This window comes from Heterocephalus glaber, unplaced genomic scaffold, assembly GCF_053883595.1.
Source record: "Heterocephalus glaber isolate CG9 unplaced genomic scaffold, H.glaber_assembly_v1.0 deba00001444, whole genome shotgun sequence".
NCBI classification, from domain to species: domain Eukaryota; kingdom Metazoa; phylum Chordata; class Mammalia; order Rodentia; family Bathyergidae; genus Heterocephalus; species Heterocephalus glaber.
In genome coordinates this window covers 26368263-26440351 of record NW_028258297.1, presented here as the reverse complement: position 1 = coordinate 26440351, position 72089 = coordinate 26368263, and the positions used below count along the sequence as shown (strand labels likewise).

General features: G+C 36.7%; 4 protein-coding genes across 5 annotated transcripts in view; 2 read left to right on the top strand and 2 right to left on the bottom strand.

The window, feature by feature from the left end:
- The window catches only part of Clec7a (C-type lectin domain containing 7A), a 14371-nt gene extending 10777 nt beyond the window's left edge, over positions 1-3594 (top strand). For both annotated transcript variants that reach the window (XM_004845883.3, XM_004845884.3), the window contains one exon: positions 1664-3594. In XM_004845883.3, the coding sequence (XP_004845940.1) occupies positions 1664-1796 (133 nt within the window). In that variant the 3' untranslated portion in view covers positions 1797-3594. The remainder of the gene's footprint in view (positions 1-1663) is intronic.
- Positions 3595-19599: 16005 nt separating this feature from the next.
- Positions 19600-37804, top strand: Clec1a (C-type lectin domain family 1 member A). The gene is made up of 6 exons (XM_021259177.2): positions 19600-19883; positions 29904-30002; positions 31508-31684; positions 32814-32965; positions 35279-35397; positions 36825-37804. The coding sequence occupies exons 1-6, from the start codon at positions 19760-19762 to the stop codon at positions 36973-36975; spliced, it is 822 nt and encodes a 273-aa protein (XP_021114836.1). The 5' UTR covers positions 19600-19759; the 3' UTR covers positions 36976-37804.
- Positions 37805-42411: 4607 nt separating this feature from the next.
- On the bottom strand, positions 42412-54553 carry Clec9a (C-type lectin domain containing 9A). The gene is made up of 6 exons (XM_013072616.3): positions 54369-54553; positions 53757-53837; positions 47117-47263; positions 44572-44723; positions 43562-43683; positions 42412-42935 (listed from the first exon to the last, which is right to left on the bottom strand). Exons 1-6 carry the CDS (start codon positions 54457-54459, stop codon positions 42803-42805), a joined length of 726 nt encoding a protein of 241 aa, XP_012928070.2. The 5' UTR covers positions 54460-54553; the 3' UTR covers positions 42412-42802.
- Positions 54554-58393: 3840 nt separating this feature from the next.
- On the bottom strand, positions 58394-64262 carry Clec1b (C-type lectin domain family 1 member B). The gene is made up of 6 exons (XM_004845878.3): positions 63971-64262; positions 63289-63387; positions 62176-62301; positions 61862-62013; positions 60546-60652; positions 58394-58607 (listed from the first exon to the last, which is right to left on the bottom strand). The coding sequence occupies exons 1-6, from the start codon at positions 64032-64034 to the stop codon at positions 58463-58465; spliced, it is 693 nt and encodes a 230-aa protein (XP_004845935.1). The 5' UTR covers positions 64035-64262; the 3' UTR covers positions 58394-58462.
- Between the last annotated feature and the right edge of the window lie 7827 nt (positions 64263-72089).

The window sequence follows — 72089 nt, the reverse complement described above, 5'->3', positions numbered from 1 at the left end:
TTAGTTCTGTAATTTTAGCTGTTTTTCCCATACCTACCCTAACATCATTTATAATTCCCATTTTTCTTCCTATACTCTCAATATTGCTTTTTAACTCCTAGAATATCCTAAAACTTTCATACATATGTCTGACAATTATTTCTGTTATATTTTCTCCTATCCTTCATCCATATTGGTTTGTTTTCTTTTATATCTGATTATTTCTACTATCTGTTGAGCATTGTATCTTAAAATACCAGTAGAATTCATTGGAAGTTCATGGAGTAGCTTGGCATTTTCTCCTGGCAGGTACTTTTTAGTGTGAAAAGTACAAAATACAATCACTAAGAATGATCATATTTGATCATTAACACCATTTAACTACTACTAACTCAAACAAAGTGAATTTTAACCATCTACAAGACCTCCTTCCTATTTTTCTGTAGTTTAGTTATCTTGAATTGCCTTTGCTGTACTATTAAATGTGCAAGTAGGGAATTCTATATAACCACAAGTGTAGGCTTAAATTAACATTTTGATATTGTGTTGGTCAGCTGTCGTAAAATACCTGACATCCACAACTACAGTTCGTGGTCAGTTGACCCCAAGGCAGAAACATCATGATACAAAGTGTGGTAGAACAAAGCTGCTTACTTCATGGCAGTCAGGAAACAGAGATTGGAGGAGAATCAGAGAGAAAGGTGCCAGAGACCAGATATAGGGCCCAAGTCACAGCGCTGTGATATGCCCAGATGCACCCGGAATGTTTCACTAATTCCCTAGGTAGCTCTCAAACCCAAACAGTTGGCAATCAAATTAACTGCCAAAAATATATTATTAATTCTTGGTTTCCTGGGTGATAGTAGTTTAATCTAGCTACTTGAATGTCAGGGAAAATATTTAGAGCCCTCTGATCAGAGTTCTCCATAAGGCCTGGATCAAAGTACTTGATCTTAGTCTTAGTCACTTCTAAAGTAGATTCTCTCAATTTTCCCAACCTCAGGATCAAGAACAGATAGATATCCAAAGTGAGGCGTTCCAGATTGTAATTTTTGCACAGGGGCTCAGTGACATTCTTTGAGCCTAATTAATGTGACTCCTCTAGGAGACTAAAAGGAAATAGAACAGGACCATGCTTCCATTTACCCATAGTAATAATTATTATAAATTTCAATCAGGTACTATAATAAAATTCTGCCTTCAGGATGCATTAAAACATACAAGATTGTTTGTCCTGCCTTTAAATGGTCTTGACATCTCAGATTCTTCCTTTAGTTCTAGATTCCCTTCAGCATTAACTCTTCTATTTGGTTGACTCATTAAGTATACCCAGTAGTAATTTCACTAAACTATTGCTTGATTTGATAAATAAACATCTAAGTAATAGACTGAAGGTAAATTAACAACTTTTGATAGAATATTCGATGGGTTTTCTTCTCTGCCAGGGGTTTAATTTAATTTTATGCAAGTAATGGTATTTCCTGGAAAATACTGAGTCATGTTTCTGCCTCAATTATGGCGTCAATTCTATTAGCACTTGTGAATCAATACAATCTAACTTCAGATTCCTTTTCCACTAATATAGACACTTCAAAATTCTTTTCACTGATAGTTTTATTTTAGTTCTGTGTAACGAGTGTTCCTTCTGTTGTTCTAATTACATCATTGTACTTTGTTTTACCAGGTTTCAAATCAGTAGCACAGCTACCCAGGAAAACACAGCTCACAACTGTGTATGGATTCATGTGGGAAATGCTTATGACCAACCCTGTAATATTCCCTCCTTCAGTATGTGTGAGAGGCTGCTGTCAGGGTGAAGAGATGGAGGAGAAAATTATTTGAGATCATAAGGATGACAAAACAACAACAACAAAAAGAGTGGTATTTGAGGTCAATGAAAGTAAGGAAATGAAAGTGTTGACAGTTTAGCAAACTTTAATCTTAGCTGAGAAACAGGATGAAGGGCTGTGATTTCTTGTCAACTGCATGGGGAAGTTAATATTGTTACAGTGAATAGAATCCTAGATGTGGAGTTTAGGGGACCCAAGCTTGGGTTTTTGTTTTAAGATTGACTTAATATTTTCCAGGAATAAGCCACAAGGCCTTGGTGCTTCAAGGGAATCTTAATTTCTGGCTCTTTCAGAATCATTTCTTGTTCTCAGAAAGTGCCCCTGGAGTACATACTATGTGTTTTGGGATTTGTTCTTCAACTTCCAACATAACAGACATGGGTAGAAGATAAAAAGCACGGTGATACCTTGGTGCACAAATGCTTTTAAATGTTTAGCAAAATTTTGTTTTTGTTTGTAAACTCTGCATCGGCTGATTAACATGACTGTGTCCATCTTTCCTGCATGAACATAACATAGCCATCTTTTCTAGAACCATAGAACAAATTAAGTCCATGAATGGAGGTACCACTGTACTTCTGAATTACTAAATAAAGAAATGAGAAAAAAATCTTTACTACAATCAGTTATTATTTTCATCTATGTTATCACAATTATGATTATCATCAAAAAGTAGCAACTCCAAAAGTACCAACTTAGTTTTTTTTCAACTAAATAATTCAGATAGTATGACTGTACATCTCTAATAGAATCCTGTATAATGTAAATTATTGGAAAGTTGCTCTTATGGGAAACCTTTCTCCTTTTGAAATAGTATAAATAAAAATAAGATCTGAAAATGATTTAAAATGTGAACAAGCTCATTGGCAGGAGTGTCAGTATTTTGGAATATAAAACATATTTTGCAATTTTCACCTATTCTTTAGTAATTACTGTAAAAAAAAAAGCACTATTGGAATATAACTATATTTCTTTATATGCTGATTTGTCTCATGTTCTTTTAAACTCTCCCATTGGTTCTAGTACAGATAACAAAATTGGGGCTGGGAGACCACTCCCTTCCACCCACTTGAATTTGGGGCAACGCTCCAGGGCCAATGCTCCTTCCATTGTTCTAAGAGAAGCTGAAATAAAATAACAAAGACCAAGGAAATCTCTAAGATCTAGGCCAGAGAACATGCATGTTAGAACTCATGGCTTGACCTTCAGTAACCTTTTTCCCACTTGAACTTCCTTAAAGACTCACAGATATGGACTGCATGTCATGTATATAATTTAATCAGTATGAATCTGGACATGCACACATGTTGAATGCCCCTGAAAATGACTCAGTATCCTGTCAATCAATCCTGTCAATCTTATCCACAAATCTGATGACAGACATTTGGCCTTGGGTATATATCTTTTAAAATCCGAATTCCCAGTTTATCTGTGTGCTGGGCTTTTTGTTTCCATGTCATCCCAACACCACTTTTCTGATCATGCCTGTCTTAGCACATGTTCCCATTCTCTTCAATAAATTTAGCTACATTTTCTTTTACCAGTGGATGTATACTTTGGTATACTTTGTATTCTTTGCTAGCTGTATACAAGAGCTTGGAATCTATCTGTTGGATCCACCATATGGTATCAGTACTATTAATATTGGACTGTGGGGATTTCTGTATTTTTGAGAGGCAGTTGTATAACTTTCTTGTGTTTGTTAATATGTGTAAAGAAATTATGCCAAAATTACGAATTGTTCACTATAAAATGGTTAATTTTATGTTGTGTTGGTTTTACTTCAATGTAAAGAAAATGCTTTTTAAAGAACCTTTGGCCTCTGATAGATCTCCCACCACCTCAGCAGCTATTATGTATAGTAGCTGTCCTCTTCCTATGGTGCCTTGCCCCTTCCCCTGTGTGATGTCACGTCAAGATGGTTGCTCCCACCAAAGAACAAACCCTTCTTCCCAGCATGCCCCTGTTCCCACCTAGAGAGTAACCTAATACTCGCTCACCTCCTACCACCTAGTGACATCACCGGCTCCTCCATTCCCTAGTCACTACCTCACTCAACCCCACCTCAGCCCCTACAAACCCCACCCCAGTCTCTATAAAAGACTCTCCCTGCCCCAGCCATATTGCTTTTTTCTCTCCTTTGTTCAGAGACAGCCCGGCAGGTCTATTCCCCTAATAAAGGCTTGTTGTGGCCTGGTCTGGTCTTGGTCTTCAGCCCTTTTACCTGACATTTCTGGTGCCGTGACTCGGATGGTAGATGGTCCATTAATGGACGATCCCCCGCAGGACGGGGTTGATTGACCTTTTGGACCCTCCGGGGCTTTCTACCTTTGCCATTGCTGACGCTACACATCCACACCGGTCACCAATGTCTGGGTGAGTAGGGAGTTCAGCCTCCCTCTCGTCAGGTTTTCTGTCTCCTTCTCTCCCCCTCTGGGGACTTCTCAGAAATCCAAGCACTTGGTCAGAGAAACCCCCACAGCCTCTGGGCCCAGGACCGTGCCCCTGGGAGACGTCCCATCGGCCCGCCTCCTCTCATTCTCTCCCTCTGGGAGACTCACTCGGAGATTGTCGAAGGAGACAAGGACGCTTCTCCCCTTTGCCTTTCTCCCCAGGGGCTGCCTCCTCCTCACCCGCTCTAATCAGGGGGCCCAACAATCCAAACCCTGCCCCTCAATGCCTCCAGGCTGCCTTCTGGCACAACTCAAACCCCTCGGATTGTTGGAACCAGACTTTAAGCCAAAAAGACTCGTTTTCTATTGTAATCAGGTTTGGCCTCAGTATAAATTAGATAATGGGTTTCCATGCCCCCAAAATGGCACTTTCAATTTTAACATACTGTGTGATTTGCACAACTTCGGTCAACACAATGGCAAATGGTCAGAAATCCCCTACATACAAGCCTTTTCTACCTATGCTCTTAACCCTCCCTCTGTCAAACCTGTTCTCCTTCTCAAGTACTCCTAGCCTGAGCCTATCACTCACTGCTCATACCTCCCCCACTTTATAACTCTGTTGATAGGAAAAAGTTTTAAAGTTTAATAGATTAGCTATTAAAGTAGTTGTGGAAACAAACTAGGTAGTGTATCCCTTTAAAAACTTGCCTTAGCCCATTGCTTCTGCTGTTCAAAGTGAAGGTTATATAGCTTCTTTGATTTGTAGCTCCACTATAGATAACATCCTAACTAAAGAATGAAGTGAAAATCCTTGAACAAACTTGTGATATATGTGCCTTAACTGTCATGTGTTTAGGGCTGTAATCAGTGACAGAAACCACCTGTGTCTAACCATTAAACAGGAATTAGAACTTTATTTACTTAACAAAGACCACTAGGCATGAGATAATGATGGACAAAAGTATAAAATGTTTATAGTGAGTCGGAGACAAAATATTTAAAAAGCTATAAGTAAAAGATATATTTTTGATATAAAAGGATTTTATATGTTTGTCTTATTAGCAGGACAAGACCAAAAGGCCTAAGTACATCAAGAAGGTGTGCGAAAGTGATTTATAAAGTAAATATATATGTTTACTTGTTGGTTTCAAGTTTGTTATAAAAGGTTTACAGGAATAGAGGTTTCATTCCTTCTGATTTTAATTCTACAAGAGATCTCTGTTAATTGACTTACAAAAAGTTTTAAATAGTCTTATTTATAATTATAAACCTAAAATTATAAAGAGATTATAATTCCATTGGGCTAATATATTTGAGTGCACTCTAGTTTTAGAAATTATCTTATATCTTTGTTTTTTGTCCAATCCTACAGCTGTCTTGTTTATAGATAAAGGTTATTAAGTTCAAGGCATGCTCCCCTTGGTGAACAAAGGAGCAGCCGCATGGAAATATTTTCCAGTCTTTGTTCACTAGGGGGACCTCAACAGTTTTCATCTTACAACAGACTGACCCGATAGTTTTCATAGCCTTATAAAAGACTTACAGGAATAAATATTATTTAAATATATTATTATACTGTTTATATCAATTGTCATCAAAGGGATAAATTCTAAATATGTTATTATGGTGTGCTTACACTGGTCATTTTCAAAGGACTAAATATCCTATAAAAAACAACAATAACAAGGTTTTATTTTTTCTAGTGTACTAAATGTATTTGTACTTTCTGACTGTACAGGTTTTCTAATATTTGTTTATGATAATAACCTCTTTTTGATTCAGGTATTTGCCTTTTCATACACTCTAGCTATTTATGATAACAGATACATACATGGGCTATTTTCTTTAGATGGTATCTTATCAAAAGATTATTTTTTTTTTTTTAAAGATAATTTAGGTAAAAACTTTTGGTGTTTTTAAAAAATAAGTACATTTAACGATGGCTATTTTTTATCAAGATGGACATTTAAATGTGTTACAAAGGTAAAGTCATCATAATTGTCATGTTAAAATATTATTTGTGGCTCTTTTTCTGTTAATGTTCTACAGGAATTCAACTACTAAAAAACAACCATGACTGATAACAGTAACAGTTCTCTATATTTTAAATTCCAAAATGTTTGTTATTCAGGTAAAACTATAATAGTTAAGTTCATTATTCTTGTTACAATGCTAACGCTATTGACCTTCTCTTCTGGGTGTTCAACAACTAAAGTTTGGAGAACAAAACTAAAAGGTAACTGAGCTATGAGGACAGCCAATATTTTGGCCCTGGCCCCTCAAGGTCAACAAAGTTCCAGGACATGAGGGAACCTTCTCTACAGGGTCCTACATCTTTGGTAAGTCACTCAACCTCCTAAACTGGGAGATTGCTGGACACCAGAGGACAATATACTGTGTGCCAAAGGAGGGTCACCAAGAAAAAACTCTCCAATGCTTTCACTGAAAGCAACTTGGTCAAACAAGGCCATGACCCATCCAGACGGCTGACACTGACAGAGAAGCAGAGAGGCACTATGCATGGTTCCAAAGTAATGGCCTGGAGAGACTTAACTGACCTTAATAGATAACAAGAGGTTCATATTGATTGACACAGGTCTCACTTTAACTTGGTCTTAAACACCCAGCAGAAAAAATAACCAAAAGAGGCACAAAACAATGACATAATAATAAAGCTAGACTTCAGAAAAATTAAGACATAGCCCACCCATTAAAATCTTTTGGTTTACTCATGACACAGCCATTTCAAAAAGACAAAACTTTGGGTACTAAATAGAAGCAAAAATCATTAATTAGCTACAAGTGTGTATAGATTCTTTTCAAAAAATTTAAAAGAAGTTATTTACAGGTAACCAATCCTAGAAACCACTGGTCTCCAGATCTCTCCTTTTAGATAAGTGTTTTTCTGATTCTGTGATAACTAATTAACTATCGTGTAGTGATCAAAAAAAAACCATAAAGTAAGAGTATTAAGAAAAAATCACCTGCTTGTCAGCCACAGTCAGGATAAGTTCTATACCAAGCAGCTACAAGATTTATTCCTTTTAAAATAATGTACATCCTTGTTCTCTGTTTATGATGCCTCTTCTCATTGTGCTCATATTTCCTGGATACCTACCCGTGTCTAAAAAGATCAAGCCTTTTATGTTACACTTGATCGCCTTAAGTTGTCCAGTGTCCTTGTTGAGGTTATCAGTTCTCTTCATTTTTAAATATATCTAGGAGGCTTCCAAAAACTGAGAGATACAGGAATAAAACTGTCCTGGTCTTGAATTTAAAGAAGAAGTCAGGTTCATAGTAACACTACACTCATCGGTATGTTGGCCTCCAAAAGACATTTGCTCAGTTACATACACCTTTTATATTCCCCCCCCCCCAAAAAAAGGATTATAAAGATTATATAAATTGTGTTTATCACTTTTCCACTCATTCTCTAAGAGCAAGGACATGACACAGGGGCCCTTAGATCAGGAGCTATGATCTCTTCCATAACAGTCTCTTACTTCTATAACAAATGAGCCCCTAAACATCCAGCTGTCTCTGTAAAACCTATGTAAATAATAAATTAAAAATTACATGTCAAATGAAAAAAATTAAAACTCAATGGGCCAGATAGATATGCCCCCCAAGGTACTAATCAATGGTGGGGCACGTTTGGTTCCTGGAGCTCATGGCTCGCCTGGCTATTACTACTCTTGGGACCCCTCAGTATTATCTGTTTAATTCTCTGTTTTGGACCGTGCCAGGTTCGCTGTTTTCAAAATTTCTTGCAGAAACAATTGAGGGCATTCACCAGCCAGACAGTCACAGAGTTCATCATGGCAGGGTATCAGCCAGTACAGCAAAAGGAAGAGGTCCCCACTTGCCACGTGCCTCATCAGATCCAGGTCTAGCCCCAATCTTCGCCCCTTGTCAGCAGGAAGCAGCTCCAGAAGAAGAGACCTTCGCCCAACTATCAAAACAAAAGCCTGGAATGATAGGTCTCCCACCACCTCAGCAGCTATTATGTATAGTAGCTGTCCTCTTTCTATGGTGCCTTGCCCCTTCCCCTGTGTGACCTCATGCCAAGATGGTTGCTCCCACCAAAGAACAAACCCTTCTTCCCAGCATGCCCCTGTTCCCACCTAGAGAGTAACCTAATACTCGCTCACCTCCTACCACCTAGTGACATCACTGGCTCCTCCATTCCCTAGTCACTACCTCACTCAACCCCGCCTCAGCCCCTACAAACCCCACCCCAGTCTCTATAAAAGACTCTCCCTGCCCCAGCCATATTGCTTTTTTCTCTCCTTTGTTCAGAGACAGCCCGGCAGATCTATTCCCCTAATAAAGGCTTGTTGTGGCCTGGTCTGGTCTTGGTCTTCGGCCCTTTTACCTGACAGCCTCTAAATTGCATGTCTGTATTTAAGAATCATTGTCACAGTTTACCCTCCTCCCAAAAGTGTACGTGAGTATGATACTAGGTAGGGCATATATATGGTAGTTCTGAATTAAAGCATAAATTTGAACTTTTAAAGATTAAAAAAAAAAACCTATGGAAGACAACAAGAGATTTTTGTGACATTTACTATCATCTCTTAATATGTATTATGATTTGGGTCTAGATGTCCCCCCAAAGCCTCATGCAGTCATAGGTGGGTGAATCTGGAGTGTGTGATGCTAGGATGGAGGGTGTGTGATTATTAAACCACTACATGTGAGTGGTTGGTTTGGCACCACCCTAATCCCAGTACTCTGAATAAGATAAAAGAAACAGAAAGACACTGTTAAGGTCCCTTGTTGCTTTTGCTATCTTGTGTGCATACCATGTTTCTCCTCTGAAATGCCTGTTTGCCATCTACTTTGCCTTGGAGCCAACTGATTATGGACTGAAACCTCTATGAACTGTAAGTCAAATAAACCCCTTCCCCTCTAACTTTGGGTGTTGGGTATTTCATCTCAGCAGTGAGAGAAAAGTAACACAATACACAATTTGGTATTGCCACTATCTAAGGAAAAAGTAGAGAGAGAGAGTAAAAATAATTCAGTGTGAGCATGTAAGAAGTATAATTAACTAAGCATTAAATATTTAATTAAAGCTCAAGATGGGATTTTGAAGAAACTCTAAGTATTTTAATTTTGTTTTTGGTTGGATTAATTTCTCCTGATTTCTCAGGATGAGATGTTTGTTTCAAAAATCATCATAATCAAGGAAAATAATTCTGGATACTGAAAATTAATCTGAACTTAGCCAGAACAGACAGGAAAGCCAATAATTACCCATGACATAGAGGTAAAGGCTTGATTATGACCAAAGTGGTGGTATAAAGTTAGATTGCTCTAAGTTGTCCAAAATATTCTATTCCTGGCCTATTGATACATAGTTTATATTGCAGCTTACAGAGAAATGTACATATGAATGAAAGGAAACATCTATATTTTTCCATGAGACAGAGAAGAGAAAGAGCTACTAGTTGAAACCAAGGCTAGAGGGTAAGTTCAAGATGAGTAGCAATTACATTAGAGAGAATGCCTATTAAAGGTCAACATCTTTGCTTGCCTGTGTTATAGCAGTAATTTTTGAAGTTGTCTTCTTGTCTTCAACCTTGTTATTCTACAGCTTATTTTCAAACATAAATTTAAATCAGATTATTCAGTTCTTTACTTAAAATTCTCATGGACTTATATGTTTCATATTAATAACAGCAAATATAATAAATAAATACCTTTTTGATTATCGATAATATCTTACCCATTTCAGTTCCCTTTGGTTCTCTGAGTTATCTTCTGTTTCTCTACTCCTGGTTCATTCCACTCAAGATGTGGGCTTTTTTATGGTTTCTCAGCCACCTCAGACATGCTTGTCCCTCAAGGGTTTTGTGATTCCCATTCTAGTTGGGACCAAAAATAAAGAAACAAAGGGCAAAGGCCTGAGTACACTAAAGGCAAAGTGCTATAAGCCTCAAGGGAAATTGGAGTGCGGAAGACAGAAAAGTGATGGAATCCACTGGTAACAGGAAGACTGGCAAGCAGCAACAAAGCAGCACCAAGCAGGAGTAAATCTGCATTTTTGCATGTCCTGTGCCCATTTGTCTTCCCTTTTGCATACACTATATAAGCTTCTAGATTTAGGTGCTTCTTTGGTGTTCTTCTTGCCCCTCTGTCTATCAAGGGCTTTTCTGTGTTCTATCTAAAAAATCATATTTGATACAGTTCTCCATTGCTTGCTGTATTGCATCCCATCCTTCTTCATTGTTTCAGAATAAGAACACATAGGGAGGGAGCTGGTTACAACTTTAGCACCCAATATGGGGCTCATCTTGGTAAGTGTGACAGAGCCAGATCACACACCCACTCTCTCTGTCCCTTTGTAGAAATCTAAGAAATAGTGGGTACTTTGCCAGCCAGTTAAAATCTAATTAGAGTAGCTACAACTCTTGATGCAAAGAATAGGTTTCCTAGCACCTCCTGGTTAATCCCCGACTAAAAAGAATGGGAATGTTAGCCAGACAGGGAGCTGATTCCCTTGCAGACAGATCTCTCATTGATGAGCTGTGAAAGCTGGAATAGCACCTGCAAGAGGCTGGCCAGGGCTACTCCCCAGGGGGCATTCAAAGGTCACTTGGTGGAAGCTGGGTCCTGATAGCCCAGTTGAGTATGCAGCAGAGAAATCTCCACTTATCTATCATCCCACCTTCACTCCTCTGTGAGGGGAGAGGTAAACTCTCAGTGTTCTTCAGGCATCCCCTTTCCAGCATGACCTGAGAAGACTCCATAAGAGCCCTCTCTGGACACTCCACTAAGAGCTCAGCTACAGGTTCGGACTTTTCTCTCTGCTAGTATGACAGACCCCTGTCTTCAGGTACGTCTTTCTTTTTTCAGACATGTCTTGATAGATATACTGGGTTGAGAACAGATTAGAATCCTAGCCCACATTTCAAGATTTCCCAGTCCCCAGTGTCCCTGGTGTTTGGGTTCCTACCTTAGCTTTCCTTGAGGCAATATGAAGCAAATAACCCCTGAGGCAGTGCTCAGGGGATTATGTGGTAGTTCTGGAACTCACTTGAACAGCTCCTTCAAACTGGGAAAAGAACTAGTACTTCTCTAAACAAAAGGCACTTGGCACCACCATCCCTCTGTCCTCACGGGTGAGCTCAGGAATATCCTTATGAGGGCTTTCCGTTGCTTCTGGAGGTTCTCAACATTTATCCAATCCAAACCCATGTATCCACCATGAAGATCAGGCCCCAGGCACACTTGCCCAGGTTAGGGTTAGGGTTAGGCTTGACACAGAGCATGACTAATGTGTACCTGCCCCACAGAGTGGGGATCCACTCTACTGCTGTCACCTGCAGAGAGAGAGAGAGAGAGAGAGAGAGAGAGAGAGAGAGAGAGAGGATATAAGATGCTGCCCTTATCTCATAACCTCTCTTACAGAAAAAAAGAAATGCTAGACCTCAGAAACTGTGAGCTGCCTGCACCCTAAAGTGAAAGCATTTCTACAGTCGTCCAAAACTAAGATAAACATCAGTGTGATCCTTCTTTAAATAGTCCTTGCTTTCACAATATAAAAGGGGTTCCCTTTCTAACAGTAAGTGATGTTCACTTATTATGAGATCTCTGTGCTAATTGGTCACCGCTAAATAAGTTCTGACTAGTCTATTTATAGTCATAAACCTGTATCTTTAAAAGATTATTGTAGTTCAACGTGGCCAATACCCCTGAGAGGGCACTCTAACTTTAAAGTAATTGTTTTCTGTGTTTCTTGTTTGTCTATTTAAACTAATTAAGGTAACTTTGACTGCTTTGTTAAAGCTTTATGAGCTCATTTCAATTTCACTTTCTTTTTCATTTTTACTTTTGCAAACTTCTGGATCTTTTGGGCCTTTCACAAAAAAAAAAATCTAGGATTTTGAGGTTATCAAAACACAAGTCTTGAGACATTACAAGATGAAGGCTAAGAGGTTGGAGACTTACATGGGGTGTACAAATAAAAGCCTTCAAGTTTGATCACATAAAGGGTATATATTTAGGTTAACATGTTTCTGTGTATCAACTTTCAGATATAATATCCTCCAAAATTACTACCTAAATTAGCTTATAAATAAGCAGACACTTACGATTTTAGCCCAAATGTTTTTAGTTCACATAGCTTAACAGTGGGCTAATTTGAATCAGTTGATAAGAGCAAAGAGTAAAGATGTCTTGGTAACATGTTTCCATCCAGGCTGTTAACCAATCAAGATAAAATTTAAAAAATAGTTTTCATAAATACATTGTCTATTGTTGTCTATATACAATAGCAAGCATTTTTCCTTGGTAAAAATGATATATAACTTTAAAAAGGTGTTACTCTTATGATTTGTTTCTCATAAGTCACCTAAAATAATTGTTAAGACAAGTAAATGTGGACCCCTTGGGCTTTAAAAATGTGCTGGAGAAGACTTCCAGCTGCTTCCTGAATCTATTTGCTCAGTTTTGTCCCGTGATGAGACTTCCTGGTTTTTTTCCAAAGTCTTACAATGACATACCCCAACAAGTGTTATTAAATATATTATTATAATACATTTAAGTTGGTATAATTAAAAGATTAGGTTTTCTATATCTAAAACAATAAGGCTTTCTTAAGATACTAAGAGGCTCTTGGTTAAACTTACAAAGATTTAAAAACAAGAGCTCTATATTGTACTAAAATAGTTTCTTGTGTTTTGTATTGTTAAACTTTTAGTTATTAAAACTGAGTTTTAAAAGTGTAACTAAATGTTGGATTATAAAACGTTTTCAATAATCAGTTTATGGGCCAGGGATTTAGCTGCCTGCCTCACAAGCACAAGGTCTCGAGTTTGATCTCTGGTACCAAAGGGGGGGAAATCACTTTATGATTGGTTAAATAAACAACTATTTTCTAAGCTTATAGCATAATGTATGCATCTAAAAATAAGATATGCTGTAAGTCCAAGCTTTAAAGTTAAGTTTATAGTGTTTAAACTATGTAAGTTTAATATATACAAAGTAACCAATGGGTGTTCGATTTTATACAATATACATCTAGATCTTAGACATATATAATAATCAAAATTTGGCATCTCTGTTCACATTTGGTCCTGCCATGTAAAACTTGATCTACATCTGCTGGCTTTGATTAAACAAATGTTTTGTTTTTGTATAAATCGGGCACAGTTGTATATTGGGTAATAAGTCTATTATTGTTCAACAGCACTCTTTCCCAAACTTATAAGACCTCTGATGATGTTTCTTTTTTTGTTTGTTTGTTTGTTTGTTTTTGGTACCAGGGATTGAACTCAAGCCCTTGGGCTTGCCAGGCAGGTGGCAGAACCACTGAGCTAAATCCCTGATGTTTCTTAATTCATGTCAGTGTAGTTACACCCTATAAGCCTGTTTAAAAAAATCTAAATTCTGTCTTAAGTGTTAGAACTCAGTGAATATGTGTAAGGATTTATATATATATATATAGCTATGATGGTAATTATTGCTAACTTCCAGTGTATTAAGTTCATTTTTGCTTGTCAAGTGTATAGACCTTCAAAGATGCAAAGCTAAAAACCATCTTATTATACTGGTGATTTACTGACTAAAGTTGTTGGTGGTAAAACTTTTTATGATTGTATTATAACAGTATGTGATTATAGTTGTGACATCTCCTGACAGTTAAACTCTCTATAAGTTCTTTGCACAGGTCACAGGTTCCAAGACATATAGATCATTGGGGAAAATTTTTAAATAAAAGTCCAACTATTGTGTACAACTCCTTTTTTCTGCCTTCCAGATCTCTCAATGAGAATTAAAGTGGCTGTCAGGAGCAATTCTACATAATTTTGGGAAAAATCATTTCACAATTAAATCATGATTAGGCCTAGTTTTCCTGCCTAAAGGCTGGCTATGGCACATTGAGACATAACTCCATTTTCACCTCCAGTCAAAGCTGAAACCTCAATGGTCCAGTGATACTGTGATGCTCCAGGACAGGATTGCACCAGCTGATGACATCCTGGGAGCAACAAAATCTTCATCTGCATAGTTCCTCATTGTTCTAGGATTATCACCACTTCTGCCCTCTGAATCATCCCTTACATCTGTTACTCCACGTACCAAATAAAGGTGTGGCAAGCTTGAGGTCTTTTGTCTTTGCTGACAGGGCAGTATTGATCAGGCCCAAAGCTCACCTTCTCTAAGTCTCATTTCTGTCTATATTAATTAATTCTCCTTGTGCTGTTGTGGCTCACAGGAGACTAGGACTCACTGCAGGAGTTCTAGTAATGTCCCCATTTCCTGTTCCCTACAAGTAGCTGTGTGCCAAGAACAAGGATGCTTGCTCTAGATATAAACAACAGATCTTTGTGTGATAGGCAGTGAGGTCTAGACTAGTCACTACAAAGACTGAGACAGACTGCAGCCTGACCTCAGTTTGGAGTGGGCTGTACAACAACACGATCTCAAGATAAAGCTGGCAGCTCACATAGCCTCACCTCAGGGGACCAAAGTAAGATGCTGTCTTTTCTGTTTCTTTTCTCTCTCCCTTTATCTCTCCCAAAAAGTACACAGGAGAGATTTTAAAGACATACAGTGGTACCTTGTTTTACAAACTTAATTTGTCTCAGAATTTTGTAAAAGATAGCCATGTTTGTGTTTATGCAGGAAAGATGGCCACAGTTGTATTTGTCACCCAATGTGGCATTCGCCAAAAAAAAAACAAAAACCCACAAAATTTTGTCAAACGCTTCTGTTTGCATACCAAATTGTTCACAAACAAAAGTGTTCATGAACTGAGGTACCACTGTATAGTACTTCTTAAATAATGATGGATAGCTCAAAGTTTGTCCCCAAGATATCACCTTTAAGTTTATTTTATAAACTTGGGACCAATTTAAAGGATTTTAAAATATTGATTTTTTAAAAATGTAAGTAAAAAAGGTAAAAAGACAAGGCCTCAAATTTGGCTTAATAATAGCCCATTTAATAATCTGCAGCTCTTTTCTGTGATAAGATAGTCTATAATAAAATAAAAATTTAAATATACTTTTAAAGGTAAAACCCTCCAATAATAATTATAATTATAATTATAATATAATAGTGTCAACATAATTGCTATTCTAAATATTAATTTGCTTTGATTTCAAATTTTCCCTGTAAAACTGTAACAGTTATCTGTTAAAACAATCATGGTTGGCCGGGGATTTAGCTCAGTGGTTCCGCTGCTTGCCTCACAAGCACAAGATCCTGAGTTCAATCCCCGGTATCAAAAAAAAAATCATGGTTAAAAAATATAACACTTTCCTGGTCACACTTTATGTTTCAAAGTGCTTGATATCCAGATAAGGTTATCATAGTTAAACCTACTGTTCCCACTTCAATCCTGCTGTTGTTGATCTCCTGGGAGTTCAACATCTGAGGTTCACAGACCAAAGCTAAAAAGATAGCTGGGTTAAAAGTCAGCCAGTATTTTGGCCGTGGGCCTCCAAGGTCAACAAGGACCCAGAGCATGAGGAGAATTCTCTCTAGTTCGTATAACTCTGGTGAGTCACCCACCTCCTGAACAGGGAGATTGTTAGACCCCAGAGGAGGGGCTACCCAGCATACCTTGTGCTAAAAGGGGGGGTTCACCAAAGGAAAACTAAAAGCATCTCCATGCTTCCAAGGGAAGCCACACAGTCAAACAAGACCGTGACTCACTCTGGCAGATAACATTGTCAGAGCTAAGAGGTTCTGCACATGGTGCCCAAAGAATGCCTTGGGGAGCCTTAACGCACCTCGATTATATAATAGGATATTAATTTTGTTTTTATTTTGGAGACAAGGTCTCACTATGTAGCCCAGGCTGACCTCAAGCTCATGGTAATCCTCCTGCCTCAGCTTCTTGAGTGCTGGGAGTATAGGTGTACGCCACCATGCCTAGAGAATGTTAATTTTGATTAACATAGGTCTCACTTTAACTTGGTTTTAGACACCCAATAGAAAGGTATAACCAACAAGATATATAAAATTTAGACTAAATATGCAAAGGGGCTATAAGTACTATCCTGGCCCGTACTGACAGTCTCCAGCTACACCTGTAATGTCACTAATGTGGTTCAATGAAGCTAAAACACCACAATAACAGCTATACAAGTTCAAAAAAAATCTTTTAACTTCTTAGCTAAAATTGTCTTTCAAAAACAGAGTCCTCAGTTTTCTTACTGCTAAAACTAAAAAAATAAAAGTTAAATGCTTATAAATAAAACTTGTCTTTAAATAGTAATTCACATCAGAAAAAAAAATCTTAAAGCAAAAAAAATCAGACTTAATGGTAACCTCCTAACTGCCATAAAAAGGGAGGATATGTCTATTTCTAAAAGAAACATGTTGCTTTTATGCCAACCAGTCTAAGTAGTGAGAGATAGAGCATGTAGGCATGAAAGTACAAAATCAAACTGCATCAATTTGCATCTGAGCCCCACTCTGTGGTAACTGTATGATGGCTGGCAAGTTCTTAACTGGAATATTCCCTTGTTATCCAAGTGTCACCAGTTCCAGAACCCCTGCTGATAACAAAATCTGCAGGTGCTCAAATCTGTTGCATAAAATGTTGCAGTATTTGTACATAACTTATACACCTCCTCCTATAAACTTTAAATCATCACTAGGCTACTTATAATACCTAAGGCAATGTAAATGCTATGTAAAACATGGTTACACTGTGTTGTTTAGACGACAGTGACAAAAACAAGTCTGTGTATGTTCACTACAGAGACGATTGTTTTTCAGATACTTTCAATCTGCAGTCGGTCGAATCTGGGATGTGGAACTTGTGGATATGAAGTTTAAAGCTATGGGTGGTGTTATAACTGCTTCACCTGTGGGGCACTCCTCCCGATTTCTCCTCAAGGCCCTTAAATTGACCTCACAGTGGTGAGCTCTGAGTACTGCCCTGACCATGCCCCTTCGCAGTTCAGAGCAGCTGGAGCGATCAATGCCTCTGCACCTTTCAGGCAGTTAGGGTCACCACTGTTTGGGGGGTGGATGAGACTGGAAAATAAAGACCCAAAGGCCAAAGGCAAACTAAATAGACTAATTTTCTTCAAGGTAAATTAGAATGCAGAAGACAAAAAAAAAAATGATGAGATCTTCTGGCAATGAGAAGCTTGCAAGCAGCAAGCGGCAGCAAACCTGCATTTTTGCATGTCCTCTGCCTCTTGGCCCCTTTGTGTGTGCTCTGTAAGCTTCAAGATTCAGGCGCTTCCTTGACATCCATCTTGCCTCCCTTGTCTATCAAGGGCTTTTCTTTGTTCTTTCTAATAAAGAACCCAATACCACAGTAAATCCCATTTCCACTGCTTGGTGTGTTCGGTCCTATCCTCTGTTGCCTTGGAACAAGGACACAAAGGGAAAGAGCTTATTACATCTTCCTGAATGAGTCTCACCAAGCTGGCAGCTGGGGTTCCCATCTCACCTCTCCCAGGACTCAACACAACCACTGCTTTAATGTGGCTTTCTCTGATTGCTCTATTTAAAACCACCAGCCATGCTTTCCCAATATTCTTAGTCTCCTTTCCCCTCTCTATATTTACCGTAACACACACTGTAGTCTCCTGTACTTTGCTATTTATGAACTTATTTTGTTTGCATATTGTTGGCCCTTTTCTGGGAACATGGACAAAGACTAAAAGAACGGTTTTACTTTATGCTGACGAATCCAAGTGTTGGAGAACAGATTCCAAGGCCCTAGGAAACAGTAGATAAGTGGTGGTGAACCTACCGCATGCTTGTTTTGTGTTTTTCTTTTAAGACAAAAGATGTTAATGGAGAATTGTTTTTTTCTAAAGTAAAGCCTCAGTATTCAGGTTTAATTGCAGTGTTGGCACTTTGAGATAAATAAGTGGGTTTTGGGTTGCAGTTGGCACTCGGTCTTTAAAAGGTTTGCCAGAACTATACCGAATGTTTAAAAAATATTTTTGCTCTTGTTGAAAAACACCCAAATATCTGAGGAAAACCAGTGTAAATGTTAATGTACATTGTTTATCAAAAATTATCAAAGATCTTCTTAAATAACCAAAACTTGGGAAATGCAGTAGTTCTAATTACTGTTTCATTAGCACCATACTTAGAGGAACTTCTTACATGCACATTTTCTCTGGCCCCAGCTGTTGTAATTTTTAATTTTTTTATCTTTCTTTTAATATTTCACTCTCACTTCAAAATTCTTACTGCCATGGGGCTGAGGATTTAGCTCAGCAGTGCCATGTCTGCCTGGCAAGTGCAATGTTCTGAGTTCGATTCCCGGTAGTTCCCCCAAAACATAAAAATTCTCACTGTCTTCTCTTTTATAGTGTTCTCAGATATGTTCAATTCAATGCAAATGGACACGTACATTTTGACTTTTTACTTTTTATTAAGTTGCTATTCAAGAATAAGTTCTCCTTAGGTTTTTTCATTTTTTAACTTGGAATTCTCCAGAACATATATGTGTATCTTCCACCTGTGCCATGTGATGACACAGTGTCCCTGCTCACTAGAGCATGCAATCCTTATCAGACAGCTAAACCTGTCAGAGCTTTGGTCTTGGACCTCTCAGCCTCCAGAACTATGAGAAATAATTTTGCATTGTTTATAAATTTCCCAGTCTTGGGTATTCTGTTGTTGCAAGACAGACAGACAGACTGACATCATTTTTGACAATCTTCTCATTTCTTTTTTCAGCTGGCGAAATTTAGGCACAAATTATTAATTGGCTTTTCAAAGTCACGGGATGGTTAGCATTAGTCCTAAAGTTCTGATCCTCAATAAAATGTGTACCTCCTCATGATCATGATGTACCTTATGTACAATAAAATGTTAGATCAAGTCCAACTATAAGAGGAAAGTGGGCAGCAGGAGAGCATTTTTAAAGTTTATTCTGTTAGTAAGCAGCTATGGGGCTTTAAACAATCACTTCACCTAGATGGGCTTCAGTTTCCTTCTGTGTAAAGTAAAAGAGCTGAAGCGATTAGACATTTTCAGGAAGATTCTCCTTGTGCCGACTTTCCTTGTGTGCGAGGGTTTGCACCTTGCTCTGAGAGACAGGAAGAGTCTCATCTTTTCCGAGAGGCACAGGTGATTAAACTTCATCTAAGCGACTCAGTGAGAGAGAGTATGATGGGTAAGAAACTGAGTCCGTTGCGCCCCACTGTGGGCTTATCATTCTTTAGTGTCTGAAAAATGCAAAGTGCTGTTGCAAGGTCTCACTATCTTTACACTGCAGCTTCCTAAGTGCAAACAGATAAACAAGAAGAATCTGAGAAGGGCAACTGCTTTAATAACTGTTCAGAGACTGCCCAAACAGAAAACGGATGCTATTTCCCCTCAGCCTGAACAACTTGGCGTTCAGAGTACAGGCTTACAGGGGAGGGGCTGGGGCTCTCCAGCCAGGAACTGGAGCCAGAGGCTTCCCGTGCTGCCTGTCGGGAGAGAGCACATTAGGAATGCTTTTCCGTGCCTGGCTTCCTGAGCTATCTATCCCCTGGTAGCCAGGCAGCTTGGAGCAATCTGATCATACTTCCCCTCAGCCCCGCAGGAGCCAGAATGCAGGCCAAGTACAGCAGCACGAGGGACATGAGGGGGATGCTGGATGACGACGAGGACACCACCTTAAGCCTGCATTCTCAAGCCTCTGCCACCACCTGGCAGCCAGAGCCCAGGCCTACAGGTACTCTTGACTCCTGAGCCCAAAGTGATGACAGTGGCAGAGAGGTGCATGAGACAGGCACTTCTATCCTCCTCAGCCTTTTGGCTAAGATGGAGGGAGATAAGGGACCTCTCTTAGGAATGTACAAAGTTCAGGGAAGGGAGGGAGTTTTTCCACGGTTCGTGATGATGTGTATCTGTGCTCTTTCTATAGCGTACGTGTCACACACACAGCTATGAATATCTGGAAATGTGAACTCAGCAGGCACGGGTGTGTGCTTTTCTGGAATTCTATTGCTAGTGGATGGGTTACTGTGTTTCCTTTCCAAGTAGGTAGAACATTCAAAGGTGAAGTTGTACCTATATTAAAGCAACATCTCTTCCCCTTTCCTCATTCCCATGAAGACCAAATCATGTGTTTGTGTTTTTTTTACCACTTGTGATGTGATTTGCAAATTCAAATCCATAAAACTACCTCTGCTAGTTTTGAACTCATGGCTTTCAGTGGGAGATTTCTAAGTGTACTAACTACCCTTCATGTTTTGGTAAGGTAATTCTGCATCTTAAAGCTGTGTGATCTTGAGGGTGTCATGTCAACATCAAGTATTTGGTTTACTCATCTGTGAAATGAAGAAGAATGATTAAAGCAAATGCTTTCTAATGTGTTCCACAAACTCTGATACTCTGTGATTGGATCATCTTAACAGGAATCTTGGATTCAATTACCTCCAGTCCTTACTCACTTTCACTCTATTGATCTCAGAATATTATGGAGAATATTGATTCGGACTAAGAAAATTCTTCATTTTAGTTGGCTTTACTTTCCATCTTATTTTACTTACCATTGTTCATCTATGATATAGTAATAATTTTTGTTCAGTTCCACTCATTTCCATAATTTTTACACAGAGAAAGATCTTATTTCTTAGCTACTGAGTCAGTCCAAAGCAGAAATGTGACTTAGTTCTAGCGAAAAGACCTCACACTGAATATAGGTTGGACTAGGAGCTAGGTTCTGATACCAGGTGTGGCACTTCTCCTGGACAAATTACTAAAGTATACTGGGATCTCAGGTTCTTCATTTCTAAAACCTTAGTGAGAGTAGATATGTCTTTAACACCTACTACAAGCTCAACATTGTCTTAATCACTTTCTGCATGTTTATTCCTACTCCTTAAACAGAAGTTATATTAAGTAGTTACAAGTACTAAGAGTGATGAATGATGTAAAGGATGTGGTATATCAGGTACTCCAAAAACTTGAGATTCTTCTTAGTATTCCGCTGAGAATTCTACTGCCGTGTTTAACATGTTTGTGTCCATCTGTGTCAGGGTGATGCTACCTGAACACCTGTATGTTCATGCCTTTTCCCTTTTGATCATATCCAGGTTTTTTTAACCTCTGTAAATCAGGACATATCCCCTTCACTGTCTTCTCTCCTTTCTCCTTTATCAAATAGTGGGATTCTTTTTTTTCCTTTTCTGCACTAAACTTTTGCATCACTCTTTATTCATAAATGACCTTCTGCCTGAGACCCTCTAGTCTTGATTTTTGTTTTCCAACTGAACTACTCAGCGACCTGTCAGGGGCTGTTGGGGATTTCCAGCCTCCTTGACCTGGAGCTAAGTGGCAGTAGGAGGGAGGTCAGTTTCTGCAGCTACAGGATGTGTGTAATAGGATATGAAATGTTTTCCTCCAACAAATCTTAGGAAGAATCAATCCTCAAGGCTGTTGTTTTGAGTAGTTTGTGTAGAGCTTCATTTTTCAGCTTTGACTGGAGTCAGGAGTTCTCCCAAAGGTTACTGATCCAGAGGAGCAGGAACAGAGTGTACAAAAAGTTCTGCTAAGCTTGGAGGGTGGGGAGGGAAGTGGAGCAAGATAATTCTGACTGCAGCATCTGGCAGCCCCTGTAGGAGATGGAAATGGAAGAGTAGGAGTGCAGGTTACCAGGAAGTGCCTCGAACACAGACATCTGGAAACAGTAACCTTAGCCTGTATGTAGGGATCCTTGTTTTCATCTTCCTGTGACCATGAAAATATTTAAAGGTGTGTCACTATAAAATTCTAATTATTTCTTAGGAAAATAGATCTGATATCCTTTGCTGTTAAAAACAACAGCAGTAATCACAGAGAATGTTTTGGCAATGCAGATTCAAAATAATGCTGTAGGCCAGGGATTTAGCTCAGTGGTTTTGCCGCCTGCTGCGCAAGTGCAAGGACCCGAGTTCGATCCCCAGTACCAAAATAATGCTGTAGTGAAATCATGAGTGGGTATTTTTTATTTTTAGGATTAATAAAAGTAAACCACACACATGTTATTTTCCAGATTTTTATTTTCTCAATGAGCAACTGTGTTTGTGTTAAAAATGCAAAACAAGGGCCAGGGATTTAGCTCAGTGGTTCCAACGCCTGCCTCACAAGCACAAGGTCCCGAGTTCAATCCCTGGTACCAAAAAAAAAAAAAGCAAAACAACTGAGAAGAGAGAAAGCAAAAATGAAAGAAATTCTTAGCCATGTTTTTTTTGGGTGTAGTGCAAAGCATTGAGCATAGAATGTCAGATATAATATAACCCCAGTTTGTGAGGAAGTTGGAGTCAAATACTATTCCCAAGGTGGTGAACAGTGCACTAGCATGCTGAGTGGAAGCTCGTGCCAGGTACAGATGAGCCTGGTCATGTCTATCCAACAAGGGTGGCAGGACCCCAGGGCAGATTTGAGAGATGGGCGAGCACCGCACTGGGTTGATCTTAGGATGTTCTCCATGATGTGGGATGAGGCATGGGGCGCTTGGGCTTGGGGACACTATAGGGTGAGAGACAGGAGAGTAAAGAAAGCCAGGGAAGTTTTAAACAGTTGTATTTTCAAACAGCTATACTTAGTATGGTCAGTTGGAGGGAGGCTTCGTGAGGGGCATGTCTGAAAGTTAAAGAGGGATTTTTGGACCATAATGAGATATTCTAATTCTATTCAGTAATTAAAGTGAGATTAATGAAGGATTTAAACAGGAAGAAACACAATTTATGTTGTTGGGAGACTGTCTAAGCTTTGATGAGGAGGATAGACTAAAGGAGAGTGAAATTGAACAAGCTTACACCCAGATTTTGACTTGGGCGTGCACAAGAACTGAGGCTGTGCATTAAGAAAGAAGATGAATCAGACATGAGAGATGTTGAGGAGAAAGACCTTCAAGGATTGATGGCATTACAGAAGGCAAGGAGAGAGAGAGTCAATTTAGGCTGACTAAATTCGGTCAGCAGCTCTGAAGATGGCACTGATTGACTTAGAAACCCCAGGAGCAGTAAGGAAGGTGGACACAGGTTGAGTTTGGGGTGCTGCTAGGAGGAGAGGCATGCGTTTGAATTTGTCCACACACATTTGCATGTGTAGAATGTGGGTTTGGAGTAAAAATTCTGGTGATGCACCTCAGTCTTCGACCACTTGCCCAGTGAGGTCCTGTGTCAATCCTCAGCACCATCAGAGTGAAAGGAAGAAAGGAGACAGAAAGGGGGGGGGGGAGGAATCTTGGCGAACATAAACAACTGGAGGATAGGAAAAACAAGATAGCTCATTAAGAACTAAAAGGAATGAGCAAGAGAAAGGGATGGAAGTAGAAATCTGGGGAGAAAGGCATGCAGGGGCCTGGGGATGTAGCTCAGTGGCGCCACACCTGCCTGGCAAGCCCAGGATCCTGAGTTTGATTCCCAGTAGAGGGGCAAAAAAAAAAAAAAAAAGGCATCTAGGAAGTCAAGAGACCAAAAATTCAAAAATAATGGAAAAAAACATTAGCAATAACTAATGCACTTTAAAAATAACAAGTACTGAAGGGTGTTTAAGTAAAAGAGGATTACATACAGTTTATTGCTTTAGCAGTCAGGAACACAATATATTGTCCATTATTTCTCCTGCTTTCTTTCCATCTCTTCTTCTTTTTTTTTTTTTTTTTTTGGTACCAGGAATCAATCTCAGGACCTTGCACTTGCCAGGCAGGCGCGGGCCACTGAGCTAAATCCCTGGCCCCATCTCTTCTTTTCTAGAAGATATCAAATGTTGGGCCGGGGATCTAGCTCAGTGGTTCCGCCACCTGCCTTGCAAGCGGAAGGACCGGAGTTCAATCCCCGGTACCAAAAAAAAAAAAAAAAAAAAAAGATATCAAATGTTATTGCTGAGGTATTATATAGAATTGAGTGAGGGTTTTTGAAAATTATTTTTTAAGTTATGATTAAGTTTTTTAAGTTGCAGATTGAAAAGAAAAACAGAAAGAGAAATTCAACAACACAGAAAGGAAAAAGAGGGACAGACACACAAACACATAGAGAGAGAGGGAGAGAGAATAATAGATGGGCTGTGATTCCTGCTGAAGACTGAATGTTAGCCTGTAGGAAGGATATTCAAACTGCTTTGCTTTCCCCCCAGCTTTTTATCCTCCTTTGCACAACTCCAGTGTAAATCCCTCTGTGCAGCTGCATGGAATAAATCAAATGTCATTGATTTAATCCCTAAAGCACATCTACTAAAGATAAAATATTATGGTAGGGACAGGGGAGCCCTTGCTTTTGAGGTACTTAGGAAAGTGGAAGAAATAACCTGAATCAATAGAAGAATAAAATGTCATTAAGTGCTATGAAATAAATGTCGGAGGCCAAAAAGCCACAAACGAAAGAGCAAGTTACCTGCTGCTTGGTTCTGAGTATTCTGAAAGGGGACAAGTGCTTTGGATCCTTAAGGCTGAGTCCAGGTTTTCCAGGCAGAGTAAGATGGGGACTGGATGACTTTTGGTAAGGACCATAGTTCGAAAGTAACTCTGGAGAGATAAGAAACAGCTAGCTCCTCAAGTCAGAGATACAACATATTAAGAAATAAAATTAAGAAAGATGAGTTCAGAGGGAAAAGAGGAGGTTCTAATTCTGAATTAGATTTTAGATCTGGATACAATAATTTTGAGAATCATCAGCAAAATTTAAGAAGAGGAGGCAGTGAAAACGGTTTGGCTGAGCGTGTTAGGTCCTCAAAACAAAGAGAAGGATTTGGGTCAATGATGCTAAAGAAGTACAAGGAGGAGCCTGGTGGAGGATGATAAGGACTTTTGACTAGTAATGCATAGGTCTGGAGGAACTTTTCTCCTTAAATAAGAGTCACAATTAAACTTACACTTTAGAAATTTCACCTGACTGGTAGAGTTGGGAAATTCCTGCTTTAAGGTGATTGTGACTAAGATATTTCACAATAAGGAAGTAAATAGACCTGACCTCTAAAACAATGGGATCTTTATATAATTCCATATAGACCTGTTATATAAGGTCAAATATTAATGTGAGATTCATTAGGAGGATTATAAAGTGATTTAAAATGTGTAGCTCCTTAGCATTTCAGGCTCCAATACTTACTGACAATGCAAACCTAAGCACATTAAGTAACTCTTCCATAATTCAATTCAATTCGATTCAATCCAGTCCAGTCCAAGTAAAGGTTAAAAATAGTTTCCCTCTTGAATAATTTTTGAGATCGTCCCATGAAATACAACAGTATTATAGCACATTTGGTAACAATTATTAGTAGTAGCTGTGTGTTCCTGGGTAGACTGTCTAACCCTTCGAGGCCTCAGTTTCATAGCTGTAAAATGGGATACCAATCTCTACCCCATAAGATGTTAGTGAAAATACATGAGATAATCCATCTAGGGAATTTACCTCAGTGATTCAAGAAATTTTGCAATCTTCATTAATACTAGTATTGTTTTTGAACTATATTTCAGTAAGTGAAAGCCATCATTTGGGATATGAAATTGTCTGACTTAAATATAATTAAATATCTAGTTGCTGTGTATTAAAAACTCAGTAATATTTAGGAAATAGCTCATATAGACTTAGATACAAAGTTTTAAGAAATAATAAGGATAATAACCAATTTATGTTTAGAGAAAGCGAAAACACCAAATATGTGAAATATATCCATATAAGAAATCTACATTTTTTGAAAATAATAAACAATCTCCATCCATTGACCTGAAGAAGATTCTGTGAACCAAAAATTAAAGGAACAAAAAGAAGTTGCAGAGAAGAAAAAAAATTTAATTTAAAAAATATATCCAAAAGTCAGATAGGGGCTAGCAATGTGCCATCTTGGAAAATGTTAAAAATATAGTGATCTAAAAGGATAAGAGAAATAAGTTGAGAAACATTATATGCATTCTACCTTTGCCACAAGCCTGAAACCTGGTTTTGTACAAATTATTAAAATTCTGTGTTTCTTTTCCAGCTCTTAAGACCCTTTGTATTTCAGAGGGACACATGTAGAACACTTTTGGCAATGTCTGCTTCATTTCTGGTAGGCTTAGGATTGGCAGAGTGTAAAGGTTTCCCTCCCAGATGCCTACTGAAGAATAACTGGTCAAGTACGACCACCCTCTTCATCTACAATGCTTTATGTCATGACAAAGGAATTTGTATTGAAAACTTAACCCTGGCACTGTAGCCTCTTATAGTATGGTAATAGTAAGAGGATACAGGAAAGGGTTTATACTTATTTCCTAGAGATGTTTATATCATTCCTTGGCCCGTCCACACCTCTTTGTAAACATGCCTCAGGAGACAGAATAGGGGTTTGCTTCCAAAAACTAAAACCACAGTAAAGCCAAGCAAACTTATGCCTCTCTCAGGAAGCTTATTTTTGCAATGATCTATTTTTGAAAGTGTGGGGATGATCTCTAGAGAAAGACTTCAGCATGATTAGGAGCACTTGGGATACAATAGTGGAACATTAGACTAAGAGGTAGAGGGGGAAATAGTACTAAAGAAGAGTGAAACATTCGAAGTCATGGTCTTTTCATCTTGACAGTATACTTCTTAGGAAATGGCCATAACAACCAGAGAAACTCTCTTATGGTAGGATTTCTCAGGATCCTTAGATAAAGCAAGGAGCAATTGCAAATGTTGAGGGGAGAGAGGAAGAGGATTTCCAAATGTAAAACTTTTACCTTGAAGAGATAGTTCCCCAGAAAGAAATTTTTAAAACTTTTATTCTTAACAGAAAACGTGCTACATTGTACTTTTCTGTTCTAGAGGTAATTTCAGGAAGGACCATATATTCATTGTTTTCATGAATACAGTAATTATAAAATGGTGTTCTAATATCTAAAATGCAAGCTCTTTCTTCTCAGTAAGGAAAAAAGTTAAACTCACTCTTTTTGGTCCCTTTGGGCAACTTTCCTTATTTCCAGTATTTGCAAGGGAAAACAGATTTGTAAAGGGACAAATAATTTGGTTTATTTTCATAGTTCTTTTTCCCCCTTTGCCTTTTTCTTGTTTCTTTGTCCAGGACAATATTAATCATAAAAAGTGACAGGATTTTTATTTTTATGCATTTGAGATGTATATTCATATAATTAAGTGTAAGTAGGGGGTAGTAGGGCATATAACAGAGCTACTTTATAGAATGGACATATTCATTCATACATTAGACATTACTTAAGCTATTTCAATTCATGTTCTAGCTGCTGGGCTACTATAATGGCTACATAGTTAATAACCTTTTCCAAAAAGAAGCTTATTTTCTATAGAGTAAAACACAAGCTAAAACAATGTGTGTGTGTGTGTGTGTGTGTGTGTGTGTGTGTGTATGTATTGCTGTGATTGTACCCAGGACCTAATTCATGCTAGGCAAGTGCCTTATACACTGAGCTACATCTTCACCCATGAACTATAATATATTTAATGGTAATAATATGAAAAAAACAAAGCCACTATAGTGGTGAATCCACATATGTAGGAACATTCACATGATTAATTCTCTTAGACCTATTTGGGGGGCGGGTACTGGGTATCAAACTCAGGACCTTGCACTTCCAAGACAGGCAAGATGCCACTGAGCTAAATCCTCAGCCCTCTTAGACTACATTGAACTTTTAAATACTTAGAGTTTTGAAGAGGATGTTTAGCCTAACCTGTATTCTTCATTGGCGCTTGTTCTGCTGATCTGAAGTACTCTTAAAGCCAAAGTTATATTCTTTTCTAGGAAAATTTAGATTAAACCATATAGGCGAACTCATTACAGGAGATGAGAGGAAGCAAAATTTTCATATTTGTTCAGAACACAGGATCTCACACACAACAATATAGAGAAACTAGAAGGATTGGGAGATGTACTCAGTTGTTTTTGTATTTTACTATAAGAAGTATTGCTAAAAATGTCAATAGATCTCCCTTTAGATAACTCTCTGCCTTTGTACACTCTCATAGTTTAGGTAATAGTAGTTTTTTATAATTTCATTTTTTGTTTATTTAAATGTTCACATATTTATTAATCCCTTATAGATTCTATTTTCAGTACGGAAAATACATTAGTGAACAAGAAAAATGAGATCACTGTTTTAACGGTGTGCCGTTTAAGAAGGAGGAGACAGACAGAAACAAACTTAAGTCATGAAATACTGCCTCATAATATCAAACACACAGTCGTACTAGGGTAGGTCACATGCTAGCAATGGACTCAGGAGCCTCTTCCAAGACTGTGTCTTTTAAACTGAAAGCAGAGAAACAGGAAGTAGCCAACAGTACTCTATCTGTGGACCCACAAATGGAGAGACAGAGGCAGGCATAACATAAGGAACTAAGACGGGGACAAGCTAAGGCTGCCGTGAGTAGAGCATTAAAGCAAAGGGAGAATAGTCCAGAAAATAAAAAACAGAGTTAGGTAAGGTCTGGATGAAAAACGATTTTGTAGGATTTTATTTCAAGTGCACTAAAGCTATTGGAAGTTTTCAAATCAGAAAATTAGTAAAATTCTTTTTAACAAAGAACCATCTGTGAAAGATGTGCATCTTGTTTTAAATATAATGCACATTATTGATAAAGATTATTATTAGAATGAATAAGATTCACATTTTAAAACATATCAATACATCTACTCTGTGATTTTTAACTTACTTTCCCTCCTAGACTGTAAGTTCTGGAGAATACAATCATATTTTCTATTTCTGTATTATCTCTACCACATATCTTTTCCCCTTCAGAAATAGCATTTAGTGCAAATCTTTGTGCCTAGGATACACTATGTACAGGACCTTGTGAGAAAGAACCGAATTTGTGTTTCTTTAATGTTTCTGCTTTGGAATCTTACTTGAATTTTCAGAGAAGTGCAAGTCCTAGGTCCCAAAGGGATCAATTTGAGGGTTTCACTCTCCTTTGTTTTATTTTAATTACAATGCTAAAGGCTACCTGCAATTGGGTGGTGATCTTCTCTGTCAGATATCACGGTCATTTAGTCCCAGACAGCGAGGTGAGAGGCCTGCTCCAGACCCACTGTGAGAACTCTGTAATTACAGCTCACACTTCTGCGGATGGAGGCAAGGAAAGAATGTTGGCTGTGGTTTTTGTTTGTTTGTTTTATTTAATGATATAAAATTTGAGATGATTTTTTTCCCTCCTTGAGAAATTTATGAGTATGTTTCCTTATAATCTATGTTTGGGATATGCATGAAATGAATGAATAAATAACGTTACAAAAAAGAGACTTTCAACAACGAAATCCCAAAGAGAAATAGTAAAATGATAATTTCTCGTTACTGATACATAATTTGCTTCTTAGAAGAACCGCATGTGGAACACGGGGAGGAGAGCATGTTGTATAATTTGTTCTCATTTTTTCCTGATGGTGTGAAAAGCTGTTCCCTGGTAAATTTCGGGGATTCTCACGCTCTGTTTCTGTCGTTTTTCAAGAGAGTCTCTCACAATTAAAACTTCCACACGCAGGTTATAAAAGCAACCACATAAAGATTGTGGTGATGTGTGTGGTGATTTGGTGTAAAGTAGGAGGGCAGGCGAGCAGAGAAGAGTGTGGGGCTGTGAACAAATCCCGCCTTGATAGAGGCTTAGTGGAGCTTGTAGACCACGCTTCTAGGACAGAGGGTAAGTGAGTTTCCTGTTGATTGCCGCTGTCCTGCACGCGTTTTTCCTCTCCAGAACTGACTCCACTCACTTGCTGGCTGCTGACTTAGATCCACGAGGGAGAAAGAGACCAGCTTTGTTTTCTCTTTTGTCCCCTGCAGAGCTCAGGACTCCCCTCTCTACGTGGCGCCCGGTGGCTCTGACGCTGCTCACTCTGTGCCTGGTGTTGCTGACTGGCCTGGCAGCCCTGGGCCTTGTGTGTAAGTCTGTACTCTGCAGGGGGAGGATCCTGGTCCCAAGGTTCATCTGCGAGAAGGAACACCTGTTATGAGATCTTTTTAAAAATTTGTATTCTGCAGCCTGGGAAAAGTTCAATGTTTTTTTTCTAACAGCAACTAATTAAATGATGAATAGTCGAAGACGTATTAAAATGTTGCGATCAGTTGCCAACTAGAATTAAACATTCTAAGAAGGATCTTATCTGTTTCCACGTCAGTATTTAATTCATGCATGCTTCATGTGCTCCTGCACCACAAGAATGAAGTGACATGGTATTTGCCCTCAGTCTGCCCAGCATAGACAGAAGAGATGTTGTTTATATCCACACCCTCCATACAAGGAGAATACATAAGTTCTTTAATCACTGTGATATTTTTCAAAAAGGCTGCAAAAATCAAAGAAGAAGAATGTCTGTGGAAGTCTTTAAATTTGAAACAGGACCAGCTCCTTAAAGAAGGAAGTGAGTGTGTATGGGAACTGCAGGGTTTACGCTGAAGGATCATGGGATTGTATCCACATTACACTGTGCATTTCTTGGAACTGTGGGGTATTCATACAATGGGGAAAAAAGGGAAGTGGGTAAACTTATCTCGTTTGTTAGGACCCGACAGGCATTTTGTGAAGAGCTGAAGACAATTTAAGGCAAAATGCCACAAAGAAAAGCAGACTTTTAAAGTGTCAAATTTAGGTTTGCACGGTGTTTCAGACAGATGCTGGAGTATCCTTGATCCTTCACTTTTTAATCTCTACTTTAGTCCTTTGTGTACACGTGTACCAGGAAAAGCCCTCACTCCTGAAATCCTCCTTTTTGCCTAAAAACTGAGGTTTTATAGTAAATGTTGAAAGTTTTATTTGTGGGATCTTAAATTTTAAGGTGAAAAATTCACTTACTTGTTCTCTCACTTCTTACTTCATTTTGACATAACTATCATTTTGCAACCACCGTTCTTCTTAGGAATAACTCAACTTAGGACTCATAAGGCGTTTCTGTATTTAGATTTAGAAAACTGAGAATCAAGCCTGTGCTGAAATTTTCTATGTAAGTGACATTAAGGAAGTCACTTGTTCTCACTGACTGTGATTGCAAATATATAAAAAATATGGAAACAAAAATTTATTATTTTAATAATCGAATGAGCAACAATATATGGCACATTGACAATTATCAATGCAATGATTAAGAAATTTGTGGTTTAGGTTGAGTAATGATTGAGTGTACATAAAAATAAAATAGTTTAGGAATTTACTTCTGAAGTTAGGAGCAACTAGTATGTTTCCATATTTTTAGACAAACTTAGAAAAATGAATTTGCCCTACATGATACAATGTGTTACGTATGTACTAGAGTCTGGACTTGAATATAGCAATATGAGAACTCAGGGCTTGAGATCTTTATCATGATATACTCTTTGTCTTCCTCATAAGTGAAAAACCAAAATAGAAATTAAGAAATTGGCTGCCCAGTCTGACTGAATCCCTTGGTTAGTCTTTCAGTTCTACCAGCTCTCCAACACTCAGCAAGCTATCATTGTTCAGAAGGAAGAAAGGCTGGGGAATCTGTCCCAACAGCTGCAGTCTCTTCAAGGCAAGAACAAGAAGCTTGCAGAAAGCCTGCACCGTGTGGCTGAAAAACTCTGTCGTGAGCTCTATAATAAAAGTGGGGGTAAGTGTGTCCTAGCTCTGTGCCCCTAGATTATCTGTCAATTTAGAGCTGAATTTCCCATCACAGTCCCTGAGAACCGTGTATTATTTAATTAATTTTCTTATAAACTCAGTAAAGGGTTTGAGCTACAAGATCATGCCATTATTTGGATCGTGCAGTTCACACAATGTTATAATACATGTTACAATACATGAAAGGATTCTTCAAATGCAACATTTGCAACCGTAGAAACAAGTAGCTTGGAATAACCAATATAATACTACAAATAAGTGAAATATAAGATTATGTCTCAATTTACCATGGCATGTATGCTTACAAATCTATCCTTATCAAGAAGGTAATAAACTCATAACTATAGTTCTGAAGTTTTAAGAATTATACAAGGATCAAATAAAAAATGCAGATAACCTGAATCAAACGCCAGTTATTTTAATTCCATATTACTCGGCTAGATATAAAATATAAGCGTTTTAAGAAGGACTATAGATCATGGCAGTCATATACTTTGATTTAAAAAGTACTGACGAAAAAGGCTAGAGGTATCGCTTCAGTCTCTCTCTCTGTCTCTGTCTGTCTCCGTCTCGTGTGTGTGCGTATGTGTGTGTGTGTGTGTGTCTCACTATTTCTTGACTTTCTTGGGATTTCTTGATGGTTCACTTCATTAAAGTCAGCCTTCCCTTTAGTATTCATTTTGTCCTAAAATATTTTTGATGAGAATAAGAAAGGGACCGACCTCACATTGGTATATATTATACTTTCAAAAATCTACTTGCATTTTGAGTTTCTAAACCATGAACAGCTTTATGGAATTGATTATTCTCTCCATGGGCTGAATTGTATAGGCAAGGGCCAAGGAAATTTCAGTTATTCATTACTAGATCCCATACTCCACATAAGAAGTTAGTGTCTACTTTAATTTCCACTTATCACCCATTAAAATTGCTGGAATATTGTGGTTGTTTAGGAAGTATTTGTATTTATTATTGCTTGGAAAATTAAATATCTAAAAGAAACAATTAGTTTGATTTTGGGACATTAAATACTATATAATTTCATGAGAAGAAACACAGCAAACTCAAGTAAAAAATAACTTACTAAAGTTTTTCTTCCCTGTCTTCCCACCTCCAAGGACCCAAGTGCAGCCCTTGCCCAGAAAAATGGAAGTGGCTTGGGGACAAATGCTACCAATTCTACAGAGATAGTAAGAGTTGGCAGGGCTGTGAATATTTTTGCAATGCTGAGAATTCTACTATGTTGAAGATAAACACACAAGAAGTGCTGGTAATGTCCTGAGTATTTTCAGTGTTTGAAAGTATATTCGTCAGCTTTCTATCTTTCAAACAAAACATCTGACATATACAACTTAAAGGAGGAAGGATTTATTTTGGCTTATGGTTTCAAATGTTTCAGTTCATGGTTGTCTGTCCAAAAGGCAGAAACATCAGGGCAAAAGGATATGGTAGAGAAAATCTCTTCCCCTTATAGAAGCTGGAAGCAGAGAGCTTGGGAAGAGCCAGAGAGTAAGGGTCCAGGGATCAGATATAGTCCCATGGTCACAGCCCCATGACCACCCAGACACACCCACAAGAGTGCTTTCTAATCTTCTAGGCTTCTCATGCCATTCAAGTTGACAATCAAGATTAACCATCACTGAATGATTCTTTGAGAAGAGGCCTTACTTAAAAAAGATAGGTAAGACAATTCTGATGAGTCAAAGTACAGACCCATAGATTTTTCCACTTAGTCAAGTTAAGGCCCAAGTCTTAGTCCTTTTGCTTTATCAAAGTAGATGGAGCTCTGCTATCTGCAAATACTTCATAAAACTGAGTAATAACAGCCCTTCAAAGTACTCCCTCATTCATGAAGAAACCTGGGAATCTTTTAATTTTCTTCCTCTTTTGATTTGGATAGGAAGGAAACAATATTGATAAAATGGCTGAAAAGTGAAAATAACACATACTTGCCCTTGCATTATAAAAATGAGAAAGCTGTTAATTGAAAAATATTGGATTAAATCTTTAGCATAATCTGCAAATATATCTTCCTGAACACTAGGTGAGGTAAATATGAGAGTGAATGTACAAACTGACACATATCAAGTGAGTTCATGGAATTAAAGCACACTATTAAAATGGTATGATTATTCCCTCTTCTAGTATTTCACTTTTGGGTTGAAGCCTTCCATCAATGTAACCACCACTTATTTATTATTATTTCTCTAGAATTTAGCAGAAGTTCTTGGTGCAGAGCAGATTATCAACAGATGGTTATTTAATTAAATGCCCAGCTCACTATACAAATTCTTAACACCCTTCTAGTTACATCTTAATCCCCACCACTTCCTGAAATCTGCATGAACGACCCTTTGCAATACATCATTTACCAACATAACATTTCTACCCTTTCTTTTTGGCTCAATTTATTCATAAAGGGAGAGATTTTCTTTTACTAGTGCAACATGTATTGGCATAAACCCTCCTACTTTTTCTCATTCTATTTTCTCTCCCTTTACCCACACTGACAACTCAGGTATATAATTCATGTACTACATGAAGTGGCAGAAAATTGTCTTGGGAAACCAATATACTTATTTTATCTTGTGTACTTTATACATTTGTATATATTTAAATCACTTTCACATGATTTATTTTCAGAACATTTAATTTGAAGGGATTCTCATTTAGCAAGAAACAATATTTTCAAATACAGTTTCTTTCATATGCTCACTATTTTGTTCTTCAATAGTTTTATCTGTAGTTCCAATACTCTTGTTGAATCAGTATGTACCATAATTATTCAAGTACATAGCAATTGCATTTGTCCTAAAGAATTCACAGCATGGTGGGAGAAAAAATATATGTTTATAATTTATATATATTTATTTATATTTGCATTAGAGAACTTTTATGTTAATGATATTAGGAGTATAGAATAATACTAGGTAAAAAGGAATAAATAACTTTGAAATTTCAATATGAATATTAGAAAAAAAATGTCATATATTTCCCTATGCATGTATGCACGAACACACACACACATAAACATGGAGATTTAAATTTTTCTTTTCCTCCCCTTCCTAGTGTGAGAAGTAATCCTTCCACATTCTCCTTTTCCTTACTTTTTAATTGAAGCATATTCACTATTGCCTACTCATTCCCAGTCAGTTTCTTTCCCAGATATTTATAAAAGTCACCTCCCCATTCCTGTACTTTTCCTTCCAAACGCTTCTATTTCCCAGAGTTATTTCACACCTCTTTGTAAATTTTCCTCCCATACTTTTATGTCAACTTTATTGTTGAATCTTGTACCTTAGAAATAAGAAGTTACATGTAAATCTTGGTTGATGTGATTCTTGACTTCAGAATGTCAATAGATACTCCATATGTACTATGTATTCCACAGTTTACTAAAGAAGTTCTTTGACCAGTACAAATTCCTAGTGAACCTCATCCCAGATGCCGCATGCTCTGGAGGACTAATGTGAGGCAGGATTCATGCATCGTTCTCCTGTGAGAAGCACTGACAGGCTGCACACTCCCTGTATGTGTTACACTGCCTCTAAAGCTAAGGGTTCTCTTGTGTGCCTTTTCACAGGACTTTGCCATGCATCAGAGCTACTCTGAGTTTTTCTACTCTTATTGGACAGGGCTCTCTCGCAATGGCAGTGGAAAGACCTGGCTGTGGATGGATGGAACACCTTATTCCTTTGAACTGTAAGCCCTTCTGACATTTTTGTGGGAAAGGCGTTAAATAGAGTGATGGAGTTCAACAGCTCGGTTGATAAGCATTCCCGAACATCTTCTTTGTACTGTGCTGTTTCAGGAGGCTGTCCTGAGGTGTTTGTGATATAATACTTGCTCCTGGACTTGAAGGGCTTATAAAGAGACTAGGAAGACATGTATGTTCAGTAAATGTCAAGGGGCAGTTCCCTGGCTGTTTCCAGCAGTGTGTATCTAGGGGTCACTGTGAATGAGATAGAGATAAAAATATACAGTTAGGAGCAGGGATGAGGACAGGGATAGTGATAGGGGAAGGAGGGGAGGAGGAGAGGGGAGGGAAACAGGAGGGAGGGAGAGACAAGGAGAGAGAGAGAGAGAGCGAGAGAGAGCGAGAGAGAGCAGCTTATTGAAGAGTAAATTGAAGTCTAGGAGCCAGATTGTAATGGTTAGTTCTAAGGTCATACAACATGTCAATACCCAGACCCAGAGGCAGGGCAAAACTTCTGATTTCTTGACTTTCCATGCAGTGAAATGAGAAACACATCTTTAAAAATATATTCACCCAGAGCAGCTACTGTGGTCTTTCACAGTAATCCACTTTCACATCATAGAGCGTACTTATTTTCCTGCTTTTACATGGCCCACTCTACAGAGCCTGTTTCTTTTATCTTTAACAAATATGAAATTTTGCTACCTTTTATATATATACGTATATATATATTCACTGAGAATAGATTTGCTGACAATATTTAAAAAGTACTATAAAACAGTACTTTTGCTTATGGTGGGAGCATTTGGGTAAGCACATGCATGGAATTCTGTGAACATGGAAAATGTACCTTTGCACCAAAATGTTATATTTCAAGGCATACTAGAACAGATATCTTTCTTCCTCACAGTAAAACATTTATTGTCCCAGGAGACAGAACATATCAATGAGTCATTTGTATTTTACAGTTAAGTAAACTAAGTCATAGCGAAGGCATATAAATAGCAGTGAAATCGTATGACATATTTGAATTAGAATATGTATCTTTTTTTTTCCTCAGTGCTGGGGATTGAACTCAGAGCCTTTGTGCTGAGCTACATGTTTAGCCTTTTATATTTTTAGTTTGAGACAGGGTCTCACTAAGTCACTAAATTGCTCAGCTTGGACTCAAACTTGCGGTCCTCCTGCCTGAGTTTCCCAGAGTGCTAGGATTTCAAGCAGGCACCAAATGTCTTTGTTTTATTTGGAAATACTTTTTGTTGTCATGGGCACCTGATGCTTCTGAGATAGAAAATGAAAGGTTGAAAATAAAGAGCTTGGTGACCCCATCTTTTCAGTGAACTCATTCTACCCCAGGAAGGCTTTTATGTACTTATGGATCCTGAATATTTCCTTCTAGAGGAGATTAATTAACTTTTTTCTCTCTTTTAAGGTTCGAGATAATCATAGATACCAGCCTTCTGAGAAGCAGGGATTGTGTGACCATCCTCAATGGCAAAGCCTTCTCCAAGGACTGCAGGGAGCTGAGGCGCTGTGCATGTGAGAGGACGGCAGGGAGAGTGGACCCCGAGAAGCTGCACTAGCTCCCTGAGTCCCTCGGTGGAGGCACGCTCTGTTCAGCTCCAACTACAACCCAGAGGTCTGGCCATGTGAGGCCAATGCAAGGGATACTGAGTATGAGACGCCGGAAGTGGAAGATATTCAGGAAAAGCAATTGCATGTTCAGGATCACCAGTATTTCTGAGCTGGGGCTTCTGCACATACAATCAGAAAAAAATCTTCTTCGTGTATCACTAACCAGCCCCAGACACCCAAGAAGCTGTCATCTACTTTCTTGTCTTAGAGATAATTTTTAGTTCTCTTCCTTCTCAGCACCTAGTATCACCTCCTTGTTTCCTTGTCTTCCTTTTGCTTAAAGAAGTAAGAACTTCACTGAAGTAGAAGAATTCAGTGGAAATGGTATGGTTTACCCCAACAGTCAGGGAGTCCAGGAGAAGTTAGCAGACATTTCCCATACTGTGCTGCTATACACACAACTAATTCTCTTTGTTTGTTACCATTTCACACCTTTTAAGTCTGTCAGTAAGACTCAGTCTGCTTGGCTAATGGCCAGCTTTCCAACTGAGATGTCTATGAGATGTTTACTTCTAAATATACCTCTTTGTGCCCATGAAGACTCCAAGAACTGCTTCTTTTCCCTAGGAATTCAGGCTCAATAATCTTAAATAAATATTCTTAAATAAGCTCTAATCAGAATCACTGCCCTTCAAGGAGATTGAAGACCAGAAAGAACAAAACGTCTCTCTTAATTGCACCTGGCATAGTTTGGGTTCAGTTCTTACTGCCTCCCCTTTAAGTCTCTCGTTTCAGGTACTAAAGATGTAATAATAATAAATTAAATAATGTGAAGTATGTGTGGTTTAAGAATGGATATATGATTTGGGGGGAAATCCAGCGTGGGGATGCTTTTCAAAATATAACAATCATTATTCTGGCTGTTTGTGCTTACTGAGAATTTGAGAGAACTCTGGGAGAGCATTGCTCATCTGACTATTTGGGAAAATACATGTTGTCTTTAAAATACACAATATCTCTGAGGTAGTGGTTTGAATATTGCCAAAGTGAAATGTTTGGAGGCAAGATCATGACTTTAACACATGTTCGATGGTAACCTGGGTTGCAATAGGGCTCATGATTTCCACTCAGCTCACGGAAAGGGCAGGAGAAGGTGAGGCACCCCCACAGCTGGGTTCTTGACTAGACCTGTCTTTTTTAGTTGGCTACATTCACAATAATAGTGGGGGTCTTTGCAAGTAACACCCCCAAGACGGGCTTTTTTGGCTATTCACGGATCAGTTTTAGGGGTTTAACATTAGAAAGGACATTCCATTACAATTATTTATTATTTTAGGCACTTCAGCTTCATTTTCAGTAAATATCTATCTCATGGTGAAATTATATCAGCAATCATGGGTTGGAAAAACACGTCTGTGTTCATTTTTGTAAAAGTCTGTTTGGTAAGATTGTAATTTATCTGAGAGTACTTGCAGATTCTTTTTTTTTTTTTTTTTTTTGTGGTACCAGGGATCGAACTTGGGACCTTGCGCTTGAGAGGCAGGCGGTGGCGCCAGTGAGCTGAATCCCCAGCCTATTTGCAGTTTTTTCCTTGAGAATTTTTAATTTTTTTTTTCTGATTAGCCAGGAAATTTCTTTACCTTTGAACAAATTTTATGCTTGATTTATTGTGCCCTGCAAAGAGAACTGTACTCTTGGTTAGCAAACTAGAGTTTCAGACTTTTTATTCTGATTTACTGATCAGGTAAATCTCTACTTACTTCATGGAGCTTATTTCATTAAATAAAACAAGGAAAATATTTATAATTTCCTTTTGATACTACCATTCGGTAAATGAGATAAATGTGAAATTAGTGTCCTAATCTAGATTGCAATGTCAAATGTAAGGAAAATCTAGGAAACATTTAAAAGGATTTAAAGATTCATTAAAGGAGGATAAGCATGCATAATCAATCATGTTTGGAGATCTGTATTCAAAGATGTCTATATCAGGGAATTGAGGATATTGTCAAATATTTTCTACAATGAGTGCAGCTGTTCAGTGACAGTGCTTAATACAATAGTTATACAACAAGAAATGAGGACTCAGCCTATTGTTAAGCAACTTCTATTTAAACCTTGCTGTTACAGGAAGAAAACATGGTTAACACTCAAAAGACAAATAACATTATGGACTAAATTGTACAAAGGGAGCATAACAGGCATTTAAATTTTGATTCCTGGCCTCTATGGCCAGAGATGGATGACAAATGCTTTTTTAAAAATTGAAGATCTATTATATTTTGCTTTATTTTATTTGTAATTACTTTTAAAATTAGTTTTATTAGTGTACTTTATATATAATGGTCACATGCATCATAGGGAATTTGTACCTGTAAGTAGTATATCTTGCTTTTCCTTTTTTCCCCCAATCCCTTCCCCCCACTTCAACTGCCCCCCCCCCCCCCCCTTTTGGTACCAGGGATTGAACTCAGGCGGTGCCACTGAGCTAAATCCCTGGCCCTCTTTCCTCTTTCTCCTTTTTTTTTTTTTTTAGGTACCTGGAATCCAACTCAGGACCTTGTGCTTGCAAGGCAGGTGGTGGAACCACTGAGCTAAATCCCCACTTCTTTCCCCTAATTTATAAAAGCTTTGTTTCCATTTTTTTCTTCTGTTCTCTTTTTTTCTTTTCTCTTCCCTCCTTTCCCTCCTCCTCTTTTTCTTGTTCCCCTTCCCATTTAAACTTTTTCTTCCTATTTTCCAGTCTCTATTATACATTCCTAGGTAAATGGAGGCACCTCGAGACCATACTCTTGGGGGAAATGAATCAGACCCAGGTGTTTAAAATATTGCATTATTTTTCTGATGTGAGAAACTGAAAGGGTGAATAAGGACAAATGCTTTTTAACTGCCTTGCTTTGAAGAGTTCGGTTGCCTGGAGAAGGCATGGTCATTAGCACTCACGCTGCAAATCTGGGATGGAAAGGAAAATGTCATTTCAGATGGCAAGAAGAAAAAAAAATAACATTTATCAGACATTCTTTTCTTGAGCTTCATATTTGCCCTTAATTCCCTTTTCTGTACAATACAACTCACAACATTAATTGTATTATGAGCAAACATTTCAAAGGGACAGAAAAAGGTATGGCGCATTTTCTTCACCTATTTTTCAAAATTTTAAATATAGGAAATAATCCTAAAATGAATGGAAAATCTGATGTGCTGAGAACAATTTGCAGTTGAGGATCAGAAAGGTTAAAGCATGAATTGGTTTTGCAACATCGGAAGACTTTCTCCTGTAGATTTTTCTGTGTGTAAATGATTCTGGAGAAATTGCAGGACAAATCACGGGAGGAACAAGGTCTTTTCTGGTGGAGTTGAGTTCCCCAGAGTACACAGTGAACCCTTTCTCTTCCTGAGGATATTAAACCAGCTCTGGGACTTATCAACAGGAAGCAGGTCATGAGCCCTGTAACAGCAGGAAGTGCGGGATGGGTAATAAGCTTTTATTTGTGGAATGTAAGCAGACTGTGGACCACATACAAGAGTTTAGCAGGCTATTTCAGGGGCAGGCTTAAGGTTTGGAAATCAAATCCTCCACAGAAGGATTCTTGGGAGTATTGAAGGATGCCAGAAGAGTGCAAGATTTTTTTATAGTGCACATGACTCTTGTGCAAGACTTGTTATACGAACAGATTTTCAGACTAATAAATATTATTATCCTATTATTATTCCAGTGTTTTTTATCCACCAAAGCCTCTTCACATACGTGGGACAGTTTCTTTTTCATTTCTTTTCTTTTTTTTAAAGCTCACTTAAAATTCAAGGAGATGGATCAAAGATATCCAGTTAAGGGTAGGATATAAAACCGGTTATCTCAGTGCTGTCTTTAAAAAATGTTGCTATCCTGGGACAAAAGCAATCGGCAGGGAAAACTGTCCTATCCATACCATCTGTGTGGAACCAGCTTTGTTGCTGAGGAAATTTACAGGAGTTTCTATCAACGGCATTGTAGATAAAATGCTACCTTGTAAACACACCACTGTATACTGGCTGGGTAACATCAGATGGAGGATGTTTGCTTGCCTTTTGTTTCACTGCCCTTTTTCTCAGAATTGTAAATGCTTCCTATCCTTTCTGTAAACATAGCTCTATGACGATACTTTGAAGAATCTTAAAGACAAACGGTCTTTACCACTGAAAATGACTATTGTTCCCTCCTTTATTCCAGGTTATTATATTTAGCTGCCAGCTGCCAGCTGCGACAGGAGACAGTTTACACTGCTTTGTTTTTGCAAGGGGGGCTATTTTACTTGTTAAGGAACAGCAGAAAACTAGAGAAATTTGTTTTGTTAGTACCATTTAAACTCCAGGTATAAGGTAAATAAAGAAAAACAAAACAAAAACATCCTCTTCCCATTCTTACAGGACTTTACCTATGGTAAAAAAAGATTTAAGCAAGAAGATATTTTGTTTCATTTAAATAATCTGCTGCCTTAGTGGATTTGGTTTTATATTTATATAAGTAGTGCCTTTATTTTAAGGAAGAAAAAAATGTTCTCAGCTACTTCTTGTGATAACTGAAGGATTAAATAAAATTATATTGAATTTAGCAAATATCTATTGAGGACTCTATGTGCTGAGGTGTTGCTCTACTTATGGTATATACTGGAAACTACAACACTAATTAGTGAATTTTTCCTTTATGTAGATGATAAAAATACTTCCATATCAACTCTCTCTTACAATGAAGATTCTCTGTGTTTTAAGGAGCCTACAGATCAAGAACAGGGATTGTTGAAAGATTTATTTGAGGAGGATTCATTAACTTTAAAAAAGATTGCTGACAATTGACATAAAAACATTACCTTCTTGGTATCCCTGCAAGGTGCACAGGAATAGGGAGGGATCCTTGTTTGCTTGGGATATACAAGCTCGATGCTGAGACAATTAGTGATTTACTTCAGATAACAATTGCAAGCACTGATGTAGTGCCCAACTCTACGAGAAACATCACCTCAGCAGCTTACATATTCTTTTGATTTAATCAAACGAATTTTGAAATAGATACTATTACTGTTTTGCAGTGAGGAAATTGGGGTACTGATAAATGCAGCTAAAAGTGCTGGACTCTTAACTCTGGGAGTGCAGCCTCTGAACCCTTTGATTTGCAAGTGGTAGGGGTGGTCAGTAAGGGGAGGAAGCTCACAGCTGTCCTCTACTGCAGGACACGCTGGTAGCAGCATCCCAGCTAGCTTTTCCACTTCTACGACGTTTTAGAAGTTGGACTCTGAACAGAGTACAGTCAGAAACTGCAGGCAGAAATCTTCTTTGCCATTTGGAAATCCCTATCTCTGGCCTCTCATTCTGTTAGTTTAATAATAAAATGCTCTGAAGTTTAGAACATACACAGAACGATCTGGCAGACATTAAGTTTAGAAGGCCAACTTTATTTACTTATTTATTTTTAAAAATCAGCCAGCTATAAATGCACCACCTCCCCCAGTGACATATAGATTTCTTTGTGGTGTTCATAGTTATTCTAGACTTTAAAAAGAGAGAGAAATTAGCTATTTTCTTTACATGGTTCTTGGTGTAGCAGGATTGGTTCTTTGTAACTCTAAATCAATTTTATTCTTGGCAATTTGAACACTGTCCATTGAAATCTGGCAAGTATTAACAAATATTACCAAGTATAAATACAAAGACTTGTTTTGAGTCCCAGAAAGCTGGCTTCATAGCTCTTACTAATAGTAGTTTTCTTCTTTATTTGATATTTGATTTCTTTGTGGCAGGTTTTCCAAGTGCTTGTTCCAGGTACCAATGCAAACGAAGGGTCACTTTGAACAACTGCTTTCAGATGGAGGCTCTCAATGCATCCTTCTCACAGATGAAGTATTTCCAATTGGTACAATTAGCAGAGAAAAGGGAATTATCTCTGAGGTATCTGCAGACCTGGCTAACTGATGGGGGTCTCGATATTGGGAACCTGGAAAAGCAAGTCAGAGTATCTGAGGTTAGAGTCGAGGGGACAGTGATGTCCTTGAAGGAGACTCCTGAGAGATGATTCTTGTTTGTTTGTTTTTTTAATATGGCACCTTACTATGATTTTATCTTCTTTATTTAATAATAGTTATTTGTCTCAATAAGAAATACGTTAGTAGAACAAGTAGCTTATAATGCAAGCAAGAGAGATGTATATGATAGATATATAGATAAAAATCTCTCTCGACTCTTAATTCATTTGATTGTGCTCACTAGTCTCTTTAGTTTTCACTGAAAAGCTTAGTATGGAAATTTAATAATTGTTACAATCTCTTTGTCTTAGTAGCCTCTAAGCATTAGATGATACAAAGTATATGCACTTCATAATTACATTATATTGTTCACTCAGACACTCACAATTTTCTAGAGTGTAACAGTAAGAGAGGGTTGAGGAGATTTAGAAGCCATGAGGCTCTCTTTCTGTTATATTAGCATTGATTCCAGATAGGAGCCTGAAAAATTTTCATGTTGATATATCTCCCAGAGGAAATCCAAGGTAGATAATAAAATAAACTTTTGAATTCTCTAATTTTTCTGGTTTTCCTTGTAACAACTCCCTTAGAGACTTACAGGTCAGGAGGAGGAGTGGAGCCATCCTGCCAAAGCCATGGTCCATGGGGTCCATCCTGAGAAGCTCCTACCCAGTACTCATAGCTGGCTTTGACCTTCTGCAAACTGCCGCTGACAAAGTCCTGTAAGAAACAAACCCTGAATTGTGAACTGAAAGAAACAATAAGCAAGACTACTCTGAAATATAATGCCTGAAATTTTGCTAGCCAGAAATTAATGTGAACTTGAATGCCGGAGAAAGAGATGATATTAAAAAAGTGGGGATATATTTTATAGACTGTTTTCTATTGCAATAGGATCAATGTGGTATTAACGACGATGGGAAAAACAGGATTCTGGTATTAAAATAGTTTTTAACAGATCCAGAGAGATCCAGAGGGATCCAGAGTCCAACAGATAATATGTATGAAAAGGAGGTAAATTGTACTGTTCTTTCATTATCAGAAGTAAAAACATCCCACACCTCAAATATCACTCTTTCCCGGGGTACTTCAATATGGGAAATAGTTTAGGAGATTACCGGGGAAATTTAACTATAAACATTTATATTTGTTTTTCCTTCCTGATTATAATTATTATAAATTATTGTATTTGCTTACAAAATTGAAAGTCATACAATTATCACGTGGTATAGCTTGAGGTAGATTAGAGTGTCATAGAATAATATTCCTCTGACTCCCTCTCCCTTTTTAGCACATAGACCCAACATATTCTTGATTTCTGGAAACCTGAGCTGTTTTTGTTTCTCCCACTAAATGGAAAATAAACCATTCTTTTTATCTTGTATCCTCTAAATCTTTATTTTAGTAAATATGCTACTATTGTAGAATAATAAGGAATTCTATCTTATGAGAATTTATGCTTTCTTCTAATAAGAAATATGGTATTGCCGAGGATTTAGCTCAGTGGTTCTGCCACCTGCCTTGCAAGCACAAGGTCCTGAGTTCAATCCCGAGTACCAAAAACAAGAAACATGGTATTTTCAGAAAAAGACATAAAGCAGCACTTACCATTTCTTCTTTGCTGTCTATTTGCAGAAGCCTGGAGCCTTCCTTCAAACAATTCTCTTTACCAGAATCCCAAGTTTTCCAGATTTTAAAAACATGGTAACAACTTTTGCCATTCTGAATCCAGTTTTGTGGACAAGGGCCACAGTTATGGGCTTTGAACATAAATATTTTACTTTATTATCATCCTTGTAAAATATTAGTAGTATATCTCCCCAGAATAACCATGCTCAACACTCTAACAATAAACTCATGCTCCCCATAGTACAGTACTTATCAATTCCAGCTTCTCTGAGGGTGAATACAATGTGAACTATATAATAATTCTTACCTGCCATAGCTCTCAAAGAGTTGGTTCAAGTTAGAATTGATTTGGAGGTGTGTTTATTCAAATTCTTCGTCTTTTATAAAAAAAAAATTGACCTGAGATTTCAACTTTTATCCATCTTTCCTTTCTTTGAATTCACATTATTTAAAGTCCTTTCTTTTTTTCTTACTGTTTCATGCCTGTTAGTCTTACCGCCCCAGTTTAGCTGGAAATGTACTAAACCATTAGGTGGGTTGAATAGTAAGCCACATATTGTAAGAATCCCTGCAAAACTAAAACTAGAAATTCCATTTGAGCCAGCTTTTCCCCTTCTAGGTATCTTCCTAAAAGAATTAATATCATCATTTTATGGGGCTACATGGATATAATGTTTATACCAATACAATTTATAAAAATTAAATTTTGAAAATGGCCTATTAACAGATGAATGAAAAAAGAAAATGTGGTAATTATACCCAATGGAGTATTACTCTGCCACAAATAAAGATAAGCTAGAGGCATTCTTAGGTAAATGGATGCACTTTGAGTCCATATTATTAAGTAAAAACACAAGCTTAAATATTGTGTGGTTTTTCCTATATAAGAAACCCAACATATAAATAAAGAGCAAAATAAAAGATAATAGGAAGTAAGGAGATCTTTTACAAATGGGAAGGGAAACAAGAAGTGGATGGAGGAGGAGGTGAAGTGGGTGAAGAAAAGAGAATGGGAAAAATAAAAGAACTAAAACAAATAAAAATAGAGCTTTTGCAAATGTGAAGAGGACTAAGAGTTGGAGCAGAAAGAGATGACGGGAAAGGGGACCAAAAAGGAATTAAGATGTGTTATGTACATATACCAACTCCCCATGATAAATGTCAACATGTATTACAAACATGTTTTAATAAAGAATAAATAATTTAAAAAGTGAACAATGTGCTTATTTTGGACTTTGATAAAATTAAGATGTATTAATATTTAATAAGTTTTAAGGACCTTGTTTTAAAATAAAATGTACTCACAAAAGAAAGAAGGCTAATGACACAAAAGACAACAAACGAACAAGATCTGACTAACAGATGGTGACACAATTCATGGAGGGAAAGATACTGAAAGTTCCAGAGCTATAGCTTTTAGAAAGTGGCCTTCTATTTAGGGTGAGGTAGTTCATTTGTAGTTTCCGTTGCCCAGATGTTGAGTTCTTTAAGGCTCTTCAGTATTCCTTGGTTGGAATCCATGCTAATCAGTTCCCAAACATTGTGAAAGTTATAACCTAGATAGCATTGAGAATGGTATTTGAAGGGGTGGAGAACGCGTTGGATTCATAGGTCCCCAAAATGGGTACTGTCTTGGGATTCAAGGTTGGGGGCTCTGAGAAGGGCCTGACTCATGCTTGCAACAGCCTGTATACCTTCTAAGCACCATTGAGCACACAGTGATTCTTAGAACAAGTACTTGAATAATTTTCAATTAGAAGTAACTATGGTAGATCTTTTGCATCTCTCATTGGCAGCTACATTATTTAAATGATCATTACAGGGATTTTAATTCTCTAAATCAGATGTGTGAGCATTATTAAATGCTCATTAAGTAGCCATGGAATACTTGACAAACAATGCAACAGTTTGAAATACTATTTTATGTTTAAAGTATAAAAGATAAAACTGGGGAATTCTAACCTTAGAATTCCAGCTTTACAGAGGTTTTTCAGAGGTTTTTTTTTTTGGTACTGGGTATTGAACTCAGGACCTTGCACTTACGAGGCAAGCTCAGTGCCACTGAGCTAAATCCCTGGCCCTTTATAGACGTTTTTAAAAGAGCTGAATATTGCATGTGGTTGTAATTTTATCCTTTCACAATCATCTTTCTGCTCTAATCTTTATCTAAATTTGAATCTAAAGTAATAACTAAATTAAATATACTCAGAGCTAGAATTAAAGATACACTTATAATTTGAGTGACTGGATAAAATAAAAGGTTACTTTTAAAATTTTACTTAACACATTTCACCTTGGCATTTTACATTACATTTTGTTTAGCTTTATTTTTTGGAACTTCAGTGTTTTTCATACACTATTTAAAAATATGAGAAAGACTGAAGAGTGATCGCACTATGTCTCCCTACTACCAAACCCTGACTAAAATTTATTCAGCGAACAAAACATGTGGTGTTTGTTTCTTTTGAGGAATTGGTGCATGTGTTCAGATCTCCATGGTGAAAACTGATATTATATTAATTACCTGAACTGAAAACGTTTTGCAGTAAGGTCTGGTAATATTTCCTCTGCAGGGTATATTTTTTCTCCCACTGTGTGCAGTTCAACAGTTCTCTATCCCACTGGATGAGTTTTTCTTCTTGCTTCATTATGGTAGTGGTGGCCTGAAACACTAAAGACAGTAACACTCTTCTTAAGAAAAGGCTGGAATCTCAGAACAAAGTAATCTTTCAACACAGACTAAGGAAAAGATTACTGATTATCTTCGTTTTTTTTTTTTTTTTGGTACCAGGGATCGAACTCGGGGCCTTGTGCTTTCGAGGCAGGCAGCGGAACCACTGAGCTAAATCCCTGGCTACTACTGATTACCTTTGAGACCTGAATTTGCATTATTTAGGGTTTTATTTAAAATTTATACTAAGAATCAAGTGCTACAAACAATGCAGAGCAAAAAGCCCCCACCATTCCTGTTTCTTTATTCACCCAGTTTCTTTCCCCCAGAGCAGAGAGGTTTACCAATTTCTAAAATTTTTTTCCAAAGGTAATTTCAGTTTTACAAACCAATGAATATAAAGTTCTCTCTCTTCCATTTACACCCTTTACGCAGACAGTGTGTTTATGTAGCGCTGAACCTTTTATTACTTACAATATATTTTGGTTAGTTTCATATCAATACATTCAGGGCTTTCTCTCATTCTTTCACTATAACCATATAGGATTCCACTGTATGGATGTATCATGATTTTCTACAAACTTTTCTATTGCCTATGGGTTATGTGTAATCTTTTTGTATTTCAAAACTGACTGCATAAAGAATCTTAGTCTTTACATGTTTTACACATGTGTAAGTATAATTTTAAGACGAGTTGGTATTTCAAGTATGCATTTAAATTGCGTTACGTATTTCCAAATTGCCCTCTAAATATACTATTGCACATTGGCTCAGTATCATCTGAATCCATGGTTACCTTTTTGTTTGAGACTGAAATTCTTTTCACATATTGAGTCAGATGTGGTTTTTTTTGTTATGAAGTATATGATTATATCTTTCACAATTTCTCACCATTGAGCTTCTAGTCTTTGGCTTATTGTTGTATTATGTTATGAGAATTAATTTCAACCAGACTAGAATCAGCTCAAGCAGTCTTTCTGGAATTCCACATGGCCCTAACTTCCAGACAAGACATAAGACACTCGGGTTAACAGTGTCATTTTATAAGAAATTAGGGGCTGGATTATACCAGCTTGTCAGCATTGTTTCTTGGTGACAATATGATAGAAGATTTGTCCCTGGTAATAATAAGACCCTCAGAGAATTCTGCTGCCAAGGCAGGTTACCTTGCCTTAGCAAAATTTTGATTCTGGTGAGAAAAATATAAAAATCCCCAGTGATACTCCATTTGGGGTGCTGTGGTATCATGATATCCTATGTACTTGCCAGTGATTCCCAATCCAAGACAGAACGTGTCCTGCCAGGGCAGAGAAGAAAGGCACAGACCCCTGCTACTGAGCCGGACTTTGCCAGATAGTGTCTTTATTAAATGCTGTTGTTAAATTACATCCTTATCTTGTAAACTAGATTTGTAAGGGCTGTCATTTTGAGTTCTATGAGCCTCCTTTATCAACCAACTCTGTCATTTGATACTGTTGATAGACTTGAATACCGTGAAGGTAGATTTTTGTATGAAGTGAACCAGTCACATTTTCCCAGGATTTTTTTGATTTTGTTTTTGGCTTTGTGATAGTTTATTTTACATAGATCCAATATTTTCTGAGTCGTTTTTAGAAAATGCTTTGTATGTAAGATTATACTTTTGTAGAGACATTTAGTATCATCATGAAAGGGAAGAATATAATTTACATGTAGAAGAAAACAATTTGTATCAGTACTTTGCTCCTTCTCACCTTCTGGGCATGTCAGCATACATAGTAGAACGTTGAATTACTTTACCATCTATTCTGATTGACTCAGAACCGTGAGTAGAGGTTCTAAGCAAGTGGGGATGCCTTGCTTGTCTAGAGTTTGTCAGCTGATGGGATTGTTTTTTTGCTTCTTAGAAAGGTTCAGAACTATCCAGAGTAGGAAAATCATATTATTTATCTCATCCTGTTACTAGTATTGTATATTTAGAGACTAAAATATAATAATCTTCCTTTTAGAAACTTTAAATATAGTTTAAAAATTTTAAATTTTGATTTAACATTTTTTAGGTTAGGTTTTTTAAAAGAAATTATGGTTGCTTTCATTTTTACTCTCTGTATGCTGGTTCTGCATGAAACTGACAAAACTGGAGACAGGGAAATAACACTTCTCTTTTGAATTTCATCCTAAATGGGAAGCAAAATATTTCACCTATATTGGTGATGAAGTCGTAACTAATTTGCAATAAGGTAGAAGATTAAACAATGTAATTGCCTGTAGAAACATAACAGACATATTATTTTATGATACTCTACCTTGTATCTAATGGATGAATTAGAAAAGTGGAAATGAAATGGACAGTAAAATACATGCAAAAATCCCTGATGTTTTAGAACATATTTTACATTATAGAGTTTTTTCTTTTATTAGTGTAGGGGCTTTGCCTCACATGTACTAGGCAAGCGCTTTACCACTAAGCTACATTCCCAGCCTATTTTGTTTTATTTTGAGACAAAGTCTGGCTGAATTGGCCAGGTTGGCCTCCAACTTGCAGTACTTCTGCTCAGCCTCCCAAATAGATGGGATTACAGGAATGCAACACTGTGTCCACTAAGAATTTTTTTGGAAAAAATAGCATAAGTAATATAATAGAAGAATCAGAAAGGCAAAATAATGAGAAAGGTACAAGTTAAGTCTAGTTAACTTGAAAATTGTCATGCATGTGCAGTGGTACCTTGGTTCATGAACTTATTTTGTTCCACGATTTTGGAAAAGATGGCCACGTTTGTGTTTGTGCAGAAAAGATGGCTGTGCTTGTATTTATCACTTGATGCAGAGTTTGTAAACAGAACAAAATTTTGCCAAACACAAAATTTGGGGGAAATTTGGGAACTAAATAGTTCGCAAACAGAAGTGTTCATGAACCAACATACCACTATATTTATCATTATTACTTATTTAAAATCCATTGAAATCCCTTTTTTATATATGTTTAGTAAATATATTCATATGTACATCTATTTTACATATAGTTTTTAGAAAAGTATTTTTTTCTACAAATGACTTTTCAGTCTACTATTTTATAGGAAAATATTTCATTAACCACATCCAATTTCAATTACAGTAATTCTACAAGATTTCTTTAAATTAATGCATTATATTCTTCTATTAATTAACTTTACCAGTTCCTTCTATTACCACATATATAAATTCCATTTTCATACTACATATAACAATTCTTAAACAGAAAGATTTTCATTCACTATTTTTTGTCTGAAATAGGTCCCAATTTTGTAAAAAAAAAAGTATATAGAAATTACTTATATATAAATGTATAATTTAAATACAAATTTTGATATTTTTTGTACAATGGAAGTTTTTATGAAAAACATTGAGTGTAGCATTTTTTCTTCATATGTCTACTTTTAAAACATACCATAATGATATGCATAGTAAATAGAATGTTAGTAAATATATACAACTTGAGGAAAAGGGGAATAGTAATTTTTGACAGAAAATGCTAATTACAAAGAGAAAAGACTAACGAAGTATAAAGCATAATATCATATTCTTTCTTTTTTATGTCTAGTTTGATTTTTAATTAGCAGCATAAAGATTGAATGTATTTATGAGTTACTGTGAAATATATATATATTTAAATCAAGGTAAGTATATCTATCTCCTCAAATATTTATAATTACTTAATAGTAAAAATACATTATTAAAATAGAATATGATTTAAATGGAATACCTATTAAAATTAAATGTGATTTTAATATCTCAAGACCTACTGGCTATTACGGAATCTATAATCAGCAGAGAAAAGCAATTACTTATTTAGCAGAATATTTGAAGAGAGTGAGCTACCTTTTGCTTAACACAACTGTTTTTTTACAGTAACTGGTCTTGCTTCAAAAAAAGTCATTACTGCTAAACATGTATGAGAAAAAATAGACATCAAAATGTTGATAATAGCAACAACAACAAAATTAAAAGCTACAACATTTGGACAAAAGCCAAAGAAAAAATAATTTTACATTTCTATGTTACACATTTAGAGCTATTAACATCTATAACTATTAAGTTAAAACAAAAGAAAGCAAAACTTCCATTTGTAAGAATTTTCTAGAAAGTACACTATTTTCCAGTTAGCTTTTCTTTATCTTCATCAAAGTATCATTTCTTTCTGTACAATTTTTATTTTGGGAGATAAAAATATTTTAATCCTACATCTATGGGATTGAAACATTTAAAAATTACAACACAAGTAAACACTGAATTAATTTATTTTCATCATTGTCATCTAATTTGTTCTTCCTGTGCCACTTTAATTTATTTCTTATAAATAAATTACTATTTTGTATAAATTCAAGTAAATATTCTTTTTAAATCAAACTATCCAAACTATGATGTTATGGATATATTATTTTGAATGTCTGTCACTTTTTTGTCACTTAAGTTACCATAAAGATATTTCTATGCCCATGTACAGAGAGCTGCTTCTATCCTCTTTTTTAAATAGTAACCTATTGTGTGGGGTACAACTAATCCTTTAAATGGTTTCGTACCTATGCTACTATTTCTTTTTTTCCAATCCTTTTTTGTTTTTTCTCAATGCATAGGTTTTTCTAGAGTAGAGATTTCCAAAAATGGTGTTGCTAGAACAAAATTAATATCCTTTAAGATAACTCAGTGTTTCTTAGGAACATGATTATTATAGTTTACCTAAACACATTTCATGTAGACACACAGAAAAAAATAAAGTTATGTCTGTACTACACAACAAGCATTATTAAGGACATGGAAAAGCAACAATGTATTTTTATAAACATGCTTAACATGTATTGGTTAATTTTGTTTTTAATGGAAAATGGTTTTCATAATTCAAATTTCATTTATTTTATTAATGTATATAATGAATACCAAAGTTCATTAGATAGAAATAATATTTAAACAATAACCTTTGATAAATGCAATATGAGATCAATATGGACTTTTACACTGTAGAGTCACAAAAGAGCTCAGCAATATTTTGTTAAAAGTCCCCAGATTTTACAGAATATTTTGGATTATCAGAAGCTAATTAACTTATCTATTAATTCTTTTTGAATTCATTTTTTCAGTGTCATAAATATATATTCAATCCATGAACATCTCTAAAAATGGACTAGAATTTGCTTAAAATATTTTTTAAAATGGAGAGTAGAGAAGCAATGATTCGAGGAAGTTCTAATATCCATTTTGGGCTGTGAAATTTCACTCGAGGAGGCAGACAAGGTAACAATTACAGACTGAGGTCTTAGCAGTTCTTAAGACGTTTTCCTGAGAACACGGAGGAAAACAAATCTCCCAACTTCACATGTGTAGGAACTGGCTTCTTTGCTTAGTGAAAACAAGTGAACCTTTCCCTTCCTCATCCCCAGAGCTCATAGAGCTTCCTCTATAGCAGACAGATGCCCGCCAGGTAAATGATTTGCCAAGAAAGAGAAATTATAAAAACAATAACCTTCATCACTATATTGCTAAGTGGGCCCGGGATTTAGCTCAGTGGTTCCGCCGCCTGTCTCACAAGTGCAAGGTCCTGAGTTTGATCCCCAGTACCAAAAAAAAAAAAAAAAAAAAAGGGTAGAGTGAAAACCTGTCTCAAAACACTATATTGCTAAGTATATTTTCTGAGTGCTAGTATGAATGACATTAAGAGTTCTTAGTTCTTTCTCTGGAATCTAAAGCTCTATGACTATTAAATTTCACTTGTGTACAATTTGTACTGAATGGAATAAAGCAGTGTTGTAAATATGGCCCAAATAAATCTCTCAGGATTGCTTTAAACATTTAAATTTTAACCTAATGGAAAATGAAACATATTAAGGTAACCCCAAAAAGTCAAGTTTGAAAAAAACATATATTAAAAACAGAAGAGCATATTCTGAGACATGCTTTGGCTTGTTGACATGACTTACAAATTGAATCAGAACAAAATTAATGGGGTCAAGGATGTAGCTGAGTGATAAAGCACTTGCTTCGCATGCATAAAGCCCTAAGTTTGCAGGAAAGATAGAAAGAAGAAAGAGAAAGAAAGTAAGAGAGAAAATTTTTTGCATTGCTTTTCCCAAAAAGTCCTATGACCTGTGATGTTAGATTTAAGTTAAAAAACATGTAATCGATTATAGAAAGTTATCAAGTCCTCAAAGTTAAATCAAATAAATATCCTATAATTTAAATTAGGATAATTTAAATTTATAATTAAATTATTTATAATTAAATTTATATGTGATATAATTAATAATTATATATAATATATTATTTATAATTAAATTTCTATATTTATAATTAAATTTCTATTTATAATTTAAATTATTTTATATTATTTGTATGTACTCAGATAGTTCTTAATTGATTTTTCATCTACTTATAAATTCTGAAGTTTTATATGTACATTGATACAGATATAAGTACATATACAGCTATATGTAGTTCATAACACATATATGTAATTATTTTGAAGATGTGGTTTTATACTTACCCTTGATTCCCAGGAAAATAGATGTAGTTAATAAGCCCACACAGAAAATACAGGAAATCACCATCAGAGTACACCATATTCCTAAAAATGCAATAAGAAGAATGAAAGTGAGTGAGGGAAAGTATGTACAACTTCTAAATTCTGGAGTTTTATAAAATAATAAAGTTGTAGTCTCTAGTGATTTGTTACACCAACAAAATACAAATAAATATGGATATTATATAGTGCAGACATAACAGATCACTATAGAAGACAGCTCTAGAGCAATGAGATTTTGCATTTTTAACATGTTTTTTCTTCATTTTTTAGTACTTATCAGAAGATTTACAGAGATTCTTTGTAAGAAGTAAAATAATTAAATTATATGCTTTCCTTCATTTACTTTTCAATCTAGGAATTGCCTTTGGGGCATAAAGAAAGTGAGGCACATATTTGTTGAATTCAGCATTCTTTTTCTTCTTCATCCTTACTTATTCCTCCACTTTATTTTATTTAGTGTATCAGGCAGGTATATTGCAATATTTTAAGTAGGTTATCTCAGAATAGAAGGAACATCCTGGACTCCTAGTAGAACAAGAAGCAGAACATAAACTAATAATTAAACCTGGTTACCTGAAATTTTGGTGGAAGAAAGACATTTCTGAGAAGAATGTGATGTTTGATTATCCCACTGAAGAGAGGTGTATATTTCTTCCTCATGCATGACTAAGATGCTTTGATAGATAAAGAAGATGATGCAGGAGGTTGATACAGGTTGAGGAAGTTGAGCACGTTGGTGAAAGAACCGAAATTGGCTGCTTTTTCACAGTAGTGGGAAAATACATATGGTTTAATGAGCATACAGGTGCATTTCTTCTAGAAAGTGGAAGTTTTTAAAGTTCAAACCAAAGCACAATTTGATAAAGGAGGAAATGAGAAGGCACTGAACTCAAAATGGCCAATGATAAAACATCTTATTGCTTTTGTTTCTAAATTGTAGCAGATTTGAAGGCTGTAGCACTGGATTAGCATTAAAATGAAAAGAACACAAGTGCAGAGAGGGCACGTCTATTGGCAAAGGACCTGAAGCCTATCTTAGATAGAGGATATGCGGTAGCTCATCTTGGGCAAACTACAGTGTTGACCACTTTGTATCATTAAACAAGAAAGCTAGGAAGGGATTCTAATACTGAAATAAATTTGTATGTTCTATATTAATTAGCATGCTAAGTTCTGTAAAAAGTAAACCTAAAAATATCAGTTCACACTATAAACATTTATTTCTCACCCACAAAACATTTTAGTTCCAGTAATCTTGGTTGGTGGGTAGTTTTCCTCCAAAGGGGATCTGACCTTCTATCTTGGAGACATTGGAAATCTCTACTATCCACTGGAAAAGGAAGGAGAAAGTGGGGAATCCATACTTGCTTTTTTTGCAACCAAAGAATTTTATTTTATTTTTTCCTCTCCATTTAAATTTTTTTATTAACACATGTTTGCAGTACAATAATGATTATATTCCTCATGGGGAGTGGGTACATGTACAAAATGAATACTTGCTACTTGAAAGCTAAAATCTAGAAGTAAAATGTATCACAATCAAATCTACCATGGGTATGTTCACATATGGATATGAAGGTTGGACTTGAAAAATGTAGTTTTTGCTTGAGCAGCAAGCTTCAACTTCTCTCTAGAGGTATGAATTATTTAGTGGGCAGATGACCATTTCTGTCACATCTTGTGACTGCAGCCTTGGTACTGAGAAATTTGACCCATTGAACATCATCATCTTTGGGCCATTTTTTCTTTATAACTAAAAGTAATGTCTCAGTAATGTATTGCCTACAAGTCCCCAAGACCTGCAAAATTGCAAAGTTCTTTTTGTTTCAGTGTCTCAGTGGATCATGATTCTGTCCAGTAACAGTCAGATTTTCAGAAACAAACAAAGGCACACTCAAGGGGAGATCAAAGGGAATTTACCAAAAGGACTGCGTAGAGAGTTTTGGAGAAGATTAAAAGAAACAAAAGGGGGTAGTGAAATGTGCACTGAGAAACTGTTATCTGCCTCAGGTTTAAAGGACTAAGTGGAGTGTATGTATCAGAACTTTGCAACCTGAGCCCACAGGCTAAGACATAGAACATTCAGCCTTTGCCAAGCACTACAGGGAGAGAAATATCCTACTTCTGCTTATTGCCAGTGCCTGCCATTGCTTGGATTTACTGGAAGCCAAAAGCCAAGTTTGCCCACATAATGTGCTCATTTGAGTTCAGCTTCCCATGAGAGGGTCTGAAGGGACAAATGAAAAATACCCAGCACATTCCCCAAAGATTTCATATTCCTGTGCCCTGAGAATGTCATATTAAAAATAAGGGCTCCGTGTAGCCTTTAAAATGAGTGAAGTTCTATGTTGAGGAGAAAAAGAAGAAACCATAACCACAACAGCTGTGTAATGAGACTAATGTCAGGAACAAAAGTTCAATTAGCCATCATTCATTTCTAGTGGCAACACTAGCAGTTAGGCTCAGAGAGATTGGATTTTCCCTAATACAGTCTATTCTCTGATTAACGTATTGAGGGGAATTGGGCTTTCTCAATAAAAGACTAACATATTCCTTACATTACTTTTTATCTTTTAAATCACACTACCTGGTATTGTTCATTGCATCTTGATTACTATTTCAAGTTTTTGCATGAATTATTTTGGTTTTCACAGCAGCTGTTTGAAATGGGCATTACTATTAACATAGTGTAACAGTTCAAATCGAGGCATAGAGAACTCAAATTTTTCTGAAGTTCATTTACTAGGTTTCACATTAAATATTTGAAACTAAGTCATCTGATCACAGAATTTTTGCTATTAACATCTACATTATTTTGATTCCATATATGTTTTAGATAGAAGTTCCAGAAAAAAAATAATTGTTGTAGGCACAGTTTAATTGGTTTATATATTTTATTTGTGTTTCAACCATGAACTGATACATTATTCTTCTAAATTTGTGGGTGCCATAGTGGCATATAAATATATCATTTTCCTTTCTGGAGAAAAGAAACAGAGATATGGTTGATTTGGGGACAGTTTTCTGAGTTCTGAGTTCCTCCTACTTAGCTTATCTAAATGAAAAATTAAAGATAATATGTGCAATTCCCTGGGTTCAATACCCAGCAGAGAAAGAAAGAAGGAAAGAAAGAAAGAAAAAGAAAGAAAGAAAGAAAGAAAGAAAGAAAGAAAGAAAATTCTTCCAAAGCCAAGTTCTCCAGATACTTGAAGAAGTGGCAAAGAGAGTCTGAGGAAGTTCTGCTATTTATCTTCAGCTTCTCAAACCTTTTGTTTATTGTTCAAGCTCCATGTTTATTGACACTTTAAAGATAGTAAAGTTCAACTGTGTTCAAGTGTTAGTGCATAAAGCTATAAAAGTAACATATATTTACCAAGTACTAACTCTGTGCTTGATGTTCTGATCACTACTTTATAATATTTATATCTTCACAGTTATTCTACCAGTAAAGTAATAATATGAATACCATTTCACAGATGAGAAAACTTGTGCTTTAAAGCAGCTAAATTAGCTTCCCCAAAACCACACAGGGAGCAAGTTCTAAAGTAATGTTTCTTGAAATATATTCAAGTCTACTTTTGTAAGAAGCAGATAGAGATGTTTCTTAAAAATATGGATCTCCATGTCTCATCTTTCTGACTATACCATTAATATTTGAGTTTGTAAATCATCAAGTTTAGAAAACACCTCAGTTGAAATGATTGAGAGGCAGAGCCATCAGTTGTATCCACACCAGTTCAAGAAGGGAAACTGGGACGGGGCGGGAAATGCATTTTTTGGCTGTTATCCTATAAAGGCTGTCTCTCCACGTACTCCATAAATATTTCCTGAGTTATTCAGCAAAAGCCAAACATAGAAGTTCCAGGAAAAGAACTAGATAAAACATTTACATGTTCTTCTGCCTCCTGGCCTCTTGTTTAGAAGCATTTATTCATTTTACAAACCCTATGAAATTTCTTGCAAACTTTATTTTCCTGCTTTTACACAGAAAATTCCTCCTGTTGAGTCTGATCAGAGGTGGACTTGGAATAGTAACTCCATTTGTAGTGTTTTACTGATTAAGGTATATTTAATGAACAATCTCACATAATTAAAAGCACATTTTTGTTGTTGTTGTTTCCTGAGGATCAGAAACTGTGCTTGGTGCTAATAATAGAAGGGAGAATAGAGAAGTCATGGTGTCAGTCTACATGGAGTTTCTGATATAGTTAAATCCCATTTTAAATGTGAAAAAATGGAAGTTAAAGAGGCGACATGACTGGTTCATGGCTGTTCGTTAGTTAATCAACCATACTATTTCAATTACTCTTTATATATCAAAATTAGTATCATTTCTACTTTATGCTGTCTTTCTAACTTAGATATTTTGTATAACTTAAATCATTTAAGTCTGATCGTTTCTTGTCCTAAGTTTAATTTTATGTGCATATATCTGAAGATGCAGGGAATTACAGTATGTTCAAACACAGTAATTAGAAGTGGAAGACAAGAAGAAAGAAAATGGAACATAGAGCAATTGAAGTGAGTGGGGTTGGAAGCAAAAGTAATATAAAAAATGATTCCAGGGGAAAAAAAGGAAAAATAAGCAAATTTGTGGCTTAGGATTCCTTCATCCAGAAATTTTATTATACAAACATTTGTCTTATACTATGTGCATCTTTTTTGCATTAAAGTAGTTGGTCCACATTTGTCATTCCAGCCTTCCTCTCACACATTAAATAATGTCTGTTCTTACAGAAGGTAGGGTAGATTTTCCCTTTATGAAAATAAGCACAATCCATATTTTCTCCTCCATCTTCGAAAAACTCAAGCCTGTGAATAAAAAAGGTAGAGTGCCTTCCTTTGAAAAATGAATAAACAACAGTGAAACTGTGAGTGAAGACCATTTTCATTACTGAGAAACTTCCAATCTGTTTGAGGTACAAAGCATGCACATACGAAAAGCCCTATTACAGTTTAATCAAGTTCCATAACTCAAAGTCAAGGAGCAAGTGAAGACCCAGTATAATGGAAGTCCAAAAGAAGAGACGAACACAGCTGTGATGTGATGACAAAGGCTCTAGCTACAAGATCAGACTAGTTTATATATGAAGGAAGAGTGGGGTTCAGATAAACAAGAGAAAAGATAGGAGATTCTTGTAGGGAAAGCAGTACACAATGTAGAAATAAGCTCAAGGAAAACAGCTCAATAAATACTTCTAAACTGAGAATTTACATTATTGGGTAGTAGATCTAAAATGGTAAGCTACAATGTAATTGCTCTTTAACTTGTCTGTATCATTTACTGGACTCCTTTTGCTGAGAATATTCTTTGGTTTATTTGCCAAATGTTTAAGGAATAGCAACTATGCTCCAAAATTGTTCAATGTACTGAGAATAGAGTGGTAAAGAAAGGCAAAGTCCCATTCTGGAAGGCTGAGATAAGAGAATCACAAGTTTGACCCCTGGCTGGGCAACTTAGTGACTGAGCAAGACTCTGCCTCAAAATAAAAACAGGAAAAAATGAAAATAAAAAAGTACTTGAGGTTGTGCAAAAGCCCTGGGTTCAATTCTCCATACAGCAATAAACAGAAAGAAAAAGATAAAGAAAAAGGAAGGAGAGAGGGAGAGAGAAAGAGAAAGGAGGGGGGGGAAGGGAACTGAATGTTGAGGAATTTAATGATACAATGGGGGTGCATTAGTAAGAAGCCTCAATAAATAGACAAGAAAACCTCAGAGTGATAAGAATTACATAGAAACAAAACAGTGACGATAGGCTAGCCAATAAAGACATGGGTTGAAGGGAAGGCAATTGAATTTGGGTAATTACAGTTAGCCTCACTGAAGAAGTGATATTTAAGCAGAGACTGAACTCACAGGGGAAGTCAGGCGTGGGGCTGTGGAAGCAGAACATTGAGGAGGAAAATGGCAAGGGCAAAAGCCTTAAAGAAAAACAGAAGGTTTGATTTGTTGAAAGAACAGGGAGAGATATTGTGCAAGAGGCAGCAAATGGCAGAACATAAAGGCCAAGTTTGGCGAGAGGCTTGCTTATACTGATGGTATCCTAGGTTCCAATCTCAAGTAAGAAATAAATATGAGTTGACCACACCTAAAAATTTAGGCAATGCTAAAATTGTATGAGTTTTGGTTATGAATTTAAACTTTAATGATAAAGAGGCTGCAGTTTTGATAAGGTGAGCCACAGGTGTTGAGCTTAGAGATTGGAAAGCATTTTGAAAACTTGACTGCTGATCCAATGGGGCCATTTGCTTGGATTGTCCGCAGAAGGGTAGAGTCTCAATCCATAAATATTAGAAACACCTTGCGGCTTGCAATGTACTGGATTCTTGGACAAAGGATAAAGAGTAGGAAAAGTCCAAAGAATTCTTAAGACACTAACTTTCAACTATAAAATAATGAAGATGACAATTTTGTTTTAAAATATGGGATGAGAGTGAGATCAAGTTGAATATAAACACGTACACATGCACACACACAAACATGCACACAGAATGTTCTAAAGGTAAAGTCAAACATAGAAATGAATGAAGAAAACAGAGAATAAAGGTAAATCATAGTTGAGATAAAGAGAATGAAAAAGAGAGAACTAGAGTTGTCTTGTGAGTGTCCCCTGGTTTGGAGTAGGCTGTTGCTTACAAAACCCATAATAGGATATAGACAAACACGTCATCTTTCAAGTGACTTGTACTGGAGAAAGGAAAGTCTCAGATTTCTAGGGCTGCCTTCTGTTCCATGTGTCCAGTGACTTACATATTTTTGGAGAGAACTGATCCATCGTCCCACATCCAGACCTTATCAGCATTCTGGCGGGATAATCCAACCCAACGAATGAAAACAGTCCTGTCTTTGATGTAATCCTATTGCAAACACAAACACATTTAATGGTCAGAATGCCTTCACAGCTTTTGGTAATGGAAAAGGCAAAGTCTTAATAAGATACTACACAGATCTAATATTTATTAGATTATATTCTATATAAATATTAATGGATTATACTTGACATTTAGAACTGTACCAATTTGAGTTGTTTCAGAATACAAATACCTTTCTTGACATACTTTTTATAGTTAGAAATTATTACTATTATCCAACATTCTAAATGTATTTGTTTTGTTCATTTCCTGTTGCCCCAACTAAAATATAAGCCTCTGGGAATTAGGGATTATTGTTTTATCAAATATATATGTCCATGTCCTGGAATAGGTACCACATAACTGTTAAATTAACAGACAAATAGGCAAACAATTAATTGATTGGTGACTAAATTAAAAAGTAGCCAAATGTCTCATGTCTCTCAATATGATTGGTAGGATCTGTACTTAGACAATAAAAAATGACTTGTGCTTCTTGACAGACGTAAGAGGCTAAGCATGACATTACACAGGAGATAATATGTCAGAGTCACATTCGGCTGCGTATTTCTTAAGGTCCAAAGCATCTATTACCTTGCTGTTAATTCTTGAGTTTTCCTTTGAAATATGTCCATATTATATAATTTACTATAGGACATGACAGGTAAACTCTACCTGAAATTTCACAATTCTTTATTCCTCAAAAAATGTATTACTTTTTCTCTTAATAATAAATCTTCAACTTGCCGTGAGGCTAGAGTAATAAAATTCAGAATATGCTTTTACATTTCCCATGAATCTCTTTAAAATGCAGTGAGATTTTAGGGCATTCTCCTGTTCTGCCTCAGTGGGAAGAATAGCTCATTTATCTGTTTTCTCCATGAGTCTGGGAGGAGCAAGCAGCTGAAGCAGCCTCCAGGATCCCAGAACGCTGAGCCGAATGACGTTCACCCCTGGGCTGACTCCCCCTGTCTGACTCACTGTGTGCTTCAGCTCCTAGGAAGGCACAAGCCAATTTCATTGATTAACTATGGCAATTCTGGGGAGGAACCTGGATTCAGAATTTGAGTTCTTTGATTTTTACTGAGATTGTGAGTTTCTTAGATTAGCAAAGACTACAAGATGTAAGAAAAAAAAATGCAAAAATCATCAAATGCTACATTTAAGATTTTTCTCTTTATTCCTCCAGAATATCTGACGTAAACCTCTGCTCACCAGAATGTTCTTGCTGGCAGTCTTCGTGAGGGTTGCATTCCGGTTGGAGCAATACCGCTTACTCTCTTCCCAGGTCAAATTGTGCCTGAAGAATCCATAGCAACTGTCCCCATGGTATCTCCAGTTTGTATCACAGGGACTGCATTTGTGATCTGAAGGAGAAACCGAGCATGGGGACCTCTTCCTTCTGAAGCTGCCTACTTTTCCAGCCCTCCCCCCAAGTGTTTCCTGACAATCTCAAGATTCTCTCCAGTTTCCATCACAGAAATACTCCTGGAGCTGGGGAGATGTGGAGGATACCAAAGCACACGTACCGGCACTGCGCTTTTGGTTTTCTTCCAGTTGTTGTATTATATGTTGGCAGAAATTCTTCGCTAAGTTTTGCACAGTGCCTGAGAGATTTTCCTTCTCAGCTTGTAGGTTATTTTGTTGTGTGACAGCTAGATGTGGAAATTAGATAAATTATAATTTGTAATCTGGATTATAAAGGTGATTCAAGGACTTTTCAATGAATTTTCACTTCAATAGAATGACCAATATATAAAGAGTTTACTAGAGACACATGAGTAAATGAACTGGAAATGGATGAGGGTGAAGGGGACCACGAAGAAAATAAGAAATGTGCAAGACACTTCAGTGATATCCAAAAGAACAAGTAAATTATTTAAAGGAGGCAATCATAAATATGAAACTCTCAAGATCAAATAACATTCCCAAACCAGTTGTTCTAACATTTCCTTATATACATGTTTGTAAGCAAACTTTACAGAACTGAATGACCTCAGTTATTTTCTGTTCTTCATGTAACACCAAAATGTTCATATAAGAAAGCATATTGGTTTCTTATTATGTGTAAAGTACTGTGATAGTTCCATAAATAAAACAGGATGAATCAACACTTCTAAACTAACCTATAAAAATAAACATACAACAAGCTTCAATGCAACATTGTAAGGCAATAAGATTTACAGGAAGTGAAAAATTATTTCAATAAACAAAAATGAGAAGGAGGATATTTTAAGGTAAAGGGAATAAATAGATCCAGCAAAATTCAAACACAAAGACATAGGATTTACTCATGAAATTCAGAAAATGTTGGATTGGCTGAGTCTCAAAGTTAGCAAGACAGAATGAAAGTGAAAAATGTTACAAAATGTAGTTTAGATCCATGCTGAGGAGAATCTTAAAGGCCAGTTTTAAATTCTTAAAGTAATTATAATTAATGAAAACATTTAAAGTGATTTTAATCAGAGGGAAAGTTAAGAGTTTTCCGTTCTTGAGACTGCATTGGCAACTATAGCAAGGATGGTTACTACACTGGGAAATAGAAAAAGAGCAAAAACCAAGAAGGTTACCAGGATACACCAAGACCCTTAGGTAGCTAGCACCTTCCTTGCTCAAATATTTGGCAAAGAATCAATACTTACACATAATCCCCAGGGCCACCAGAGCAGCAACCATCCCCAGGGACAAGATGAGCAGAATTAAAGACATCACACGCCACCAAGAAGAGGAGGCAGGGTCAACTGCAGGAGTATAATAAAGAAATAAGGAGCAGACATCTGTACCATCCCTGCCCTGTCTTCTCAGGATCTTGCAAGTATCCTGGCATCTCTGGCCTGTGTTCTCATTTTGATCATCAACAAAAAGCATAACCCTCTCCTATACCTCTTCCTATCACCGCTCCCAGGAGATTTTCCCTTTCTAAACCAAACTACAGGCCTTATATGTTAAGGTCTCTTGTGTTTGTCTTTTTGTGTGTTTGTTCACTTACATAAATAATTGCTTTTGTGAGCAACAACTGGGAAGTCATACCCATTTACTGACATTTAGAAAATGAAATTTTCAAACATTCCTTTCCCTTATCCCCTTGGCCTCTATTATCTTCATCATTAAATTCTAGGAGACATTGTAATATCCTCTGCTTGTATCTTTGCTGTTTATATTCTAAATATATCCCTCTGAGCCTATATGGACACTATGCAAATGCTTCAGAGAAAGAGTATCACTTAGTAAAAATAAATAAATAAATAACACTAAACATGCTATCCTTAGTACAGAAAAAGAAAACAGGATTGGCCCATTACACTAATTAATTTCCATTCTTACCTGAGGAGGGAGCTGGTTTTTGAGGCTTAATATTCAGGGTGATGTATCCATCCTCATCCTGCATGGCTTCCCTTGGACCGCGAGTGAGCTCAGAATTCAATGATTTTGCGAAATGCAGTGTCTACCCTTATAATTTCAGTGTCTGCCAGCGTCTGATCCTCCTGTCCCCCGGTAGAGTAGAACCATGTGAGCCAGGGCACATATTCTTTCTGTTTGTTTTTTGTTTTCCAGGAAGCCTTTTCATGGCTGTTCAGAGATACATAGCCCTTGAACACAAAAATGCAAGAATAATAATAACTTGTGGTAAAGGAGTAGATAGGGTATTTGTTTCCTGTTCTCCTTATCTTCGACTTTAAATGAAGGGATATGCCATCATGTGCATCCTTTCAAGGAACAAAAGTTCATGCTGTGTCTTAACCCTTGGAAAGCTTAAGTCATAGTGCTTAATTTCTTTGGTTCTTTTCTCCTCTCATTGTGACTTACCATTGCTCTTTGAATCTTTGATAACTCCTGCTACAGCCACAGGTACAGGGTTTTATCTAAGTATATGTACATTACAACCCCTTCATTATGACTTATTTCTGTTAGAAATATGCAATGTGAAAATAAAGAATTACAGGTCAAAAAAGCTTGTGATAACATTCAGTCTTAAGTTAGCTCTCCCCTTCTTCATATGCTATAAATATAAGCTGAGCTACTCAGCAAAAAGTAACTGGAGAAGTGCAAGGAGAGATAAGATGTAACAAAATTTTCTTCCTCCTTTTTTCCATTAAGTTTATTGGTACATCTTAGGCATACATTATGATCACATTCAACATTGGGAATTTGTATCTGTATATGATGTATCTCGGTACTTGTTTTTAGCCCAGTCCCCTACTCTCCCTTCCACCCCTCCACCCCTCCCTATTTACAAAAAGTTTATTTCCATTTTTTCCTTCTTTTCTTGTATTTTTTTATTTCCCTTCCTTCATCCCCCTATCTACTTCCCCTTCCCTATTGGTCCTTTTCTTCCTATTTTACATTATCTATTATACATTTTGGTCCTCATCTACACTTTTAGTTTCTCACACCAGAGAAACTATTTGGTATTTACACATATGTGTCCTATTTATTTCACTTAAGAGTATGGCCTCAATGTGCATCCATTTAGCTATGAATGTCTCTAGTTTGTCACTCTTTATGGCTGAGTAGTACTCCATTTTATAAAAAACCCTACATGTTCTTTATCCAGTCACCAGTTGATGGGTGCTTGGGCTTTTTCCAAGATTTAGCTATTACAAACTGTGCCACTATAAATATGGGTATGCATATATCGCTGTGGTATGATTCTTTTCATTCTTTTGAAAAGATACCCAGCAGAGGAATAGCTGGGTCAAATGGGACTTCTAATCTTAGTTCTCTGAGGAATCTCCAGACTGACTGCCACAGTGGTTGCACCAGTCTACACTCCCATCAAGAGTGGAAAAGTGTTCCTTTCTCCCCACACCCCCGCCAGCATTTGTAATTGGTTGATTTCTTGATAGCAGCCATTCTTTCTGGACTGAGGTGAAATCTCAGAATTGTTTTCATTTGCATCTTTCGAATGAACAATGATGTTGAACATTTTTTCATATGTTTCTTTACTATTTCTACCACTTCATCTACTTCTTCATTTCAGATGCCCATTTTTGGATCAGGTCTTTAAATTTGGGAAGTCTGATTTCTGTAAATTCTTTATATATTTTAGATACTAGACCTTGTCTGAGGAACAAATGGTAAAATTTTTTTTCCCACATTGTGGATTGTCTCTTCACTCTGTTGGTGGTTTCTCTTGCTGTGCAGAAAGCTTTTTAATCAGATGAGATCCTAGTTGTTGATTCTTTGTGCTAGTTTCCATGCAATTGAGGTTTCGTTCATAAAGTCTTTTCCCATGCCAATATCTTCAGGAGTTCTACCTAACTTATCTTTTAGCAGGTTTAGGGTTTCTGTTTTAATATTTAGATCTTTGATCCATTTTGATATTAGTTTAGTGCATGGTGAAAGATATAGATCTAGTTTTAATCTTTTGCATGTTGAAATCCAGATCCTCAGCACCCTTTGTTAAAGAGGCTATCTTTCCTCCAGTGAGGGTGTTTGGCTCCTTTGCTGAAGATGAGGTAGCTAAGTGTGTCTGGAGTTGTTTCTGCATCTTCTAATCCATTCCATTGATCCTCAGGTCTGTTTCTTTGCCAGTACCATGCTGTTTTTATCACAGTATCTTTGTAGTAGTTTCAAGTTGGGGATTATGATACCCTCTGCCTTGTTGTTACTGCCTAGAATTGCTTTTGCTATTCTAGGTCTCTTCTTGTTCCAAATGAATTTTTGGATTGTTTTCTCTAGTTCTGTGAAATACGCTGTTGGAATTTCAATCAAGATTGCATTAACTCTATATAGAGGTTTTCATTATATTGGTTCTTCCTATCCAAGAACAAGGGTATTCTTTCTATTTTCTGATATTTTCTATGATCTCTTTATTCAGAGTACTGTGGCTTTCAGAGTAGAGATCTATTACTTCCTTCATAAGATTGATTCCTAGCTATTTCATTTTTTTGCTGCTATTGTGAAAGGAGTTGTTTCTCCATTTCCTCTCTCAGTGAACCTGTTGTTCATGTACAGGAAGACTATTGATTGTTGTGTGTTAACCTCGTATCGAGCTACTCTACAGAATCTGGTTGTTGAGTGTAGAAGACTTTTGGTGGAGGTCTTGGGGTCTTCTATATACAGTATCATGTCATTTGCAAACAATGACAATTTAAATTCTTCATTTCCTATCGTTATTTCTTTCATTTCTTTCTCTTGTCTAATTGCTGTGGCTAATATTTCCAGAACAGGAAGTGGTGATAGTGGACATCCTTGTCTTGTTCCTGACTTTACATTGAAAGATTTCAGTTTTTGACCATTTAGCATGACATTGGCTATTGATTTTTCATAGATGGCTTTTATCAGCTTGAGATAAAGACTATTCCAATTTTCTGTAGGGTTTTTATCATAAATGTGTGTTGGATTTTGTCAAATGTTTTTTCTGCATCTGTTGAGATGATCATACGGTTTTTGTCCTTGGCGCTATTGATACAGTATATTACTTTTATTGATTTGTATATGTTGAACCATCCCTGCCATCCCTGGGATGAATCCCACTTGATCAGGGTGTATGATCTTCTTGATGATCTTCTGCATTCTATTTGCCAGTATCTTATTGAGGATTTTTGCATCTATGTTCATTAGGGAGATTGGCCTATAGTTCTCTTTTTCGGTTGGGTCTTTCTCTGCTTTGGGGATCAAGATGATGCTTGCTTCCAGGAATGAATTTGGGAGTATTGCTTCTCTTTCAATTTCATTGAAGAGTTTAAACAGTACTGCCAATAGTTTCTTTCTAAATGTCTTGTAGAATTCAGCATTGAAGCCATCAGGACCCGGGCTTTTCTTACTTGGTAAGTTTTTAATTAAATTTTCATTTTCATTGATTGATTCTAGGTTGTTTAGAATTTTTAGGTCTTCTTCATTCAACTTTGCTAATTCATATGTATCTAGAAATCTATCTATTTCTTCTGTGCTTTCTATCTTATTGGAGTACAGGTTCTCAAAGTAGGTATTGATGATCCTCTGGATTTCTGCTGGGTCTTGTGTAATTTCATCATTTTCATTCCTAATTGCATGGATGTGGGCCTTTTTGTTCCTTTTTTTTTTTTTTTGATAAGGCTGGCTAAAGCTTTGTCAATTTTGTTTATTCTTTTGAAGAATTAACTCTTTGCTTCACTGATTTTTTTGTATCATTCTCTTAGTCTCCATTGCATTGATTTCTGCTCTGATCTTTATAATTTCCTCCCTTGTATAAGCTTTGGGTTCGTATTGCTCTTCTTTTTCTAGATGCTTGAGGTTCAGCATTAGATTGTTTACTTGAGCTCGCTCTATTTTCTTAATATGGGTATTCACTGCTATGAATTCTCCTCGTAAGACTGCTGTCATTGTGTCCCATAAATTCTGGTATGTTGTATTCACATTTTCATTTAATTGTCAAAACTGTCTAATTTTTTCTTTAATTTCTTGTTATTCAGCAGGGTGTTATTCAATTTTGATGTGTTTATGAAGTTCTTGTGGCTTCTTTTGCTATTGATCTCCAATTTCATTGCACTATGATCTGATAATATACAGGGAATAACTTCAATTCCTTTGTATTTACTTAAACATGTTCTGTGAGCAAGTATGTGGTCTATTTTGGCCAATGACCCTTGTGTAGCTGAGAAGAATGTGTATTCTGATTTTATAGAGTGGAACACTAAACACCTATTAAGTCCATTTGTTCAAGAGTTTGTTTGAGTTCTTGTATTTCATTGATGATTTTTTTGTCTAATTGATCTATTTGTGATAGTGGAGTATTGAGGTCCCCCCACTATTATTGTATTAATGGTTACTTCATTTTTCATGTCTGTTAATATTTGTTTTATATATTTGGCTGCACTAATATTTGGTGCATATATATTTATGATTGTCATCTCTTTCTCTTGGACTGTTTCCTTTACAAGAATGTAGTGACCTTCTTTCTCTCTCTTAATTAGTTTGGTTTGAAATCCTCTTTGTTGGCAAATAGGATAGCTGCTCCTGCTTTTTTCAGGTTCTTGATACATGGAGTATTGTTTTCCACCCTTTAACTTTCATTCTATGAATTTCTTTTTGAGTTGTGTTTCTTCTGTGTAACATATTGTTGGATCTTGCTTCTTGATCCATTCTGCCAGTCTATTTCCTTTGATTGGTGAATTGAGACCATTAACATTGATGGTTATAACTGATATGTATTGACTTATCCTTCTCATGATATTTTCCTGTTGTTGGTTCCCTCTCCCTTGCATTTAATTTCTTATCTTGCCTGATATATTCCTTCTGTTGGGATTCATGGAGTTGTGACCCTCATTGTCTTACCCTAGGATATTATTTAGAATTTTTTGGAGTGCTGGTTTGGCATTCATGAAGTTCCTCAGGTGTTCTTTGTGATGAAAGTATCTTATTTCTCCATCGATTTTGTATGTGGTTTTTTTCTTGTTTTTTTTTTTTTTTTTGGTACCGGGGATCAAACTCAGGACCTTGCACTTGTGAGGCAGGCGCTGAAACCACTGAGCTAAATCCCCAGGCCTCTCCATTGATTTTGAAAGATAGATTTTCAGGATACATTAATCTGAGTTGAAGGTTGTTTTCTTTCAGGGCTTGAATATTTCACTCTATGCTTTCCTTGACTTGAGGGTTTTTGTTGAAAAGTCTGATGTGATTCTAATGGGGTTTCCTTTGTATGTGATTTGTTTCTTTTCTTTAACTGCTTTTACTACTTTGTTCTTGTGTTGGATCTTTGGTATCTTTATTATTATATGCCTAGGTGTGGATTTCTTTTTGGTTCATTGCTAGCTGGAGTTCTATATGCCTCACTTATATCTATGTCAAATTCTTTTTCCCTCTTTGGGAAATTTTCTGTGATTACTTCTGTGAGAAGTTTATTTATGTCTTTTGTGCTCTCTCCTACTCCTTCACTGACTCCAATCAATCTTAAGTTATTCTTTTTTGCATCATACAGTGGCTACTGAATTGATTTCTCATGGTCCCTTGCTATTTTGAAGAAGTCTTTCTTTTCATTTTTGCTAGCCACTAACCTGCCTTCTGAATCTGAAATTTTGTTCTGACATTTATTTATTCTGCTGTGGCAACTTTCAATGGAGTTTTAATTTCTTGGATATGTGCTTGGATGTGTCTTATGTTTTCCATTTCTTTCCTATATTGAGTATTCATGAAGTCTATCATTTTCCTCAGCTCCTCTAGTTTTTAAAATCTGTATATACTCTAGAGTTATTAATCATATCTTCATTATGGCCACCATCTCTGGTGTTAACTCAGAAATTATTTCTGATTTCATTTTTTCCAGAGTCTCTTTCATTTCCTCCCTTATTATCAGTTCAGGGAATCTAAGTGGTTGTTTTTAGATTGTTCCATCTCTCTGCTTCCTGGATTTGCTTTTGGTGATCTAGAAGTCTGAGTTTGCATCTTGTTTAGGTGTCTTCTCATTTCTATTTTGTTGTTTTTGTTGATAATGATGTTTCTGGTTTAATTCCTGGCTTGATGTTTGTATATTATTTATTGTGAGTATCTTTATTGTCAGTATTTAAAACCCATAGGAATTGACTACTTCTCTGAGGTGTCTTCCAGGTATTGCTGGTCTTTTGAGTTTTGAGCCTGTAATGACCCTTAGACAATCTCAGTTTCAGTATATCATGAAGAACAACTGACTAAAGCAATCAGGATACCTTGGCGAAAGTAATGCAATCAACATCAACAAGAGCATCAAATACAGCTTAGAAAATGACAAATTGTAGTAACTATTTATTTGTCACCCTCTACTGTTTAGGTGACTTCTCATTTCTATTTGTTGTTGTTGTTAATGATTTGGTTTAATTCCTGGCTTAGTGTTTATATATTGTTTATTGTGAGTATCTTTTGTGTGGTATTTAGAACCTGTAGGGAATGACTACTTCTCAGAGGTGTCTACCAGGCAGAGCTGGTCTTTGGGTTTTGAGTCTGTAATGATGCTTAGGCAATCTCAGTCTCGGTATACCAAGAACAACTGACTGAAGCAATCAGGATACCTTGGCCAAAGTAATGCAATCAGCATCAACAATAGCATCAAACACAGCTTAGAAAATGACAAATTGTGGTAACTATTCATCTGCCACCCTCTACTGCCTGAACTAGACTTGAAGTTATATATCATAATCTAGTAACAACTGGATATATGTTTGCAATAAATAAGCCCTACAATATAGCAAATTTACCTTCTGGGAAGAGGACTTAGTAGGAGTTGGGGGTTGAGGGATAGAGAAATAGAAAGAAAGGGGAAGGTTAGTAATAGGGCTAGAGGATACAGGAAGATCCTGTAAACTTTGGGAAACTGGTAAAGACAGGAGGGAAAGAGAGAAGGATGGAACAAAAGCAAGAACAAACTAATGCAGCAGAAGAACTAAAAACTGTATTCACGCTCTTATAGAAATAAGAACAATCAACAAAAAAATGAGATGGAAAAAACAGGGACAAGAAAGGAGAGAACTGAAGAAGAAGAAAGGACTAGAAAAGCAAAGAGATGAAGAAAGAAAAAAAAGAGGGAAAGAAAAAGAAAAAAATCCATTTCAAGGCATATCTGTTTTATCCCCGGTAGACAATGTGGGCAGCAGCTTGCAGATCTGAGCAAGCTGTAGTAGTTCACTGAGATTCAGGTTGGTTTCTGGTTATAAGGCTGGAAGTGAGCTCCCTGCCCTCCTATGAGGTTGAACTCTGCACAGTTCTGCTTTACGTTCCAGCCATTCCTCTGGGTTCCCAACCACTCACCAACCATTGTAGTCTGCTGGGTCTTTATTGCAGTGGCTATCTTCACTCTCCTGCTGAGCTTCAATTCTCAGCCACCAGCCTCAGAGAGGCTTTCTTTCTACTGCTCACCACTCCACCATCTTCTTGAGCTTGGAACAATGGTCTTTCTGCTATCTGCCATTGTCTGGACCTACCCTTCGCTCTTGCTGTCAGCCCACTGCTGATGGCAGGCAGCAGGCGGCCTAAGGCCAGTGTGCTGCACCGGGCAACAAAGAAATGGCTCACTGGCAGACAGGCAGGCCCCAGGCAGAGGGCGGGCCCAGGGAAGTTGAAGAAATGGTGCACATCTTCCTTTTACAAAATCCTTTGTCTTTGTTAACTGTCTTTTAACAATTCTACATGACTTTTACTAATATGTTTTATTTCCACTTGAGTATTATCTTCTCTCCCTTTTCTTCATTTAGTAAACTGGGTCTTTAAAAAAAATTTCCTTCATTCCAAATTCCTTGATGAGACTGAATGTGGAATAAAAACCATTATCAATGTAATAGTTTACATATTAAAAGCTACTTTAAAATTTTTTTTTTGATACCAGGGATCGAACTCGGGACCTTGCACTTGCAAGGCAAGCGGTAGAACCACTGAGCTAAATCCCTGGCCCAAAAAGCTACTTTTACATGAAATGTCTTTTTTATTTTAAATAAAATATTTAATATTGCATTTTAGACATTGACACTGGTGCTTAGTATTCATGAAAATAGTC

What these genes read in the sequence shown, in the direction of transcription:
- Clec1a (XM_021259177.2), top strand. Translation starts at nt 19,760, where the DNA reads ATGCAGGCCAAGTACAGCAGCACGAGGGACATGAGGGGGATGCTGGAT. An exon ending in GGCAGCCCTGGGCCTTGTGT is followed by an intron (nt 30,003 to 31,507) that starts GTAAGTCTGTAC and finishes TCCCTTGGTTAG; the next exon opens with TCTTTCAGTTCTACCAGCTC. An exon ending in GCTCTATAATAAAAGTGGGG is followed by an intron (nt 31,685 to 32,813) that starts GTAAGTGTGTCC and finishes CCCACCTCCAAG; the next exon opens with GACCCAAGTGCAGCCCTTGC.
- Clec9a (XM_013072616.3), bottom strand. Translation starts at nt 54,459, where the DNA reads ATGCATGAGGAAGAAATATACACCTCTCTTCAGTGGGATAATCAAACA. An exon ending in TATTTTCCTGGGAATCAAGG is followed by an intron (nt 47,264 to 53,756) that starts GTAAGTATAAAA and finishes TACTGTCTTTAG; the next exon opens with TGTTTCAGGCCACCACTACC. An exon ending in TAGACAGCAAAGAAGAAATG is followed by an intron (nt 43,684 to 44,571) that starts GTAAGTGCTGCT and finishes TGTTTCTTACAG; the next exon opens with GACTTTGTCAGCGGCAGTTT.
- Clec1b (XM_004845878.3), bottom strand. Translation starts at nt 64,034, where the DNA reads ATGCAGGATGAGGATGGATACATCACCCTGAATATTAAGCCTCAAAAA. An exon ending in AAAACCAGCTCCCTCCTCAG is followed by an intron (nt 63,388 to 63,970) that starts GTAAGAATGGAA and finishes ATACTCCTGCAG; the next exon opens with TTGACCCTGCCTCCTCTTCT. An exon ending in AAACCAAAAGCGCAGTGCCG is followed by an intron (nt 62,014 to 62,175) that starts GTACGTGTGCTT and finishes TTTCTCCTTCAG; the next exon opens with ATCACAAATGCAGTCCCTGT.